At 38.2% G+C, this 72,089-nt stretch overlaps 2 protein-coding genes and 1 non-coding gene across 3 annotated transcripts; all 3 read right to left on the bottom strand.

Moving 5' to 3' along the window:
• Positions 1-43,526: 43,526 nt before the first annotated feature.
• On the bottom strand, positions 43,527-43,630 carry LOC112712184 (small nucleolar RNA R71). The gene has a single exon (XR_003157711.1). It is a non-coding gene; the product is annotated as a small nucleolar RNA R71 (small nucleolar RNA).
• Positions 43,631-58,664: 15,034 nt separating this feature from the next.
• On the bottom strand, positions 58,665-60,709 carry LOC112800686 (uncharacterized). The gene is made up of 2 exons (XM_025843049.2): positions 60,095-60,709; positions 58,665-59,232 (listed from the first exon to the last, which is right to left on the bottom strand). The coding sequence occupies exons 1-2, from the start codon at positions 60,538-60,540 to the stop codon at positions 58,752-58,754; spliced, it is 927 nt and encodes a 308-aa protein (XP_025698834.1). The 5' UTR covers positions 60,541-60,709; the 3' UTR covers positions 58,665-58,751.
• A 5,294-nt stretch (positions 60,710-66,003) lies between these two features.
• Positions 66,004-66,570, bottom strand: LOC140181000 (uncharacterized). The gene has a single exon (XM_072223139.1). The coding sequence runs from the start codon at positions 66,568-66,570 to the stop codon at positions 66,004-66,006; it is 567 nt and encodes a 188-aa protein (XP_072079240.1).
• Between the last annotated feature and the right edge of the window lie 5,519 nt (positions 66,571-72,089).

Here is a 72,089-nt window from a genome sequence, read left to right as displayed (position 1 = left end):
TAGTCTTCAACCTTAGTTGCTGCAGGTTTACTTCCTACAGAAATGGTTGGAGAAGCCTACCTAGGGGGGTTATTATCAGTACTTGCAGGAGTCTGATTCCCCATTGGCGTTTGAATGCCAGAATTGGGGGCTGCATGGGCGTTTAACGCCAGGTTGCTGCCCTTTTCTGGCGTTTGAACGCCAGATTTAGGTGCTGAATGGCATTTAACACTGACTTCTGACCCTATTCTGGCTTTTGAACGCCAGAATCATTCCTCTCTGGGCTCTTACTGTCCTCAGAGAGATTTTGGGCAATGGGTTGGTCATCCTCTGTCAGTTGTTCCTTTTTTGGTTTCTTGCTGCCTTGAGTTGAAACATTCAATATCTTCCCACTCCTTAAATGAATAGCTTGTCACTCTTCTGTTATCTGTTTAGATAACTATTGTCTTGTCTGATCCAATTGTGCTTCCATATTCTTGTTAGCATTTTTAGTGTCTTGTAGCATCTCCTTAAATTCTGCTAACTATTTTGTTATAAAGAGCAATTGCTGATTGAGTTTAACAACTTGTTCTGGAGTACTAAGTTCAGTGGATACTGCTTTAGCCTCTTCTTTCATGGAGGACTCACTACTTAAGTATAGATGCTGATTTCTAGCAACTGTATTAATGAGCTCTTGAGTCTCTTCAATTGTCATGTATATAAATCCACCAGCTGAGTAGTCTAGAGATATCTGGGCCTTTTATGTAAGCCAATAGTAGAAGATGTCTAACTGCACCCATTCTAAAAATATTTCAAAAGGGCATTTCCTTAGCATCCCTCTGTACCTCTCCCAGGCATTATAAAGAGATTCATGATCCTCTTGTTTAAAGCCTTGGATGTCCAGCCTTAGTTGTGTCATCCTTTTTGGGGGGAAATATTGATTCAGGAATTTGTCTGACAACTGTTTCTATGTTCTTATGCTGGCCTTGGATTGGTTGTTTAACCACCTCTTAACTTGGTTTTTTACAGCAAATGGAAACAGCAATAATATGTAGACATCCTGATCCACTTCTTTATCATGTACAGTGTCAGCAATTTGTAAAAACTGTGCCAAAAACTCAGTAGGTTCTTCCTGTGGAAGACCGAAATACTGGCAATTTTGCTGCACCATGATAATGAGTTGAGGATTTAACTCAAAATTAATGGCTCTGATGGAGGGTATACAGATACTACTTTCATATGAAGCAGTAATGGGGTTATCATATGACTCCAGAGTCCTTCTGGACTGTTCATTTCCACTTAGGTCCATGATGGAAAAAGGGGGATGATGTGAATTACAAATAAACAATTTTCTCTCTTTTTTTTGAAAATCGAAATTAAAAGAAAAAATAAAATAAAATAAATGAAAAATTGAATATAAGTTTCAAAAATTAAAAAGGGAAAAAGAAATTAGAAAATCAAATTAATTAATTAATTAAAAGGATTTGAAAAAAATTTTTGTGTGGATTTTCGAAAAAAATGAGAGAGAAAGTGGTTAGGAAGTTTTGAAAAAGATATGTCCTAAAATTAAACATACTTGAAAATTAATACTTGTAAGAAAATAAATAAAAGAAAAGATTTGGAAAAGATATTATTTAAAATTTTAAAGATTGAAACTTTCTTAATAAGAAAACACTAAACTTAAAATTTTTCAATCAAAATAATAAAATGGGACAAGTAATTCGAAAATTTTAAAAAAAGAAAAAGGATTTTGAAAAATTTTATAAAAGATTTTTGAAAAATATAAAAAGAAATTTGAAAAAGAATTTATTTTGAAAAAGATTTAAAAAAATAAAATTTTTAAAGTTGAAATATTGACTTGACTAACAAGAAACTACCAAGTTTTAAAAAACTTTGACTAAGTCAACCTAATGAGTTAGAAAATGATGAGTAAATAAAGGAAAAGATATATATATATATATATATATATATATATATATATATATATATATATATAATTTAATGAGAAAAGAGAAAAACAATAAAATGACACCAAACTTAGAATTTTTAGATCATAACAGAGAAAACAAATAAGAAAACTTTGAATGTCAAGATGAACACCAAGAACAAATTTTGAAAATTTTTAAGGAAAAAAGGACACAAAGGACACCAAACTTAAAAATTTGTATACTTTGGACACTAATAATTCGAAAATGCACAAGAAAAACAAGGAAAGACACTGTTCATACCCTGGGTCGAGATGACCGACCCGGGATGTTTAGCGACAAGGCGACCGACCTCTTCAGGTCAGACTATCCGACCTCTTCTCAAAGAGCTCGGCCAAATCAACAGGAAAGCCCAAATAAAGGGCCCAAATAGAGGAACACGACCCAAATCCAGAGGCAATCCTAGCCTACAGAGATAAAGGCGGTTCCGTTGAAGATAAGCTGACCTCACCCAAAGATAAGATAAGATAAGATAAGATAACTAACTTATCTTATCTAGAAAGGTCACTTCTCAACATTATAAATACACTGGAGCACCCAGGTATAACTCATACTCTGATTCTACTCAATACCTGCTTAATACCCTTGCTAACTTAAGCATTGGAGTCCCTTGCAGGTACCCCCCACCCTCCGGGGACACAGGATCAGCACCACCACCAAGTCCAACAAATCGGACACATCAGTTCCGACCACCGTACACCTGCCGGACACGTCGGCTCCGACCAACACAGAAGATCTCGTCCGAGATCGACCTACAGTTTCAGGTAACCCTCGGAACATTGGCGCCGTTGCCGGGGACCTGGAAGTCATCCCATTAACATGGCGGATGACCATGACAACGACCACGATTCAGGTTTGGAAGACAGAACGCCGCATAAAAACGCGGACACAATACTCAAAGCTACTCCAGAAACCCACGGAGACAAAAATTCATCAAATCCAGGAGTAATAGAAACACTTCAAAATCGATTGGAGCAACTTGAGAAAGAAGCCCAACATCGACGTGAAAAAGAAGAAGATCTACGCCGGGAAATAAGGCGGCGCCGAGAATTAGAAGATAAGCTTATAAAACTCGAAGCTGATTTCAAAACCAAAGCTACTCGACCATCCATGGAGGATAGTTCTCAGAAAGATCAAGATCCATTCACCAGAGAAATTATGAAAACCAAAATTCCGAAAGATTTCAAGCTTCCGTATATGACTCTATATGACGGTACCTCCGACCCCAACCATCATCTCAGCAACTTTAGAAGTAGAATGTACCTCACCGATGCCTCAGATGCAGTTCGTTGCAAAGCCTTTCCAACAACTCTCACCAAGACAGCCATTAAATGGTTCGACAACCTACCTCCAAAATCCATCTCGAGTTTCGACGACCTAGCCAAAAAGTTCCTGGCTCGATTCTCCATACAAAAGGACAAAGCCAAACACGCACCCAGCTTACTCGGGATCAAGCAAGGAGACCGAGAAAGTCTTCGCAACTACATGGAGAGATTCAACAAAACATGCATGGACATACAAAATCTACCAACAGAAGCTGCCATCATGGGCCTCATAAATGGCCTGCGAGAAGGACCATTCAGCCAATCTATATCAAAAAGATACCCGACATTCCTAGATGAAGTACAAGAATGAGTGCAGAAGTACATTAACATGGAGGAAAATTCTCGACTTGGCGAAGCCTCAAGGTCCGGTTCTGCCTACTGAGATAAAGAATCCAAGAAAAAGGAAGATCGCTCCGGAGAGAAAATAAAAAATATCACAACTACACCCTCTTAGGGTATCCTTGGTAGACGTTTACAAAGAAGTCTGCCATACGGAAAAAATCCCTCCAGCTCGGCCACTTAAAGGCAAAAGAGGAGGGGGAAATCGGAATGAGTACTGTGAATATCACCGACTTCGAGGGCATTCCACCAATGAATGTTTCGACTTGAAAAACGTTATAGAAAAATTAGTACGAGAAGGAAAGTTAGATCGGTTCTTGGCCAACCGGGACGAAGAACCAAGGAAAAGAAGGAGGGATGAGGATGTCGGACGATCTGAACGATCGCCTCGCACACCAGAAAGACATGTCCACGTGATACACGGTGGATTTGCTAGGGGAGAAATCTCCAAATCATCCCGCAAGCGACACTTCAAACAGGTATACCATATCGAAGGACAGAAGGAGACGCCAGACACCCCGGCAATCACGTTTACCAAAGAAGATGCATCGGAATCATCTCGGGACACGACGACCCCATGATCATTACGATCATATTGGCAAACGCCAACCTCCACCGCACACTAATCGACCAGGGAAGCTCTGTCGACATCTTATTCAAAACTGCCTTCGACAAACTCGGCCTAGAAGAGAAAGAGCTAAGAGCATACCCAAACAGTCTGTTCGGACTGGGAGATGTCCCAGTTCAACCACTGGGATACGTGTCGCTGCATACAACCTTCGGGGAGGGAAACCAATCTAAAACACTCAAGATAGACTACATCGTGGTCGACGCAAGCTCAGCCTACAATGCCCTGATAGGTCGGACAACGTTAAATCAGCTCGGCGCAATAGTTTCGACTCCGCATCTATGTATGAAATTTCTAACTACAGAAGGGATAGCTACAATAAGAGCAGATCAAAAGATGGCGCGTCGCTGTTACAATGAAAGTCTAAACCTCCGAGGCGAAGCAAGAGAGTTCCACACAATCGAGCTCGGTGGAGCTCAGAGACGAGAAGAGCTCCGACCGCAACCCGAGGGAGAAGTAGAAAGAGTCCAGATTGGAGACACCTTGAATAAAACAACTAATATTGGCACGATCCTGAAAGGAGATGCAAAAGAATCATTCATACAGTTTCTGTGAGATAATGTTGATCTCTTCGCATGGAAAGCTGCCGACATGCCGGGCATAGATCCCAAACTAATGAGCCACAAGTTGGCAGTCTACCCGGGATCCCGACCGATACAACAAAGACGAAGAAACCTTGGGCCAGAACGATCTCAGGCTGTAGAAGAACAAGTACAAGCACTACTAGAGGCAGGGTTCATAAGGGAAGTCAAATACCCACTATGGCTAGCAAACGTCGTTTTGGTGAAAAAATCAAATGGGAAGTGGCGAATGTGCACCGACTACACCGACCTTAACAAAAGCCTGCCCAAAAGATCCTTACCCACTCCCAAGCATCGACGCTCTAGTAGATGCTTCATCAGGATACAAGTATCTCTCATTCATGGACGCATACTCAGGGTACAACCAGATACCAATGTATCCGCCAGACCAAGAAAAGACCTCTTTTCTTACACCTAAGGCAAATTATTGCTACATCGTGATGCCTTTCGGCCTGAAAAACGCAGGAGCCACTTATCAAAGGCTAATGAATAAAGTCTTCTCAGATCACATCGGAAAAATCATGGAGGTCTACGTGGATGACATGTTGATAAAGACACAAAGCGAAGAGACATTGCTAACCGATTTGATTCAAGTATTCGATACCATAAGGAAGCACGGCATGCGACTCAACCCGGCCAAATGCACCTTCACAGTAGAAGCAGGTAAATTTTTAGGATTTATGCTCACACAAAGGAGAATCGAGGCAAATCCAGATAAATGCCAGGCCATACTCAACATGAAGAGCCCAACCTGCGTCAAAGAGGTACAACAGCTCAATGGAAGGTTGGCAGCCTTGTCCAGATTCCTAGCAGGATCAGCGATAAGATCCCTCCCTTTCTACGCTACCTTAAAGAAGGGAAAGAACTTCGAATGGACAGCGGAATGTAAACAATCCTTCAAAGACTTCAAATAATTCTTGGGGCAACCACCTATCCTATCTCGACCACAAGAGGGAGAATCGCTCATACTATACCTCGCAGTAGGAAGTCGGGCAATAGCCTCAACGCTGATTCGAGAAGACGAAAGAGGACAACAACCCGTCTACTTCATTAGTAAAGCACTACAGGGGTCAGAGCTGAACTACCAGAAAATAGAAAAATTTGCATACGCTCTGATACTCACATCCCGGCGACTTCGCCCATACATCCAGGCACATACCATCAAAGTTCGGACCAACCAGCCCATAAAAGGGATATTACAGAAAACAGATCTGGCAGGAAGAATCCTACAATGGGCAATCGAGTTGTCCGAGTTCGACCTCCAATATGAGGCACGGACAGCCATCAAATCACAACACCTGGCCGATTTCATCGCAGAATTCACAGACATCCCGAAAATCCCATAGAGTGGAACATATACGTCGACAGATCCTCAAATAAAACAGGAAGCGGTGCGGGTGTGATAATCGAAAGCAACCAAGGAACTCAACTTGAGCTCTCCCTTAAATTCGGATTCCCGGCCTCGAACAATCAAGCGGAATACGAAGCGCTACTAGCCGGTTTGAAGCTGGCTAGGGAAGGTTGGAGCTCGGAAACTCAACATCTACAGTGACTCACAAGTCGTTACCTCACAAATAACAGGAAGCTACCAAGCTAAAGACCCGACCATGAAAAAATATTTGGATAGAACCAAAGAACAGCTCGAACAACTCGGAGAATACAGGATCTACCACATTCCCCGTGAGCAAAATGCCCGAGCTGATGCACTTTCAAAATTAGCCAGCACCAAACCAGGGGGCAACAACAGAAGTCTCATCCAGGAAATACTACAGAACCCGTCAATATCGGAAGAAGAAGTCCTAGCCATAATAGGTTAGGATCAAGGATGGATGACCCCCATAATAAATTACCTCAAAACAGAAGTACTCCCTACAGATGAAAAGGAGGCAAAAAGGCTAAAAAGGGAGGCACAGTACTACACTATCATAAACAACACACTATACAAAAGAGGGATATCAACACCTTTACTAAAATGCGTACCGACTTCTAACACAAAGGAAGTCTTGGAGGAAGTGCACAACGGCATTTGTGGTAATCATCTCGGAGCGCAAGCCCTCACCAAAAAGATACTCCGGGCGGGATTTTATTGGCGAACTGGTGCACGAAATTGCAATCACACTTTTGCAATTCCGCACAACTAACCAGCAAGTGCACTGGGTCGTCCAAGTAATACCTTACGTGAGTAAGGGTCGATCCCACGGAGATTGTCGGCTTGAAGCAAGCTATGGTTATCTTGTAAATCTTAGTCAGGATATCAGAAATTATCAGGATTGATTGTGAAGAGTAAAAGAACATGAAATAGGTACTTGTTCTGCAGTAATGGGGAACAGGTTGAGGTTTTGGAGATGCTCCATCTTCTGAATCTCTGCTTTCCTACTGTCTTCTTCTTCAAACACGCAAGGCTCCTTCCATAGCAAGCTGTATGCAAGGGTTTCACCGTTGTCAGTGGCTACCTCCCATCCTCTCAGTGGAAATGTTCAACGCACCCTGTCACGGCACGGCTATCCATCTGTCGGTTCTCAATCAGGCCGGAATAGAATCCAGTGATTCTTTTGCGTCTGTCACTAACGCCCCGCCTTCAGGAGTTTGAAGCTCGTCACAGTCATTCAATCATTGAATCCTACTCAGAATACCACAGACAAGGTTTAGACCTTCCGGATTCTCTTGAATGCCGCCATCAGTTCTAGCTTATACCACGAAGATTCCGGTTAAAGAATCCAAGAGATATCTACTTAATCTAAGGTAGAACGGAGGTGGTTGTCAGGCACACGTTCATAGTTGAGAATGATGATGATTGTCACGGATCATCACATTCATCCGATTTAAGGACAAGTGATATCTTAGAATGGAAGCAAGCATGATTGAATGAAAAACAGTAGTAATTGCATTAATCCATCAAGACACAGCAGAGCTCCTCACCCCCAACCATGGGGTTTAGAGACTCATGCCGTGGAAGGTACACAAAGAAACGTGTAAAGTGTCATGAGGTACAGATACAATGTCAAAAGATCCTATTAATAGTAAACTAGTAACCTAGGGTATACAGAAATGAGTAAATGACGTAAAAATCCACTTCTGGGTCCACTTAGTGTGTGCTTGGGCTGAGCAATGAAGCATTTTCGTGTAGAGACCTTTTCTGGAGTTAAACGCCAGCTTTTATGCCAGTTTGGGCGTTTAACTCCAAGTTTTATGCCAGTTCCAGCGTTAAACGTTGGAAATTCTGAGGCTGATTTGCTACGCCGGTTTGGGCCATCAAATCTTGGGCAAAGTATAGACTATTATACATTGCTGGAAAGCCCAGGATGTCTACTTTCCAATGCCGTTGAGAGCGCGCCAATTGGGCTTCTGTAGCTCCAGAAAATCCACTTCGAGTGAAGGGAGGTCAGAATCTAACAGCATCTGCAGTCCTTTTCAGTCTCTGAATCAGATTTTTGCTCAGGACCCTCAATTTCAGCCAGAAAATACCTGAAATCACAGAAAAACACACAAACTCATAGTAAAGTCCAGAAAAGTGAATTTTAACTAAAAACTAATAAAAATATACTAAAAACTAACTAAATCATACTAAAAACAATGCCAAAAAGCGTATAAATTATCTGCTCATCACAACACCAAACTTAAATTGTTGCTTGTCCCCAAGCAACTGAAAATCAAAATAGGATAAAAAGAAGAGAATATACTATAGACTCCAAAATATCAAGGAAACGTAGCTCCAATTAGATGAGCGGGACTAGTAGCTTTTTGCCTCCGAACAGTTTTGGCATCTCACTCTATCCTTTGAAGTTCAGAATGATTGGCATCTATAAGAACTCAGAACTCAGATAGTGTTATTGATTCTCCTAGTTAAGTATAATGATTCTTGAACATAGCTAATGTATGAGTCTTGGCTGTGGCCCAAAGCACTCTGTCATCCAGTATTACCACCGGATACATACATGCCACAGACACATAATTGGGTGAACCTTTTCAGATTGTGACCCAGCTTTGCTAGAGTCCCCAATTAGAGGTGTCCAGGGTTCTTAAGCACACTCTTTTTGCCTTGGATCACAACTTTATTTCTTTCTTTTTTTTCTTTTTCTTTCTTTCTTCTCTCTTTTTTTTCGAATTTTTTTTTTGTATTCACTGCTTTTTCTTGCTTCAAGAATCAATCTGATGATTTTTTAGATCCTCAATAACAGTTCTCTTTTTCCTCATTTTTTCAAGAGCCAACAATTTTTAACATTCTCAAAACAGCAAATTCAAGAGACATATGCACTGTTCAAGCATTCATTCGGAAAACAAAAATTATTGTCACCACATCAAACTTAATTCAACTAGTTTCAAGGATAAATTTCGAAATCCTGTACTTCTTGTTCTTTTGTGATTAAAGCATTTTTCATTTAAGAGAGGTGATGGATTCATAGGACATTCATAGCTTTAAGACATGAATTTTAAATTTTATTAATTATGAATTAAGAACAAAACTAAAAAAATAGATATAAGATGAGACTAGAAAATAAAAATAGACAACAAAAATTTAAATAGGCTCCTAATGATAGAGGTTTTCACAGAGTTAGGACTCAACAACCTTGATTTTGAGAAGTGGATGCTCCCTCAGCTTGAGATGAGAGCTTTTGGCGTTTCAACTCTTGGAGTTCACGCCCCTGCTTCTCTTGTTCCTTCAGCAATTTGCAGAGCATGCAGTTCTGATTCTGCTGTTCTTCCTTCAGTTGCTCCATAGTTTCTTGTAACTTGATGATAGATGCTTCTAGGCTGGTCCAGTAGTCAATTTTAGGGAATTCAGGGAGGAACTCCTGCGCCCTCCTTTTGATAGAGTTGTCTTGCATTTGTCCTTCCATTGACTTCTTGGTGATTGGATGTTCAATGGGTATGAATTCATCTACTCCCATCTTCACCCCAGCCTCTTTACAGAGCAAGGAGATCAAGCTTGGGTAAGCCAGTTTGGCTTCAGTGAAATTCTTGTTTGCAATTGTGTAGATCTCACAAGCAATCACATGATGAACCTCCACTTCTTTTCCAAGCATAATGCAATGAATCATCACTGCTCTCTTGATAGTGACCTCAGAACGGTTGCTAGTGGGCAATATGGAACGCCCAATAAAGTCTAGCCAACCTCTTGCAATTGGTTTGAGGTCTCCCCTCTTCAGTTGGTTTGGGACACCCTTAGAATTGGTTATCCACTTAGTTCCAGGGAGGCATATGTCCTCTAGAACTTGATCCAACCCTTTATCTGCTCTCACCATTCTCCTATTAAAGGATTCAGGATCATCTTGCAGTTGAGGCAATTTGAAGATCTCTCTTATTTTGTCCAGATGGAAGTACATAACTTTCCCTCTGACCATGGTTTTGTAGGTATGGTAAGCAGTTTCAGTCATTCTCTGCTTATCTGTTAGCCACAGATTTGAGTAGAATTCCTGAACCATATTCCTTCCAACCTTTATTTCAGGATTGGTTAGAACTTCCCATCCTCTGTTTCGAATTTGCTCTTGGATCCCTGGATATTCATCTTTTTTCAGATCAAATTTAACTTTCGGGATCACTGACCTCAGACCCATTATTTTGTGATAATGGTCTTCATGTTCTTTAGTTAAGAACTTCTCTTGATTCCAAAGATTCTTTGGATTGTTCTCTTTCTTTCCTCTTAAATTGGTTTGTTTTCCTTTAGGAGCCATGATCCTTTATGAATCTTGGCTTAGTGATCACGGAAAAGTACACCAAACTTAGAGGTTTGCTTGTCCTCAAGCAAAAGAAAGGAAAGAAGAGAGAGAGGAGAAGAGCAAATGCGAATGGTGTGGGGGAATGAGGGGCCGAACGTGTTTATATAAGGGGGGAAGGAGATTTCGAAAAAATTGAAGGGAGATTTGAGAAGATATGGAGAGAATTTGAGAAAAGAGTGAGTTTTTGAGTAAGATATGGGATTGATTTGAGAGGGATTTGAAGAATGATTTTGATTTTTGAAGATTTGAAGGTGAATGATGAAAGGTTAAGATGCATTTATGTAGAAAAGTATGGGTAAGAAAAGGAAAATTTGAAAAAAAATTGATTTGAAAATCAAAATCTTGGTCCCCCACCTTTCTGGCGTTTAACGCCCATTTGTTGCCCCTTGTGGGCGTTTAACGCCCAGCCAGGTGCCCTGGCTGGCGTTAAACGCCAGAATTCCTTTATCACTGGGCGTTTTGCTAAACGCCCAGGATGCTGCACACCTGGCGTTAAACGCCCAGAATGGTGCCCATTCTGGCGTTTAACGCCCAAAATGGCACCATTCCTGGCGTTAAACGCCCAGAATGGTACCCATTCTGGCGTTTAACGCCCAAAATGCCCCTTACTGGCGTTTTTTTGCCAGTAAGCTCTTTTTCTCTGCTTTTTGAGCTGAATCCTTCTGTAACTCTGTGAATTCCTTCATTTTTGATACTTGCCTTTGTAAAAACAAATCATATAACCTCTTAATGACTGGGTTGCCTCCTAGCAATCGCTTCTTTACTGTCTTTAGCTGGACCTTTACTGAGAATCACTCAAGTCTCAGTTTTGAGCATTCCTGCTCAAAATTGCTTTCAAGATAATGCTTGATTCTCTGTCCATTAACAATGAACTTTTTGTCAGAATCAATATCCTGAAGCTCAACATATCCATATGGTGACACTCCTGTAATCACATACGGACCCCTCCACCGGGATTTAAGTTTTCCTGGAAACAATCTGAGCCTAGAGTTGAAGAGCAGAACTTTTTGTCCTGGCTCAAAGACTCTGGATGACAACTTTTTGTCATGCCATTTCTTTGCCTTTTCCTTATAAATTTTTGCATTTTCAAAGGCATTGAGTCTGAACTCCTCTAGCTCATTTAGCTGGAGCAATCTTTTTTCACCAGCTAACTGAGCATCCATGTTTAGGAATCTGGTTGCCCAGTAGGCTTTATGTTCCAGTTCCACGGGCAGATGACAGGCCTTCCCATACACCAGTTGGTATGGAGAGGTTCCTATAGGAGTCTTGAATGCTGTTCTTTATGCCCACAGAGCATCATCCAAGCTCTTTGCCCAATCCTTTCTTCGGGCCATCACAGTTCGTTCTAGGATTCTTTTTAGCTCTCTGTTAGAGACCTCAGCTTGTCCATTTGTCTGTGGATGATACGGAGTTGCCACTTTGTGGCTAATTCCATATCTGACCATAGCAGAGTATAGCTGTCTATTGCAGAAATGAGTGCCTCCGTCACTGATTAGTACTCTGGGAACACCAAACCTGCTGAAGATGTGTTTCTGGAGGAATTTTAGCACGGTCTTGGTATCATTAGTGGGTGTAGCAGTTGCTTCTACCCACTTAGATACATAGTCCACTGCCACCAGAATGTAAGTGTTTGAGTATGATGGTGGGAATGGACCCATGAAGTCAATTCCCCATACATCAAACAATTCTATCTCTAGTATCCCTTGTTGAGGCATGGCATACCCGTGAGGCAAGTTACCAGCTCTTTGGCAACTGTCACAGTTACGCACAAACTCTCGGGCATCTTTATAGAGAGTAGGCCAGTAGAAGCCACATTGGAGGACTTTAGTGGCTGTTCGCTCACTTCCAAAATGTCCTCCATACTGTGATCCATGGCAGTGCCATAGGATCCTCTGTGCTTCTTCTCTGGGTACACATCTGCGGATCATTCCGTCTGCACATCTCTTAAAGAGATATGGCTCATCCCACAGGTAGTACTTGGCATCTGAAATTATTTTTTTCTTTGCACTCTGCTGTACTCCTGGGGTATGAACCTCACAGCTTTATAGTTTGCAATATCTGCAAACCATGGAGCTTCCTGAATGGCAAAGAGTTGCTCATCTGGGAAAGTCTCAGAAATCTCAGTAGAAGGGAGGGACGCCCCAGCTACTGGTTCTATCCGGGACAGATGATCAGCTACTTGGTTCTCTGTCCCTTTTCTGTCTCTTATTTCTATATCAAACTCTTGCAGAAGCAACACCCATCTTATAAGCCTGGGCTTTGAATCCTGCTTTGTGAGTAAGTATTTAAGAGCAGCATGGTCAGTGTACACAACCACTTTGGATCCCACTAGATAGGATCTAAACTTGTCAATGGCATAGACCACTGCAAGTAACTCTTTTTCTGTGGTTGTGTAGTTCTTCTGTGCGTCATTTAGAACACGGCTGGCATAATAAATGACGTACAGAAGCTTGTTATGCCTCTGTCCCAACACTGCACCAATGGCATGGTCACTGGGATCACACATTAGTTCAAATGGTAATGTCCAATCTGGTGCAGAGATGACTGGTGCTGTGACCAGCTTAGCCTTCAGGGTCTCAAATGCCTGCAGACACTGTGTGTCAAACACAAATGGTGTGTCAGCAGCTAGCAGGTTACTTAAAGGTTTTGCAATTTTCGAAAAATCCTTTATAAACCTTCTGTAGAATCCTGCATGCCCCAGAAAGCTTCTGATTGCCTTAACATTGGCAGGTGGTGGTAATTTCTCAATTACCTCTACCTTTGCCTTATCCACCTCTATTCCCCTGCTTGAAATTTTGTGCCCAAGGACAATTCCTTCAGTCACCATAAAGTGACATTTCTCCCAGTTTAAAACCAGGTTAGTCTCTTGGCACCTTTTCAGGACAAGTGCTAGGTGATTAAGACAGGAGCTGAATGAGTCTCCATATACTGAGAAGTCATCCATGAAGACTTCTAGAAATTTCTCTACCATATCTGAGAAGATAGAGAGCATGCACCTCTGAAAGTTTGCAGGTGCATTGCACAGACCAAAAGGCATCCTTCTGTAGGCAAACACGCCAGAAGGGCAAGTAAATGCTGTTTTCTCTTGGTCCTGAGGATCTACTGCAATTTGGTTGTAGCCTGAGTAGCCATCCAAAAAGCAGTAATAATCATGACCAGCTAGTCTTTCTAGCATTTGGTCTATGAATGGTAAAGGAAAATGATCCTTTCTGGTGGCTGTATTGAGCCTTCTGTAGTCAATACACATACGCCACCCTGTGACTGTTCTTGTAGGAACCAGTTCATTTTTTTCATTATGAACCACTGTCATGCCTCCCTTTTTGGGGACAACTTGGACAGGGCTCACCCAGGGGCTATCAGAAATAGGATAAATAATCCCAGCCTCTAGTAATTTAGTGACCTCTTTCTGCACCACCTCCTTCATGGCTGGATTTAGCCTCCTTTGTGGTTGGACCACTGGTTTGGCATTATCCTCCAACAGGATCTTGTGCATGCATCTAGCTGGGCTAATGCCCTTAAGATCACTTATGGACCACCCAAGAGCTGTCTTGTGTGTCCTTAGCACTTGAATCAGTGCTTCCTCCTCCTGTGGATTTAAAGCAGAGCTTATAATCACTGGAAAAGTGTCACCCTCTCCCAGAAATGCATATTTCAGGGATGGTGGTAGTGGTTTGAGTTCAGGTTTGGGAGGCTTATCCTCCTCCTGAGGAATTTTCGAAAATTCCTTTGTCTCCTCTGGTTCTTCTTGATCAGGTTGAGCATCCTTGAAGATGTCCTCAAGCTCTGATTCTAGGCTTTCAGTCATGTTGATCTCTTCTACCAGAGAATCAATAATGTCAGCGCCCATGCAGTCATTTGGTGTGTCTGGATGCTGCATAGCCTTTACAGCACTCAACTTGAACTCATCCTCATTGACTCTCAGAGTTACTTCCCCTTTTTGTACATCAATGAGAGTTCGCCCAGTTGCTAGGAAAGGTCTTCCTAGAATGAGAGTTGCACTCTTGTGCTCCTCCATTTCCAGCACCACAAAGTCAGTTGGAAATGCGAATGGCCCAACCTTGACAATCATATCCTCTATTATGCCTGATGGATGTTTAATGGAGCCATCAGCAAGTTGGAGGCATATCTGGGTTGGTTTGACTTCTCCAGTCAACCCAAGCTTTCTGATAGTGGATGCAGGTATTAGATTGATACTTGCTCCAAGGTCACACAGGGCTGTCTTGGTGCAAGCACCTTCTAATGTGCATGGTATCATAAAGCTTCCTGGATCTTGAAGCTTTTCTGGTAAGCTTTTTAGAATGACTGCACTGCATTCTTCAGTGAGAAACACTTTTTCAGTTTCCCTCCAATCCTTCTTATGACTTAAGATTTCTTTCATGAACTTAGCATAAGAAGGTATTTGCTCAAGTGCCTCTGCAAACGGAATCTTTATTTCAAGAGTCCTTAGATAATCTGCAAAGCGGGCAAACTGCTTATCCTGTTCCGCTTGGCGGAGTTCTTGAGGATAAGGCATCTTGGCTTTATATTCTTCAACCTTAGATGCTGCAGGTTTATTCCTTACAGAAGTGGTTGAAGAAGTCTTGTTAGAGGGATTACTGTCAGCACTCTCAGGTGTCTGATCCTCCCTTGGCGTCTGAACGCCAGGATTGGGTGGAAAATGGGCGTTTAACGCCAAGTTTTCCCCCTTTTCTGGCGTTTGAACGCCAGAACTGGGCAGGGAATGGGCGTTTAACACCAGCTTTCCCCCCTTTTCTGGCGTCTGAACGCCAAAAGTGTTCCTCTCTGGGCTCTTACTGTCCTCAGAGGGATTTTGAACAGTGGTTTGGTTATCCTCTGTCAATTGTTCCTTATTTGGCTTTTTGCTCTTTTGAGCAGTGTTATTCAGTGTCTTCCCACTCCTCAGTTGAACTGCTTGACACTCCTCTGTTATCTGTTTAGATATTTGCTGTTTTGCTTGATTCAACTGCAGTTCTATGTTCTTGTTAGCAACTTTAGTCTCATGAAGCATCTCTTTAAATTCTGCTAACTGTTCTGTCACCAGGAGCAATTGTTGATTAAGCTCAATCATCTGTTCTTGAGGATTAGGGTCAGTGACTACTGTCATGACTTCCTCTTTTGGAGAGAACTCATTGCTAGAGTACAAATATTGATTTCTAGCAACAATGTCTATAAGCTCTTGAGCCTCTTCAATTGTCTTCCTCATATGTATAGATCCACCAGCTGAGTGATCTAGAGACATCTGAGCTTTTTCTGTAAGCCCATAGTAGAAGATGTCTAACTGTACCCACTCTGAAAACATTTCAGAGGGGCATTTTCTTAGCATACCTCTATACCTCTCCCAGGCATTATAAAGGGATTCATTATCCTCTTGTTTAAAGCCTTGGATGTCCAGCCTTAGCTGTGTCATCCTCTTTGGAGGGTAAAAGTGATTCAGGAATTTGTCTGATAACTGTTTCCATGTCTTTATGCTTGTTGTAGGTTGGTTATTCAACCACCTTTTAGCTTGATCTTTTACAGCAAATGGAAACAGTAATAGTCTGTAGACATCTTGATCCACCTCTTTATCATGTACTGTGTCAGCAATTTGTAAGAACTGTGCCAGAAACTCAGTAGGCTCTTCCTGTGGAAGACCGGAATACTGGCAATTTTGCTGCACTATGATAATGAGTTGAGGATTTAGCTCAAAGCTGCTTGCTTTGATGGGAGGTGTACAGATGCTACTCCCATATGCAGCTGTAATGGGGTTAGCATATGACCCCAGAGTCCTTCTGGACTGATCAATCCCACTTAGGTCCATAATGGATAAAGGGAATTGATATGGATTGCAAATAGATAAATTTTGTTTTTTTTTTGAATTAAACGAAAAAAAATAAAATAAAAAAAGAAGATAAAATAAAAATTCGAAAATTAAAAAGAAAATAAGATCAAAGCAAATTGAGAACTGAATCAATTAGTCAATTAAAAAGATTTTGAAAATAGCAATTAAAAAGATATGATTGAAAATTTTTTTATGAAAAAGATTTGATTTTTGAAATGAGGAAAGAGAAAAACAACAAAATGACACCAAACTTAAAATTTTTAGAAAATCAAACACTAATTTTTCGAAAATTTTAAGGGAAAAACACGAAGAGGACACCAAACTTAGAATTTTTATGGATCAAAAAGGGACTAAAGACATGCAAATTCGAAAATTAAAAAAAAAACCAAAAGCATGCAATTGACACCAAACTTAAAATATGAAACTAGACTCAACTAAAAGACTCTAAACCAACAAAAATAAAACAGTCCTAATCTAAGCAACAAGATAAGCCGTCAGTTGTCCAAACTCGAACAGTCCCCGGCAACGGCGCCAAAAACTTGGTGCACGAAATTGCAATCACACTTTTGCAATTCCGCATAACTAACCAGCAAGTGCACTGGGTCGTCCAAGTAATACCTTACGTGAGTAAGGGTCGATCCCACGGAGATTGTCGGCTTGAAGCAAGCTATGGTTATCTTGTAAATCTTAGTCAGGATATCAGAAATTATCAGGATTGATTGTGAAGAGTAAAAGAACATGAACTAAGTACTTGTTCTGCAGTAATGGGGAACAGGTTGAGGTTTTGGAGATGCTCCATCTTCTGAATCTCTGCTTTCCTACTGTCTTCTTCTTCAAACACGCAAGGCTCCTTCCATGGCAAGCTGTATGCAAGGGTTTCACCGTTGTCAGTGGCTACCTCCCATCCTCTCAGTGGAAATGTTCAACGCACCCTGTCACGGCATGGCTATCCATCTGTCGGTTCTCAATCAGGCCGGAATAGAATCCAGTGATTCTTTTGCGTCTGTCACTAACGCCCCGCCTTCAGGAGTTTGAAGCTCGTCACAGTCATTCAATCATTGAATCCTACTCAGAATACCACAGACAAGGTTTAGACCTTCCGGATTCTCTTGAATGCCGCCATCAGTTCTAGCTTATACCACGAAGATTCCGGTTAAAGAATCCAAGAGATATCTACTTAATCTAAGGTAGAACGGAGGTGGTTGTCAGGCACACGTTCATAGTTGAGAATGATGATGATTGTCACGGATCATCACATTCATCCGATTTAAGGACAAGTGATATCTTAGAATGGAAGCAAGCATGATTGAATGAAAAACAGTAGTAATTGCATTAATCCATCAAGACACAGCAGAGCTCCTCACCCCCAACCATGGGGTTTAGAGACTCATGCCATGGAAGGTACACAGAGAAACGTGTATAGTGTCATGAGGTACAGATACAATGTCAAAAGATCCTATTAATAGTAAACTAGTAACCTAGGGTATACAGAAATGAGTAAATGACGTAAAAATCCACTTCTGGGTCCACTTAGTGTGTGCTTGGGCTGAGCAATGAAGCATTTTCGTGTAGAGACCTTTTATGGAGTTAAACGCCAGCTTTTATGCCAGTTTGGGCGTTTAACTCCAAGTTTTATGCCAGTTCCAGCGTTAAACGCTGGAAATTCTGAGGCTGATTTGCTATGCCGGTTTGGGCCATCAAATCTTGGGCAAAGTATGGACTATTATACATTGTTGGAAAGCCCAGGATGTCTACTTTCCAATGCCGTTGAGAGCGCGCCAATTGGGCTTCTGTAGCTCCAGAAAATTCACTTCGAGTGCAGGGAGGTCAGAATCCAACAGCATCTGCAGTCCTTTTCAGTCTCTGAATCAGATTTTTGCTCAGGACCCTCAATTTCAGCCAGAAAATACCTGAAATCACAGAAAAACACACAAACTCATAGTAAAATCCAGAAAAGTGAATTTTAACTAAAAACTAATAAAAATATACTAAAAACTAACTAAATCATACTAAAAACATACTAAAAACAATGCCAAAAAGCGTATAAATTATCCGCTCATCACGAACTCTACAAAAGGAGGCTACAGAATTTGTGAGGACATGCCCACCATGCCAGAAGCATGCCAACTTTCACATCGCCCCACCAGAAAAGCTCATCAGCGTGACGTCGCCCTGGCCATTTGCGAAATGGGGACTCGACCTTCTCGGACCCTTCCCACAGGGATCGAGACAAGTAAAATTCCTCATAGTAGGAGTAGACTATTTCACAAAATGGATCGAGGCAGAACCCCTAGCCAACGCCACCGCTCAAAGAAGTCGAAAATTCCTATATAGGAACATTATTACGAGGTTCGGGGTACCACACTCCATCACCACGGACAACGGTACCCAATTTACAGAGACAGGCTTCAGAAAACTGGTGGCCAACTTGAACATAAAACACCAGTTCACCTCCGTCGAACATCCCCAAGCCAATGGACAAGCCAAAGCGGCCAACAAAGTCATATTGGCCGGACTAAAGCGGAGGCTACAAGAAGCAAAGGGAGCTTGGGCCGAGAAACTTCCACAAGTCCTATAGGCGTATCGAACAACCCCCCATTCTACTACAAACGAATCACCATTCCGACTAGCATACGGAGCGGAGGCAATGATTCCAATAGAAATCGAGGAGGGATCTCCCCGAGTAGTCCACTACAATGAACGAGTAAACTCCAAACTTCAGAGAGAAGAGCTCCACTTGTTACCCGAGATCCAAGAAAGAGCTCGGATCAGGGAAGAAGCTCTAAAGCGACGAATGGCTTCCAGATATAATCGAAAGGTAGTGCCGAGAAGTTTTGCAGAGAATGATCTCATCCTAATCAGAAACGACATTGGGACAACTCGACCCGGAGAAGGAAAGCTGGCAGCAAACTGGAAAGGACCCTATCAAGTCATTGAAGTACTGGGGAAGGGCTACTACAGACTGTCCGAGCTTGATGGACGAGAGCTTCCCCGATCATGGCACGCCTGCAACCTAAGAAGGTACTACAGTTAGAAAAGGTAAAAGATCTCAGTAAATGGATGCACTCTTTTTCCTGAAAAGGTTTTTTAATGAGGCACCATATCGAGACCTAGATCATATCCGACTTAAAGGGACAAGGAAATTCCCACATGTATATATTTGCATTTTTTCTTTGAATAAAGTTTATTGAGATATTCTACAAGATTCCAAGACGCATTAATATGAAGTATTCATCGTCCGATTATAAAGCAACAGGTCGGCAGAAAGTGAAAAACAAATTCACTGCGCGACCACGATAAAGACAATCGTCTGATAAAGGTGAAAACGCGATTCACCCAAAAGACGATCTATAGATGCCAACCATTTTCTACAAATCGGCAAAGATGAACACAGAGTAATGTAAGAAGTTATCGAAAGCAATCCAAAAAAAAGAACCTGACGAGGTCTTACGGATAGCTAATATAATAACTTAAAAGACTGGCCGACGTTCAGAAGTCGGACCAAGTCAACCCAAGTTATAAGTAAACCCTGGAAAGAGGTCTGGCCAACCCTATTAAAGAGGATTACTTTAACTTAGAAGGGCCTGACATAACAAAGTCAGCCCAAAACTAAAAAAGTTATACGAGTAGTCCCTGAAAGAGATCTGACAAAGATCCAAGAAAGAGGACTACGAAAAATAACTTAAAGAAGACCGACATAACCAAGTCGGACTCCTACCACTAAAAGTTATACGAATAGTCCCTGAAAGAGATCTGACAAAGATCCAAGAAAGAAGACTATGAAAAATAACTTAAAGGAGACCGACATAACCAAGTCGGACTCCTACCACTAAAAGTTATACGAATAGTCCCTGAAAGAGATCTGACAAAGATCCAAGAAAGAGGACTACGAAAAATAACTTAAAGAAGACCGACATAACCAAGTCGGACTCCTACCACTAAAAGTTATACGAATAGTCCCTGAAAGAGATCTGACAAAGATCCAAGAAAGAAGACTATGAAAAATAACTTAAAGGAGACCGACATAACCAAGTCGGACTCCTACCACTAAAAGTTATACGAATAGTCCCTGAAAGAGATCTGACAAAGATCCAAGAAAGAGGACTACGAAAAATAACTTAAAGGAGACCGACACAACCAAGTCGGACTCCTACCACTAAAAAGTTATACGAATAGTCCTTGAAAGAGATCTGACAAAGATCCGAGAAAGAGGAGTACGAAAAATAACTTAAAGGAGACCGACACAACCAAGTCAGACTCCTACCACTAAAAAGTTATACGAATATTCCTTGAAAGAGATCTGACAAAGATCCGAGAAAGAGGACTACGAAAAATAACTTAAAGGAGACCGACATAACCAAGTCGGACTCCTACCACTAAAAAGTTATACGAATAGTCCCTGAAAGAGATCTGACAAAGATCCAAGAAAGAGGACTACGAAAAATAACTTAAAGGAGACCGACATAACCAAGTCGGACTCCTACTACTAAAAAGCTATCAACATAATCGCTGAAAGAGACCGAGTAAAGGCCCAGAAAAGGGAATCACAAAAATAACTTTTGAGGGGGACCAACATAAATCGGTCATAAGGTGCTAAAATACAAACAAAAGCGAGGAAACCGAGAAACAAGTCGGACCCCCACAGGCACGGCCTCAAAAGGATCCAAGCTACAAACGATAAGCACGCAAACAACTTAAAGAGGCCAGACAGCAAAATTTCAACAGATATCATGCATAATACGATAAAGCTTCAAGAGGCCACCACAAAACCAACCTCGGAAGCTACTTTTGTTTTTCAAAAAGAGTTGCAAGGCAGACAACTATAAGCGTCAAGAAGAACAAACAAAACAAAGTTCAAAAGCCCACAAACCGGGCTATTTACACAAAATATCCAGAAAAAGATCTGCTAAAGATCGGGAGATTTCCCGGCAGCATCAGTATGAGGAGAAGGAGGACGAGTCTGAAGGGGGACGGCATCTACGGTTCCATCATCCCGGTTTAGAATCTGGCAATCCGGATCAGATGCAACGGAAGGAACAGAGGAGGTCGACACCTTAAGAGAAGGCACTGGGGGGATCAGCCTCATCATCATCATGGTCATCAGGGACAATCTTACCATCCCTCACGACATTGTCCAGGCTAATGAGAGTCAAGTCGGCATCAGGAGCAACAACCCGAAACTGTTCCATCAGGTTCTCGGAGGCAGCAGTTACGCTACCCACAAGGTGACCCTGAAGCTCACCATAATTAACTCGGGCTGTTTCCAAATCCTCCCGAAGATGCATCAATTCCCTATAAGCCGAGACATAGCTGTCCTTATGTTTCAACGCCATGTCTTCGGCCAGCTTCAAAGAAGCAGCAAGGGCAATAGAGCTGGCCTTCTCACTCTCCAACTCCCTCTCCACCTTCGCTAACTTCACCTCCAACTCCTCCTTCAAACCCTTGATTCGATCAAATTCTGACTTGGCCTCTTCCATAAAGGATTTTGTGGCATGAATCGGAATCCCCTGAATTGTTCGAAATATAGCGGCACCCATATGAGCCATCTTCACACTATTTTTAGTAATAAAATCCAAATGCCGAAGAAGAGACACGTCGTCCATGGAAAGCCCACCATAGGGGGCAATTTGCTGGTCAACAAACTCAATGGCATCAAAGTCTGGGGCATCCAAGTTAAAGGGCTCGGATGTTTTTTGCTTTTTCAAAGGTGGGGCACCAGAAGCAGTAGCAGAAGTTTGAGGAGGATCGACCTGATGAAACTGGGGAGTAGGAATTACTTTCCTCGGCCCAAGGGAACTCGGCACAGGAGGCTTCAGGCGAACCTGTGAAGATCCCTCGCCGGCCACCTTGGCCGAGATGTTCAGAGCAGCAGTTGCCTTCTTTGCCCTTTTGAAGGCCTTCATAGAGTCATTATTCTTTGACATCTCTACAAAACACAAAAATAGCCACGACAAAGAGTTACAAAAGAGGAAGAAAAAGGAAATAAGTACAGAAACAAGTCAGACAAATAGACAAACAAATACCCAAAGCAGTCCGAACCAAGGACGGATTAGTCAAAAATCTTTTTGTATCAAGATGAGGTGGTTTCCCCCAAAGATCCTCAAGAACAACTACAAAAGCACGTTCAACATCATCCAGCATCTCCCAGGTATAGCGAGACACTCTTACATCCTTCTGCCACTCTAGAAGGAAGGAGGGCTCGTCATTTTCATCAAGAAAAAAGGGGCGGGCCCCCTCAACAGATCGAACTCTAAAGAAGTAATTCTTGAAGTCCTTAAAGGACTCATCATACATCGCAAACACTTTATGGCCCTGAGCGGACCGGAAAGAAACCCAAGAAGCATTTTTTTTTGAAGAACCACCAGGCTTGGCAGAAACAAACAAGTAAAGAAACAGAGTCTGAGAAGGTATTACATATAGTTCACGGCAGAGAAGTTGAAAAATTTTAATAAAACCCCAAGAATTGGGGTGAAGCTGGGATGGAGCAATATTACACGACCACAACAGGTCGATTTCAAAAGCAGTAAAAGGAAAAGTAACATTCAACTGGCTGAGAAAGTATTCATAGGCATAGAAGAAGGGACGCTCCCTCTCAATGGAAGTCAAAAAGCAAACCCTCTCATCAGAATCAGGAGCAACAAGTTCGTAATCCCCCTCGCGAGCATTGTTACCACAAATCCTATGACGCTTCCTCAGCTCTGTGCAAAATTCAGCGTCCACAACGGAAACACACAACAAAACAAGGGAGTCCAGCCAATCGGACATCCCCTCGGAAACTATGGAAGACATCTCTACAATGTTATTGCGAGAAAACATGGGGCCAACTAAATCCTACAAGTAAGAAAAGAAAATGAGGTTACTACAAACATCTCGGACAAAGGGGAAAACAACTCGGTCAATGCTTCTGAGGCAATGAAAAGCAAGAAAAGGAAAACCCCAAGACTCAAACCAAAGTCCCGGGGCATCCTTTGGAGGCAGCAATAATGCAAGGTTTCCAGATCACATCCTTTGGATTCAAAGCAACAAGCGTTTTTATCAAAGAAAAACACAGCAAATCATCACAGAGCCTACCAAACAAAACATTCCCAAAGCAACAAAGCATGGGACCATTAAAGACGCAACCTTTTTTGAAAAAAGATCAAACAGGAAGAAATCTCCAAAAGTAAGAAACAGATACAGATCTTTTACCAGTATCAAAAGCATATCACAGCAACGAGTAAAAGATCGCAAAAGATCCAAACTTTCAAACATGCAAAACCAGAACTTCACCAAAATTAAAGACGAAGCCACGAAGAAGACGAGAAAAGCTATTACCAACCTGGAAAGAACAAGCGAGCTTCAACAAAAAACCAAAGGAGGAAGACGAAATCTGGAATACGAACAAGAGCAATGTCGCCAGAAGAAACACAAAGACCCCAAGCTCCAACACCAAATGACGCCGCACCACAAGGAAAACAGAAATGCAAACGAAAAAACAAAGAGTGGAGAGAACTAAGAAAAGAAGTTACGAAAAAAGTAAAAGAAGAGAAACCGTTTTCGGGGTTTCAAAATCCAAAGTAAAAGAGCCTAAAGGAAACGGGGCAATTAATGCTCAAAATTAAAAAGCATTAAACCCTCGCACATTCCCAAAAAAGCGCCGGTATAAAAGCGCGCGTCTTTTAGAAGAAAACGTTCTACATTCAAAAAAGACTCTACAAAGAAAAGGAATCGACAAATGCTTGAGTTCGACTTCACTTAAGAAGGACCGAAGTCAAGGACTCGACCTCCAAAGGAAGAACCGAGCTCAAGCAGGGGCACTGTTCATACCCTGGGTCGAGATGACCGACCCGGGATGTTTAGCGACAAGGCGACCGACCTCTTCAGGTCAGACTATCCGACCTCTTCTCAAAGAGCTCGGCCAAATCAACAGGAAAGCCCAAATAAAGGGCCCAAATAGAGGAACACGACCCAAATCCAGAGGCAATCCCAGCCTACAGAGATAAAGGCGGTTCCATTGAAGATAATATGACCTCACCCAAAGATAAGATAAGATAAGATAACTAACTTATCTTATCTAGAAAGGTCACTTCTCACCATTATAAATACACTGGAGCACCCAGGTATAACTCATACTCTGATTCTACTCAATACCTGCTTAATACCCTTGCTAACTTAAGCATCGGAGTCCCTTGCAGATACCCCCCACCCTCCGGGGACACAGGATCAGCACCACCACCAAGTCCAACAAATCGGACACATCAGTTCCGACCGCCGTACACCTGCTGGACACGTCGGCTCTGACCAACACAGAAGATCTCGTCCGAGATCGACCTACAGTTTCAGGTAACCCTCGGAACAGACACAAAACAGGAAAAACTGGAGATCAAACAAGGAACACAAAAGTTCAAAAATATGAAGAATAAGAAGAGCATATAATTCGAAAAAAATGAAGGAAAATAAAAACATGCAATTGACACCAAACTTAAAACATGAAACTAGAATCAAATAGAAGACTTTAAACCAACAAAAATAAATTATTCCAAATCTAAGCAACAAGATGAACCGTCAGTTATCCAAACTCGAACAATCCCCGGCAACAGCGCCAAAAACTTGGTGCACGAAATTGTGATCACACTTTTCACAACTACGCACAACTAACCAGCAAGTGCACTGGGTCGTCCAAGTAATACCTTACGTGAGTAAGGGTCGATCCCACAGAGATTATCAGCTTGAAGCAAGCTATGGTTATCTTGTAAATCTTAGTCAGGAGATTAATGATAAAAATTATTTTGTTTATGCAAAGTAAATAACATGTAAGAAATAATATTTGTGACTCAGTAATGAGGAACAGGTTGAGGTTCCGGAGATGCTCTATCGTCTGAATCTTTACTTTCCTACTGTCTTCTTTTCCAAACATGCATGGCTTCCTTCCATGGCAGGCTGTATGATCCTCTCAGTGAAAATGGTCCAAGTACGGTTCTACACAGCTAATCAACTGTCAGATTTCTTGTCTCGGATGAAAAATACCAGGCACAGCTACTGCACGGCTAATCATTTGTCGGTTCTCACTTATGTCGGAATATGATATCTCTATCCTTTTGCACACTGTCACTGTGCCCAACATTCATGAGTTTGAAGCTCGTAACAGTCATCCCCTTCCAGATCCTACTCGGAATACCACAGACAAGGTTTAGACTTTCTGGATCTTAGGAATGCTGTCAATTGGTTCTAGCCTCTACCACGAAGGTTCTAATCTCACGTACTCGTCCGTGGATCAGAGACCCAAGAGATACGCACTCAAGCTGTCGCCCAATGACTACGTTGAGCTCAAATAGAACGGGAGTGGTTGTCAGGCACGCATTCATAAGGTTGAGGATAATGATGAGTGTTACGGATCATCATATTCTCTTTTTTGAAGTACGAGTGAGTATCTTAGAATATAATCAAGCGTGATTGAATAGAAAACAATAGTAATTGCATTAATCCATTGAAACACAGCAGAGCTCCTCACCCCCACCTATGGGGTTTAGCGACTCATGCCATAGAAGATACAATATGAAATGTAAAAAATGTCATAAGTTCTAAATGAATCTCTAAAAGTAGTTTTTATACTAAACTAGAAACCTAGGTTTACAGAAAATGAGTAACTAAGTGCAGATAGTGCAGAAATACACTTCTAGGGTCCACTTGGTGAGTGTTTGGACTAAGCTTTGAAGCTTTCATGTGCATAGGCCATCCTTGGAGTTAAACGCCAGTTTGGGTGCCAGTTTGGGCGTTCAACTCCAGTTTTGGTGCCAGTTCTGGCGTTTTACGCCAGAAAAGGGTTTCTAGCTGGCGTTTAGCGCCAATTTAGGCCATAAAATCTCGGGCAAAATATGGATTATTATACATTGATGGAAAGCCCAAGATGTCTACTTTCCAACGCAATTGAGAGCGCGCCAATTGGTCTTCTGTAGCTCCAGAAATTCCACTTCGAGTGCAGGAGGGTCAGAATCCAACAACATATGTAGTCTTTTCTTAGCCTCTGAATCAGATTTTTGCTCAGGTCCCTCAATTTCAGTCAGAAAGTACCTGAAATTACAGAAAAACACACAAACTCATAGTGAAGTCCAGAAATGTGATTTTTGAATAAAACTTAATAAAAACATAACAAAAGTGAATGAAACATGCTAAAAACTATATGAAAACACTAACAAAAAGCGTATAAAATATCCGCTCATCAAACAACTATAAACCAACTTAACTAGTTAACTTTTATGTCCTCAGCCCGACTTACTTTAATTACTGCTAACTAACATCTGTGTCTTAATTAGTTTAGATTGTGTGCAGAAGATATGTGTACAAACACAATATTAAATATATTTCCTGTTGGAACAACATTAACATTTACTTTCTTGTGAAGGGCATTTTTTGAAGTGGAAAGATTGTTCTCATATTCTAGACTGGATAGGGGAGACCAAAAGCTGAAGTAAATGGAGCTTCTCTTTCGGGATTCATCATTAATTGGCCACAAATTTAATAGTTTTAATGACTTCCTAAGTTCTAATGATAAACTTATTTTGTCCTAATTCAATTATTAGTTGTTATAGAATTGTAATTTTTTAATTATTATTATAGCTTGTAAATAATTCATGTAAATCAATAAAAACGCTGATTGGTAGATGGAAGTCTTTTCCCGAGGCCAAGACATATATAGCTAGCTATTTGCTTAACTAATCGAGGGCTTCACTTCCCTGCTTTGGTTCAAGACTAGCTAGGTATCCTCCTCAATATCGTTACCACACTAGCTTGAATAGTCTCAGAGCTTGGCTACGATTGCCTCGAAGGAATGCAGAGCTGTCTTATAGTAGCCCTTTATGAACCAACAATCAGAAGACAGAAAGAAAGCAAAAGTATTGCTTATGCCTTCTAATTTTCTCTTTTTAATTATTATTATGCATTCTAATTTTCTCCCTTTTTTTTAATTTGACAAAGGAATAGGTCACGCTTTGAAAGCGTGGCAAAACGTTTTAGTGGGCAAGCCGCCCTTTTAAAAATGTGGCTGTATGTGCTTTATCGGCACACTTTCAAAGCATAGCCAAAACTAACCTAATCGGTACACTTCAAAAGTGTGGCGATATGTACACTTTTCGGTACGCTTTTAAAGCGTAGCTATAGGCTTATATATATGGCCACGTTTTTAAGCGTGGCAATAGATAAAAGCGTGACAAAATAGAAAGCGTGCCGATAGATTGACAAAAGTGTGGCGATAGAGCAACCGGCACGCTCGCAGATGTGTCCCTTTTAAAAGCGTGCCGATAGTTCAAAAAGCGTGGCGAAAGGTTATCGGTACGCTTTTTAGCACTTTTCGGCACGCTTTAAAAGCATGGCAGAAAGCTTATTTTCTTGTAGTGTTGAAAATTTAAAACAGCAACAAATTGATGATTTGAGTAATTATCTCTAAAAGACTCGTAAGTAGAATTAGTGCTAGTTTTTGCAAAATGAGTTGCATATGAAAACTTTCTTTCATCAAAAACAAAATTCCAAGATAGATATAGTTTACCATAAGGGGAAAGGCATTTGGAGCCTTTATATTGATGATCATATCCTAAAAATAAACAAAGATGTGATCTATAATCAAACTTATGTTTGTTATAAGGTCTTAAAAGGGGATAGCAAGTGTATCCGAATACATTCAAAAAACTATAATCTGGTTGTTGATGATAAATCTTCTTAAAAGGAGATTGATTTTGTAATATAAGAGTGATCAATCTGTTGATCATGTAAGCTGCAGCAAGGAATGCATCATCACAAAATTGTAATGGCAAGGCACTTGTGGCTAAAAGAGCAAGGCTTACCTTAGTTAGGTGCCTGATGAGCGGATATTTTATACGCTTTTTGATGTTATTTTCTTAGTGTTTTAGTATATTTCATCAAGTTTTATTATGTTTTAGTAGATTTTAATAAAAAATTCACTTTTTGGATACTACTTTGAGCTTTTGTGTTTTTCTTATAATTTTAGGTGAATTTTGGATGAATTTGCCAAGTTTTTGAAAAGTCTGATTCTAAGGCAAGGAAAGCATATAGATGTTGTCAAATTCTGACCTCCGTGCATTCAAACGAGCATTTTTGGAGTTACAAAGATCCAAATGACGCTTTTTTAATGGCGTTGAAAAGCTAACCTCCAAAGCTTTCCAGCAATATATAATGGTCTATTCTTTTCTTTGGATTGGACAGCCCAAAATGGGCGTTGAACGACCAAACTACCCCCTAGTGGGCGTCCAACACCCCAGGAGGACAAAGGCTGGTGTTGAACGCCTAAACCTGGCCTTCAACACCACAAGGGGAGCAAGGAGCAGCATATTTACTCCCTAGTGGGCGTCCAACACCCACCCCTTCAAGTTAGAAGCCAAGCTCAGTCCAAACACTCACTAAGTGGGCCATGAGTGGATTTTTACGCACTTTTTTGTTCAGTTTATTTCACTTTTGTAATGTCTTAATTATTAGATCAGTATATATATGGGAAGATCACCTATATTTAAGATCCTCTCCACCACATTCGAACCTTACACTTTATTTTCTGTACAGTATGAGCAACTAAACCTCCTAGGTTAAGGTTAGGAGCTCTGCTGATTCCTATGGATTAGTGGAATTACTTTTCTACTTCAATCTATGTTTGATTATATTCTATGATGCATTGTCATTCTTCATTCTTATGAATCTCGATTCTACATGAGTTCCTTACGAGTCTTGACCCGGATAGTATTGAGTTATATCTTGAGAATGCATCACGGGTTCCAACAAGTTATCTGAGCTAATTGGGGTATGTGACATAAAACCTCGTTAGTCAGGGGTAATTGAGGTTTCTATGACTCTAAGAACTAGAATCATAGAGCGTCAGTCTCTGATCCGGAAGATCCAACCTTGTCTATGGTGTTTTGAGTAGGATCATTAAGAGATTGAATTGCGTGCGCTTCCCCATCTCCCAGATTGATCTAGTCTATTCGGATGTTTGGTTTGGACCTGAGAAGATTAATGACCAGGACCAATGGCTTAATCACTTACAGCCTTGCCATTGAAGGAATCACTCATCATTGGAGTAGTGAGCATGACGTGTTAATCCAGAAGAAGAAGCATCTCCAAAGCCTTAACTAATCTATCATTACTGTCTTTACATTAACTCTTTATCACTTTTGTTATTTGCTCATTTATGCGTTTATAACAAACAACAACTATCTTTCTATTCGTCTGACTAAGATCTGCAGGATAACCACAGCTCGCTCAATCCGACAATCCTCGTGGGATTCGACCCTCACTCACCTGAGGTATTACTTGGACAACTTGGTGCACTTGCCGGTTCAGTTGTGCGAGTCACAAATTTGCACACCGGTGCCTATGCTTTTGATGCGGATCAATCATTGGCTTAGACATTCACCAATTTTAAAACTCATTTACATCACAAGTATAGTCTAAACCGATAACCAAGCCACAATCAAAGTTTAGAAAAGTGTCACAAAAGTTAAATCAACAACCGGGAGTGTTAATCCCGGATTGTTCTTCCTTGGACTTGCAATTGAATACACATCATTGGTTATGGAATTTGGTAGGTTTTAAATATGAGTGCAGAAAGGTAAGGTAACTAGAAATTAAAGAGCAATCAACAACAAAATTGCAATAACTAAAGGTAATAAGCTAGTAAACAACTATCTAGTAAGCATGCAATTGAGATGGCACTACAAGAGAAGCAGAGGATGACGGCAGAAAATTGGCGGCCGTTCACATAATCGCCGCAAATAGGCAAGTTAGCTGTGGTTGTGGTCGCAATCTAATCAACGCTGGAAATCAATTTCATAAGAGCTTCATTGTTATAGCGCAATATCCTCTCTTTTTTTCTCACGAAGTCAATTGTGTAAGGGCGCGAACCATTTCTCTAGAATCCTTACCGTCGTGGTGCTCCCCTCTGTCAATTCCAGTAGTCTCGTCATCCCATTGTTGTATGCATCACTCAACCGCTCCCCCTTCCTCCATCATTGCGCGCACCCCTTCATTAGGTTTGCTAATCCTTCTTTCAATTTGGTTGAGTTTTCTTCTTGGTTTTTATTTTCAACTTGGCTCATATTGATGTTTTTCTTCTTGATTTGGCTATGTATAGTCAAGAATCAGATTTGGAATTTGTTTTCTACCTTGCACGAACAGAAAAGGAGTAGAGGCAAGAAACACACCTATGCGCTAAAATCGTTGCCGACGTGCCCCTCTACCCATCAGTACCGGCTGCATTGTGCTTCCCCTTGCCGGTGGGTCTATCGCCGATTTGCGCTCTCCTTCCTCTGGTCCTATTATTAGGTCTGCTCAGCTTCTTGGTTCAGATTATTGGTACGTAAAAAATTCTTCCTTCAATTTTATTGTGTTTTCTTTTTGTCTTCAGAATAATTAAATTGGTTCCCTTTAATATTTTTCTTCTTGGTTCGGTTTCGATTTTAGTTAATGGGTATGGTTTGTCTAAAAAATTCCCCTTTCAATTTGGAAAATTTTTTTTTTCATTTCAGATTTCAATTTGGTTCACATCATGCTTTTTCTTTTTGATTTGGTTACAATTTTTTGGGTTTTGTTTTTGTTCTTGCCAAGAACACAGAACAAAAGGGGGGTAAAGCAAAAGAAAGGCTTGCAAGATGCATCGATACTGCCACCTCTATTCTGGGTCTTTTCTATCTAGTATGTGTATATTATTTGTTGCTGTCGTCATTACCTATTTCAATTTGGGATAGAATCAGCTTTCTCCAATTTGGATTCATACTAAATATGTTATGCATTATTAATAAATTTGTGAAAATAGTATTACTATATGTTAATAATAATTTAGATTTACATGTATGTATCTTAATATGTTTTGGATTGGTGTTTTGTATTTTGAAGGGAAGAATTTAGTGGATTTACTATCTTTACTAGATAGTGTTTGTTTTCTTTTAATCAAGTCATCTGTGTAAGTAGATTTCTTTATTGAATATGGTGAAGGGAGCATATACAGAATAGAGGAAGTAATTGGTAAAGGAAGCTATGGTGTTGCTTGTTCTGCATATGATTCTCACATAGGAGAAAAGGTTGCAACTAAGAAAATCACGGATGAGCCAGTTATTAATAAAAATATCTTTTATTAATAAACAAGAATGTTTATATCTTATTTATGTTATATGAATAAAATTTATAACATAAAATAACTTATTATTAATTACTTTATTACTTCTGTGGTATATTATGAACACTTAATAATTCTACATTTAAACTAGCTTTATTTTATACGAGACTCATAATTAATACTGTTTTATCTCTTTCAACTGCACCAGACTTATTACTTCAGGTAAGGAACCTTAATTCGAAAATCACCAAGAAGAGGAATTCTATTATTGATCAAAATAAAAAATCTCAGCAAGAACTGACATAGAATTTATTTAGAAGTTCAAAAATTATTTTATGCATGTGCGTGCTTACACAGTATTGGATTTATATTTTAATGGTTTTCTTGTTTAGACAATTTCTTTGAATCTCTCTCTTTTTGCTGCCATTGTAGCAAATAATTATTCTGAAAACTCAATTTTTGAAAATCATGAAATAATAAAGCAACACATCAGCCAAGAGATAGTTTCAGAATAACTACTCATTGTTGTATTTTTGGAAGTAAAACATATCATTGATTGGGATGCTTAGTCATTGGTGGGTTTTAGATTTTGTATACGTAAATGACATTGACTAATGTTATTTTTTCTTAACCTTGTGTAATTGAAAATAACCCATTAATTATTCCTAGGTTTTATTTTGGATTGATATTATTTTATGGTAATTTTTTTGGCTTATCATTTCTTATTAGAGACACCAAGTCATTATTACAAGTCTGTTTCAATTTTCTATATGATAAATTTTAAAAATAAAATTGCTTCTCAAGTGTCTTATTTGTCTCTAACCTTTTCTCCTGTATTCCCTTTTTTTAAGGACACTTTTCTTTTTGTTTTTCATTTTTTGACCTTGTAACTAGCAATTTTTTCGTTCAGTAATTTTTTGAAAACGCAAAATTTTGCAATGAGTAAGCATCCAACTTAATACCTTTTGTATGCTATATATTAGATTGATTGAAAGTAACTTTGTTTTTGTTTCCTTTTTAATGTATTCTCTTACTCTCTATATGGTTTTGCTTATAACAAATTATCCAATTTAAATTTTTTAATTGGGTCCCCTTCCATTATCGTGATAAACTGTCACGGGCTCTTTTGACACATAGAACTAATTTTTGGTTAAGTTTTTTTAGTTGTATGACTTTATTAGTTTTTTATTCATTTCTTTCTATGATTTCATTAAAGTAGATATAGATAAGAGTTGGATCTCAAAGCCACTAGGTAGTTTAGAATATAAGGCCAGCTTAAACAGATTTCTGGACTTTGTAGTTGCTAATGAAGCCTCTGATGGTACACTATTTAACTAATAAAGGTATAAATTGTAATGTCACAGTCAAAACTATAAGGGAGGAGAGTTGATAGAGGAGAAATATGGATCTTACAGTACAAACGACCTGATGGCACCTATATACATGAAGAAGCTCGAAGGATTGGTGTAAGTATTTACTTTTGATTCTTTATGTTGTAACATGTTGGATTGGTGTATAAAAATATGTTGAGTATGCTTTATGCCTAGTGTGATTATGTATGCTTATTTACGTTTGCAGGATAAAATATCTAAGATTGAGCAGCGTGATGAATCCACGAGAATATTGTCTGAAAATGATTTCCTTGCCCAATAGCAGTAGAGAAGATGAAGAGGCATGCAATAGAGAGTGTGCTAACTTATTTTATTCAATGGCAAGGTGGAGAGTTGCCACCAGACATCGCTGCATGGATAAATTCTTTAGATGGATATGGCGAAAAATAGAAATTAAGAGTCGTGTGACCTTTTATTTGAAGTATATGTTTAGTTGACTATGTAGCTTTATTATCTAGTAAAATAATTTTTTTTTGTGACTAGTGAAATACTTTATTAATATTAATATAAATATGTCAGTTTCTTTCGCAGTTAAATATTTATAAATTTTCGGCCTCAATTTAGATTTTTAGAGAAAACTAATAAGAATTTAAAAATAAAAAATCTAAAAAAATATCCCCAAGTTAATAAACGAAAACAAACTAAATATTATATTTTAAAAAAATTAATCCTAGAAACAGTGGCAGTTTAAAACCGCAACAAATAAATTTCATATAAAATGCTACAACAAATTGCAACATGTTAAGGAGAGTCGCAAATATGTGGGAAAATCACTCTTGGTAATATTGGGGCAGTTTAAAATCGCCGCTGATCTAACCGACACAAATTAACTGATTTGTGGCGGATATGCCAGCGGTTACTGAGAACCGCCGCAAAATGCCATTCCTGTGCCCTTATGCGCAGCGGCGATTCAAAACCGCCACAAATCGGCAAATAAACCGCCGCTATTCTCCATTCATCTTGTAGTGTGACAAAAATTAAAAAGTAACTACACTAAGAACAACGGAATTAAACAAAAAAAACTAAGAGAATTGAATTATAAAAGAGATAGTAATCAAATATTTAAAAGGTCTTTACTAGGGTTGAGGATTTAGGCATCCTATCCTTGTTATCAACCACAAACATGGCAATTATTAAGAGTTATTCCCACCTCGCCATCCCCTAACATCATGAAAAAGTCAAGTAGGCATAATTGATCTCAATCCACAAATCTTAATTAACTTATCAATTAAGTTGATAAAAGATTAGCGTTAGTAGAAACCAAATCAACTAACAACCCTCAATTACCAGTCAATATTGGACATTGATAACTCAAGGGTCCCTAATTACTCAACTCCAAGCCAAGAATTCAAAAATCTACTTCATAGATAAAGTAAATATTTCATCAAACACTTGGTGAGCAATAAGAGAAAACACCATGAGATTATAAAAATTGATCAAAATTAAATCCAATTACTATCAAATATCAATAACAACAACTCAATTAACACATAAAATATAAAAATATCGATACATTAATAGAAATTCAAAATTAACAAAGTTAAAAAACTAAGAAAATATCAAATTAACTCAAAGATGACTCATGAAATATTCTAAAGAAAATTAAAGTAAGAGAATAACAAAACTAAAGCAAAACTCTAACTAAACAAGTTTGGAGTTCAGAATTAAATGCAAAATTAACAAGAACTCTAGAAAAAGCTAGAGAGAACCTAAAGTTTTTCTCACTAGAAAACTAAAAACTATGCAAAATTATGTGGAATTAATGGAATGATGGAGTGTGTGTGTCCCCCTTTGAGTCCAGGCCTCAAATACTTCAAAATGGAGCTGAATTGGCCCAAAATTGCCCCCAAAACCGCGGTCACGTGCTTCCATTAATGAGGCATGCGCTGCATGTCATGCATACACATGTTTGCCAGATCTTCAATTATTCAATTTTTCATAATTTCTTCACTTTTGCATGCTTTTGCTCCATCTTCTAAGTCATTTTTACCCTGTTAAATCTGAGATCATTCAACAAATACATCACAATATCGAATGGAATGAAAGTAAATTAGAATTGACAGTTTACTAGTCCAAAAAGCATGTTTTTAATGCCTAAGCACAAATTAGGAAAAAATCATAATAGCATGCATTCTTGGCGAATAAATGCAAGATAAGTTGATAAACTCCATATTTTCTATCCAAAAATTATCATAAAATAGGGGTTTATCAACCTCCCTACAGTTAAACACTAGCATGTCCTCATGTTAAGTATCAAAAAATATAATAAATATCTTCATCCTTAGTCATCTTTTTCTTTTGTTTGAGTCTTGTGTCAATTTTTAAGTTTGGTGTCCCTTTGGTACTCATTTCTTTTCTCGAGTCTTTTTGAGAATTGTTCTTGTTTTCCTTTCTTTGTGTTCGAAAATTTTTTGGTATTTTTCTTGGTTTGATCTTAAAATCTTTAAATTTGGTGTCTTTTAGTATTTTTTATTTCAATTGTTTCAAAAATAGTGTCTTTAATTTCAAAATTTTTAAGTTTGGTGGTGTTTGCTTTTCGAATTTTTCGAAAATTTTTCAAAAATTGAATTTAAAATTTTAAGTTTTGGTGTCTTGTTTAGTAATCTTGTTTTTTTTCTTGTTTATCTTTTTCTATCTTTAAATCTCTATCTTATCTTTTTGTTTGATTTTCAAAATTTGTTTTCTTATCTTTAATTTGATTTCAAACTTTAAAATTTTAGTAGTCTGTTAGTGATGAGCTGATATTTTGTACGCTTTTGGGCATTATTTTTATATAGTTTTTAGCATGTTTTGTTTAGTTTTTATTAAGTTTTTATAGGTTTTAGTGTTAAATTCATATTTTTGGATTCTACTTCGAGTTTTTGTATTTTTGTGCAATTTCAGTTATTTTCTGCCTGAAATTGAGGAGCTAGAGCAAAAGTCTGATTCAGAGACAGAGAAAGCACTGAAGATGCAGTTCGAATCTGAACTCCTTACACTCGGAAGAGCTTTTCTGGAAAAATTGAAGTCCAAATGTTTCGTTCTCAATGGCTATGGACAGCTGACTTCTAGAGCTTTCCATCATTGTATAATAGTCTATAATTTGCTTCGGATTAGAAGGCGCAAAACTGGCGTCCAACGCCAACATCCTGCCCCCTTCCAGGTGTCCAGCGCCCAAGGAGTAGAAACCAGCGTCCAAACACCCAGAAAGGACCACCCTAGCCAGCGTTCAACGCTCTAGAGGTTCCCTAGCATGTGGATCTCATGAAAGCTCAGCCCAAACACTCACCAAGTGGACCCCAGAAGTGGATTTTAGCACTAGAAGACTGTTTTACCCTTTATTATGTAAATCTTAGTCATTAGCTTAGTATTTAAAGACTTTTTACACCTCTCATAGAGGAAAGTCTGCCATATTTCGAATTCTATCATTATATTTCCTTTTAGTATGAGTTTCTAAACCTCCTAAGTTGAGAGAAGGAACCCTGCTGAGTCCTATGAATTAATAAAAGTATTATCATTTTTCTTTGATCCGTGTTTGATTAATTCTAAGATGTATATTCGTTCTTCATCAACATGAATGCGTTGAATTGGCATAAGGTTATCACATTCTATATGGGTTCAGAGTGCGTCTTTCATCGGACAATGATGAACTACCAGCTTGATTATGTATCTCTCAGACAGCTAATCCACGACTTCGTTGGGGACTTCTCGAGACATCAGTTCAGCCGATTTATAGGGAGATTAGGGTCTCTGTGGTAGAGGCTAGAACTAAAGCTGCAGCACCCTCAGATCCGGAAGATTCGACCTTGTCTGTGGCGCTTTGAGTAGGATCACCAAGGAGAATGAACTGCAGGAGCTTCACCCTCAATCAGAATGGATCTGCACTAACCCTAGGGTTCAGATCTGGAAGAGTATTGGCGGCTGCTCAAACCAGCGTCAATCACATACAGCCTGCCATTGAAGACATCATTCACAAGCAAAGAAGACAGTAATACCAGAGTTAATTCAGGAATACAAAGCAACTCCAATCCTTAACCATATTCCTATTACTAATTGCCCTTAAATCAATCCAACTAATTTCATTCTAATTCACAAATACAAATTATGAATAGTTTCCTCTAATCCAATAGCCTTCTGATTCGCCTAACTAAGGCCTGCAAGATAACCATAGCTTGCTTCAAACCACAATCCATGTGGGATCGACCCTGACTCACTCAGGTATTACTTGGACGACCCAGTGCACTTGTTAGTACAGCTGTACTGAGTGTGGGGATCGGGTAATTTTTATTTTTATTTGAGTCTTTTATTTTTATTTTCTTCTTCTTCAATTTTTGAAAAATCTAAAAAATTTTTCAAAAATATTTTTATTTTCTTTGTTTAATCTTTGTTCTTAGTTTAAGTCTTACCTGTTTCCTGTTATCTTTTTCAAAAATTTTAATTTTTTTTTTCAAAAACCTTTTTCAAACAGTTTATTTTCAAGCATCCATAGCTTTCTTTGTTTGATTTTTGTTTTTGGTTTGAGTCTTTTTGTTTTTATTCTTGGTAATTTTCAAAAATTGAGTCCTTTTTCTAAAAAATTTTTAAAATTAGCGTCTTTCTGTTTGAATCTTATTTCAATCTTTAAGTTTGGTGTTTTCTTGTGTTTTTCTTTATAATTTTCGAAAATTTTATGTTTAGTTTTCAAAAATTTTAATTTTGGTGTCTTTTACATTTTCTTGTGTTCTTTGAGTTTTTGAGTCTTGTTCTTAGTGTTCTTGTATTTTCTTTTGGTTTTGATCTTAAAATTTTTAAGTTTGTTGTCTCTTTGTGTTTTCCCTCCAAATTTTCAAAAATTAGGGGCATTAGATCTAAAAATTTTAAGTCCTGTGTCTTTTACTTGTTTTTCTCTCTCCTCATTAAATTCAAAAATAAAAAATATCTTTTCCATTTTTATTTTTACTTAATTTTCAAAAATTATATAAAAAATTCAGATTTTAGTTTTAAATTTTTATCTTATCTTATCTTAGCTTTCAATTTTCAAGATCAAATCTTTTCAAAAATCATATCTTTTTCAAAATCTTATCTTATATGTTTATCTATCTTTAAAATTCAAAAATTAAAAAATTCAAAATCTTATCTTATCTTATTTTAAAATTTAAAATTCAATTTCAAAATTTAAAATTTAAATTTCAAAATCAAACCTTTTCAAAAATCAAATCTTTTTCAAACCCTTATCTTATCTTGCTTCAATTTTAAAATTCAAATTTCAAAATTTTAAAATTCAAGTTTTCAAAATTCAATTTTCAAATTTTAAAAATTAAAACTTTTTCAAAATTCAAATCTTTTTCTTGTTTCAAATTCAAAATTTAAAATTCAAAATTTAAAATTTCAAAATTTAAATTTCAAAATTCAAATTTCGAATTCAAAATTCAAAATTTAATTTTAAAATTACAAAATGTTAAATTTTAAATCTTTTTGATTTATAACTTATCTTCTCTTAACTTCCCTATCTTATCTTTCTTACCTAACTTATCTTTTCTATCTTATCTCCTTTTAAATTTTAAAATTAAATCTTTTTTAAATCTTTTCAATTCTTATCTTATCTTGCTGACTTTTTCAAATATTATTAAAATTAAATCTTTTCTAATTTTCTATCTTATCTTATTTTCAAATCTTTCTTAATTAGTTACTTGTTCTCTCCCTTCTTTTTCAAAACTTACTAACTAATTCCCCTCTCTTCTAATTTTCAAAATTTATTAATTATTTCTTTTATTTTTGAATTAGTTTTCCATTGTTATTTTATTTATTTACTTTATTTTCGAAAAAATTTAAAATTCAAAAATTCAAATTCCATCTCTCTCCCTCTATTTCTATTCTTCTTATCTTCTCAAGACATGTTACTGGAAGTGCTCTATACTCTAATATAGAGACACATACCTTCCCACTTTCATGTTTCCTGACTAAGTGTACAGGAACAGGAATATTTCACCATGAACCCGAATGGGGATGAACAGTTCAGAAGAACTTTGGGATCTTATACAGCCTCCACTCCTGACTTATATGGAAGCAGCATTAGCATACCTCCTATAGTAGCTAACTTTAAGCTCAACCCGTAGTTAATCATTCTAGTGCAGTAAAACTGCCAATTTCATAGACTTCCACAAGAAGAGCCCATGGAATTCCTTACAGAATTCCTGCAATATGCTGACACAGTATACACTAAGGGAGTAGACCAGGATGTCTACAGACTGATGCTTTTTCCCTTTGCTATTAAAGGCCATGCAAAGAGGTGGTTAGATAACCAAGCCAAGTCTAGCTTGAAAATATAGAATCAGCTGGTGGACAAGTTTTTGAATCAATACTTTCCTCCAAAGAAGCTGACCCAGTTGAGACTAGACTTCCAAGGCTTCAAACAAGGAGATAATGAATCCCTTTATGATACTTGGATGAGATACAAGATGATGCTACGAAAATGCCCTATTGAAATATTTTCAGAATGGGTAAAGTTAGACATCTTCTATTATGGACTCATAGATACGACTAAGATGTTCTTAGACCATTCTACTGGTGGTTCAATTCACATGAACAACACCATTGAAGAAGCTCACGAGCTCATTGAGACAGTTGCCAGCAATCAGCATCTGTACCCATCTAATGAGACTCTAATGAAAGGAGAGGTTAAGATAGTGTCCATTGAGTTAGACCTTCCTGAGCAAAGTGAGTCATTAATCCAGCAATTGTACTCCCTTGCATAACAAATGTTCAAATTGCAAGAGATGTTGCAAGAAGCCCAAGCCTCTAAAAAGAATATAGAGGCACAATTGAGTCAAGCTAGACTGTACTTGTCTGAATAGATAAGAGAAGAGTTCCAAGCTCTTCAATTAGGGAGTACCCTGAATAACCAGCCTCAGAACAGTAAGAGGCAGGGAGAGGAAGAAATGGCAGCAGACTAACAAGCTGCGGCCCAGGGTACCATCAGGGGCGTTAAGCGCCCAGAAAGGGATGGAAGTTAGGGCGTCCAACGCCCAGAAGGGGGCAGCCCAGGCATTGAATGCCAGCCCAAGAGAGACCAGATACGTGTAAGTGCTGGGAGCACCTCTCCTAATTAGGTTGGTGACCTTTCTTTAGGCACTATAGACACTCACCCTGTACCACTCATGGCCCTTGAGTTCAAGGCCAAGTTACCATACCATCAAAGACTCTAGAAAGTAGAAAAGGATAGGCAATCTACCAAATTCTTAGAAGCCTTTAAGAAGCTGAAGATCAAAATCCCCTTTGCAGAGGCTCTTGAACAAATGCCTCATGTAGGACATACTGAACAACAAGAGGGATTGGAGGGAAGTAGAGACAATAGCTCATACTAAGGAATGCAATGCAGTCATTCAAAGGAACCTTCCTCAGAAACTGCGGAGACACCCTAACAATCTTCTCAAAGACACAGAAGTAAATCCAAGAGAAGAGTGTCTGGCCCTCATTAGTACCAAGGAGGCTGAGCCTCAGATTGTACACTCTGTTGAGGAACTAAATGAAGAAGAGACTCAAGAAGAGGTTCGGAGCACATTGTTGCACGTCTCACTTATGGGAAGAAAGCCTGAAATACCATACCCTCAGATGCCCCAAAAGGAGACCAAGGATGATCAATGCACACAATCCTTGGAAGGCTCTGAAAAGATGCACATCAATATTCCTTTTGTTGAGGTTGTGGAAGAATGGTCTCTATCTACTGGAAAAAAACCTCTCTGATGCTGAGAGAGGCGAATTGGTGATGAGGTTAGAAAAGGATTACATGGTTATCAAGGTCCTTCAACCTCCACTACCCCCTGACAAAGGAGGTACTTCCATGCAGAGTACAATATTGGAGCCTCCTCCCCTAGTGAAAACTCATACAGTTTCCCCAGACATCAAACTTAAGTTTGGTGTTGGGCAGTCATCACCCACCAAGGAGGAATGTCCCAAGAGGAAAATGCATATGGGGTGGAGAAATAATACAAGCCCTACCCTAACAAGCAAGGAAAATCAAGCTCATCACACTAAAAGAAAGCTTGTTAGGAGGAATTCAAATTTAAGGGTACTAATCTCCTCCTCTTCTCCCATGGGGTCATTTCTGTTAACCAACTGGAAGAAGAGGTGGAAAGTCAGCAATCGAGTGTCAAGCTAATGACATTAAAGAAGCGCTTGTTGGGAGACAACCCAACCATGAGTAAAGTATTTCTGTTCTTATTTCCTTTGTTTATTTTCATTTGAGTTTATTTTAGCTTATTTTTAAAGATTTCCCTTGCTCTTTAAAAGTTGTGATCATGTGCAGTAGTTAGAACAGAAACAGAAACAGTCAGAGCTGGAAATAGAACACCCTGGAGCAGAGACCTTGCTGACGTTGAACGCCAGACAAGGAGCCAGAGTGGGTGTTTAACTCCCTCTGGGGAGCAACAAGCTGGCGTTGAACGCCAGCCATGGTGTAGCAGCTGGGCGTTCAACGCCCATATGGAGGGTAGGAAATTCAATTGCCCTGGCCTCTCAGGACCAGCGTCCAAATGCCCAGAGAGGACCCCTAGCTAGCGTTCAACACCCTAGAGGTTCCCTAGCACGTGGACCTCATCAAAGCTCAGCCCAAACACTCATGAAGTGGGCTCTAGAAGTTGATTTTAGCACTAGAAGACTGTTTTACCCTTTATTATGTAAATCTTAGTCATTAGCTTAGTGTTTAAAGACTTTTTACACCTCTTATAGAGGGAGGTCTGCCATATTTCGAATTCTATCATTGTATTTCCTTTTAGTATGAGTTTCTAAACCTCCTAAGTTGAGGGGAGGAGCCCTACTGAGTCCTATGAATTAATAAAAGTATTACCGTTTTTCTTCGATTTGTGTTTGATTAATTCTAAGATGTATATTCGTTCTTCATTAACATGAATGCGTTTAACTGGCATAAGGTTATCACATTCTACGTGGGTTCAGAGTGCATCTTTCATCGGACAATGATGAACCACCAGCTTGATTATGCATCTCTCAGATGGCTAATCCACGACTTTGTTGGAGACTTCTCGAGACATTAGTTTAGCCGATTTACAGGGAGATTAGGGTCTCTGTGGTAGAGGATAGAACCAAAGGTGAAGCATCCTCCGATCCGGAAGATTCGACTTTGTCTGTGGCGCTTTGAGTAGGATTACCAAGGAGAATGAACTGCAGGAGCTTCACCATAAATCAGAATGGATCCGCACTAACCCTGGGGTTCAGATCTGGAAAAGTATTGGCGGCTGCTCAAACCAGCGTCAATCACATACAGCCTGCCATTGAAAACATTATTCACAAGCAAAGAAGACAGTAATACCAGAGTTAATTCATGAAGACAAAGTAACTCCAATCCTTAACCATATTCCTATTACTGATTGCCCTTAAATCAATCCAATTGATTTCATTCCAATTCACAAATACAAATTATGAAAAGTTTCCTCTAATCCAACAACCTTCTGATTCGCTTGACTAAGGCCTGCAAGATAACCATAGCTTGCTTCAAACCACAATCCTCGTGGGATCGACCCTAACTCGCTCAGGTATTACTTGGACGACCCAGTGCACTCGCTGGTACAGCTGTACGGAGTGTGGGGATTCGTGCACCAATTAGTTATCTTTCCTTTTAAATTTTCATTTTAAAAATCTTTAAAATTTTAAAATCTTATCTTTTCTTTTCTTTTTTTTTTTGAATTTTTGAATTTCAAAACCTTTAGTTAACTTTCTATTTTTAAATTTCAAAATTTTTTAAAATTAAATCTTTTATCTTAAATTTTAAAATCTTATCTTATTTTGTTTCTCTCTTTTAACTTTCTCCTTTTAATTTTAAATTTCAAAAAAAAAATTCAACTTCTTACTTTTTAAAATTTCAAATATTTTCAAAAATCAAATCTCTTTCAAATCTTTCTTAGTTTGTTACTTGTTTGTTTCATTTTAATTTTAAAAGTTTTATTCTTTCTAATTCTTCTCTCTCTCTTCTTTTTCGAAATTCCTCTTCTTCTTTTCTCTCTCTTATTTTCAAAAATCTTCTTATTTCTCTCTTTAATTTTGAAAATTCTTTTTAAATTAAAAAGCAACTTTCTTTTCTTTTCTTTTCTTTTCTTCTAATTTTCTAACAAGGACCTCTATACTCTGACATAGAGACTCCTTTCTTCTTCTCTTCTTGGCTTCTCTTTTATTGTTTATGAATAGGAGTAGGAATAAAGAACCTCTCTTTGATCTGAATCCTGAACCTGAAAGGACTCTAAGAAGGCTTCTGCAATAAGCTCAGGCTAGCAGAGCCGTAAGAAATCTTACAAGAGCTTTAGAATAAGAGGTAGAAGAAACAACAATGGCAGATAATCCAGACAGTAGAGGTGATGTAAGAAAGGTCCTAGGATCTTACACAGCATCCAATTTTGATTTGTATGGACGCAGCATCTCCATTCCCGTCATTGGGGCAAACAACTTTGAGTTGAAGCCTCAACTAGTCACTTTGGTACAATAGAACTGCCAGTTTCATGGACTTCCACAGGAAGATCCTAACAAATTCATATCTGACTTTTTGCAGATATGACACTGTCAAGACTAATGGAGTAAATCTAGAAGTCTACAAGCTCATGCTCTTTCACTTTGCTGTAAGAGACAGAACAAGGCTATGGCTTGATTCTCAGCCTAAAGAAAGCCTAGACACATGGAGAAGGTGGTCAATAATTTCCTGGCCAAGTTTTTTTCACCTCAAAAGCTGAGCAAGCTTAGGGTGGAAGTACAAACTTTCAAACAAAAAGAGGGTGAATCCCTCTATGAAGCTTGGGAAAGATACAAGCAACTAATCAGGAGATGCCCTCCTGACATGATCTCAGATTGGACCATGTTGGATATCTTCTATGATAGCCTATCTGAAATGTCCAAGATGGCATTGGACCACTCTGCATGTGGATCACTCAACTTAAAGAAGACGCCTGAAGAGGCACATGAGCTTATTGACATGGTTGCCAACAACCAGTACATATACACTTCTAAGAGGAACCATGTGATCAATGGTGCTGCTCAAAAGAGAGGCGTCCTAGAAGTACGCACCTTAGATGCCATCTTGGCTCAAAATAAGCTCATGTCCCAGTAGATCAACATGATCACTCAGCACTTGAGTGGGACACAGAGCTCTGAGGCTTACTGTCCAGAGACAACCTATGAGTTAGACGTAGGTGATAACACCTGGACCACCATAGAAGAGGTGAACTACATGGAAAACTCCTCAAGAAACTCCAACAACAATCTCTATTCGAATACTTTCAATCAAGAATGGAGGAACCACCCTAACTTTAAGTGGAAAGATCAACAGAAGCCTCAATAAGACTTCAGTAACAATCAGGATAGAATGAACCAGAATAGGATTAGTAATAGACCCTATGAAACTTCTCACCAATAATTGGAGACACCCAAGCAGAGTCTCTCTGACTTGGCTGCTATAGTCTCCAACCTCTCTAAGACCACCCACAGTTTCATGGCTGAAACTAGGTCTTCCATCCAGAACATGGAGATACAGGTTGGTCAGCTGACTAAGAGGATCCCAGAGATTCCTTCCAACACTCTTCCAAGCAACACAGAGGTGAATCCAAAGAAAGAGTGCAAGGCCCTCACTATAGAGGTTGTAATAGAACCTAAAGAGAAGCCTGCTATTGATGAACTCAAAGAAATCAGAGCTCATGAGGAGACTGATAATGTCACCTTACACACCCCTTTGTTGGAAAAGGAACCTGAAGAATACTCTTCTTCAGAAGAGGATGATGAGTCCAAGGAAGAGCAAATTGCTCGATACTTGGACATCCTCAGGAAACTGAAGGACAACTCCTCTCATACAGAGGCATTTGAGGGGGAAGAAGAACCTGTGGTACTGGCCAAGGAGTCTAGTGCCCTAGTTCAGAAGAAGTTTCCTCAACAGCTACCGGATCCCGGAAGATTCCTGATTCCCTTTACTATAGGGACCATCACCTTTGAGAAGGCACTATGTGACCTTGGCTCAAGCATCAATATAATGCCACTCTTTGTAATGAAGAGGCTAGGAATTCTAGAGGTGCAGCGTGCCAAGATCTCATTAGAGATGGTAGACAAGTCCCTGAAAAGGGCATATGGCATGGTGGAAAATGTCCTAGTGATGGTTGAAGACCTTTACATCCATGCTGATTTCGTAATCCTAGACAAAGGGGAGGATAGAGATGAATCCATCATCCTTGGAAGGCCTTTCCTAGCCACTGCTAAGGCCATTATTGATGTGGAAAGAGGAGAGCTAGTCTTAAAACTACATGAGGATTGTATCTTGTTTAAGATACCCAACCCTCAGTCTCCCTCTGACAGAGTTGGTACCACTGTGTAACACATAGTGTTTTAGCTTTCTCTCTCAATGCAGAGCTTTACAGAGCCCCCAGATACCAACTCTAAGTTTGGTGTTAGGCAGTCATCATCAAGCACTAAGAAGGAAAGTACTGAGAAGAAGGTACCTAAAGGCTGGAGGAAAATAAGATCCCCACTGAATGCCTTTCACTTGGAATGAGAGTTGTCTTCACTAAAAGTCCAGTCATTCTACACATAGTGAGTAGAATCCTGTCTTTAGAGCATATGGAGCTCACCCATGAGAGTACAGGAAGAAAGTTCACTGTTTGGGGGTGAAGATCTGAGCCCCTACCTCCGTATTAGAACTGTTCATCAAGCTAATGACGATAAAGAAGCGCTTGTTGGTAGGCAACCCAACTATTAGCATAGTATTTTCTATTATTTTTCATTTACTTTATTTTGAATTCATATTTTAGTTTTTCTCTTACTTTTTGATGTTTGTGATCATGTACAGCACTTAGAACAGTGACAGAGACACTCAGAAGTGGAAACAGAACACCCTGAAGGGATCCCCTTACCAGCGTTGAACGCTAGACAAGGAGGAAGATGGGCATTCAACACCTCTCAGGGAGTAAGGACTTGGCATTGAATGCCAGAAAGAGACCATGCTGGGTGTTTAACGCCCCAAGGGGAGTATGGAGCTGGCGTTGAACGCCAAGAAAGGAGCTTCCTGGGCATTCGACGTCCAAGAGGGAGTATGCATTGGCGTTGAATGCTAGTCAGGGAGCAAAGCTGGGAGTTCAACGCTATAAAGGGGGCAGCCAAGACCAACTATTTGGTCTTCTATGGGCATTCAATGCCCATTCCTGGCATTGAACGCCAAGGCGGCAAAGAATTTGAAATTCCTAGCCTCTCAGGATAGTGGGTCCCACAGAATCTCCACGAACCCCACTCACTTCAAATTCAAACCATTCCCACGCATTCTTCCCTCCCATTCAACCGAACACAACCCCATTCCCTCTCTTATAAATACCTCCTCATACCTCTCTTCATACTCCCACCTTCTACACACTCTCTCCCTCTTACCCTATACATTTCACACACTTCGCCCCTTTCTCATCCCCCACTTGGCCGAAGGCTTCTCTCCCTTTCCCCTCTATATTTCTTCTTCCTTGTATTCCCCTCTTTTCTTTTTGTTAATATTTGCTTGATGACGAGCAAAGATCTTAAGTTTGGTGTTACAAAAGCTTTGTTTTTTTACTTTTACCATTCCTAAGTATGGCACCAAAGACCAGTGAAGTCTCAAGGAAAAGAAAGCGAAAGGCTCCCGCTTTCTCTTCCGAACTATGGAAATCATGGAGATTCCTCACTAGAGCCCACCAGGATCACTTCTATGCTACAAAAGGGTGATTTTTGAAGTCCCTTTTAGGCTCAAGGAGGATGAGTATCCAGAAATCCTTGAAGAAATCTGGAGAAGGGACTGGGAAATTTTAGCCCATCCTATCTTAGTTGTTGGCACACTAATAGTGCAAGAATTCTATGCCAACACTTGGGTCACGAAGGGGCATGACACTAGCGTGAACCCACAGTCTAAGAACTTCCACACCATGGTTCGAGAGCAACTCTTGGACTTTATCCCAGAAAGTGTGAGGATGGCGTTGCAACTGTCTCAATTGCAAGGTAACTTACACTCCTACACAAAAAGGGTCAACTCTGATCAAAGGTTGGAGAAAGTGCTCGCAGACATCTGTGTGGAGGGAGCCCAATGGAGACTAGATGCACACGGAGGCTAGATGCACAAGCAAATCCTACCAAATGAGTAGGCTTGACCTCAAGCTAGTGGCGAGAGGATGGTTGGAGCTTGTGCAATGATGCATCATACCTACTAGTAACCGGTCTGAAGTTACTATTGACTGAGCAATAATGGTGCACTACATCAAGCTCAGAAATGAAGTGGAGGTGCATGAGGTAATCTCTCAAGAAATATACAACGTAGCCACGAAAGCCTCCACTAAGACAAGGCTAGCCTTCCCGCATCTCATCTATCGCATGTGCAATTCGGTCAGGATTAACATTACAGGTGACGCCCTCATGGAGAAGGATAAGCCCATCATGAAGATGAGGATGGAGAATGTTAGAGAGCCGGCACAAGAGCCTATGTAGCCGCCTCCACCAGAAATCCCTGAGATGCCTCTAGGGATGTATTTTCCTCCCCGAGACTATTAGGATCAACTGAATACCTCAATAGGGGATCTGAGCTAACGTGGAGTAGCTGATGGTAGAGCACAATGAGCATGCCACCATCCTCTATGAGATAAGAGAAGATCAGAGAAGGCTGATGGAAGAACAACTGAGGCAAGGGCGTGACATAGATGAGATCAAACGCTCTATTGGATTCTCCAGGGGAATCAGCAGCCACCGTCACTGAGGTTGTTGAGTCCCATTATTCCTCTACCTGTCCTATTTCTGTTTTCACTATATTTTTATTTATTGTCTATTTTCTTTTCTAAGTTCATGATCATGTTTAGTAGTTTATTTTCTTATTTTATTTCTATTATAAGATATCCTCTGTATCCTCACCATGCTTAAAAAGAAAAATTATTTGAAAAAGAAATAGTGAGATGCATAAGTTTTAAGTATATCATGATTTATTTCAATTAATCTAATGTGGTGGCCATGCATTTTTCTTTTGAATGTATGAATTAACAGTGTATAATTGATGTTGAAATTGAGAATGTTGGCTCTTGAAGAATAAAGAATTTAGAGAAGTATTATTGACTCTCTGAAAAATAAAAAATATTGATTTTTGAAGCAAGAAAAATCAGCAGAAAAAGAAAAAAATAAAAAGAGCAAGGATCCAAGGCTTTTAGCATCAATGGTTAGAAAGGTCAGAAATTGGCCTAAAAAGCTCAAATGAGTTGCTATCCCTAACTAAATGCTTGTGGTGTGAAGGTGTCAAGTAAAAGATATTGAGACTGAGCAGTTAAAGTCGTGAACCAAAAGCAAAAGAGTAAGCTAAAGAACTCTGGGCACCACTGACTGAGAATTTAAGTAAAGCTAAATTCGAATCCAAGGGGTTCCCCCAGTTAAGTGCCTGTGGCGTTTATGTATCCGGTGGTAATACAGAAAAACAAAACGCTTAGAGTCACGGCTAGGCTCAAGAGGTGCAAAGCAACAAAAGAAGCTGTGTTCAACAATCAAGAAGAGCTAAACTAAGAGAATCAATAATACCATCCAAATTCTAGTTCTAAGAGATGTCAATATTTCTGAACTTCAAGAGAAAGAAAGATGCCAAAACTGTTCAGAAGTAAGGAGCTATTAGCCCCATTCAATTATTTAGAACTGAGCTTCACTGAAAACTTTAAAACTTATTGTATATTCTCTTCTTTTTAGTATATTTCTCTTCTCTTTAGTCCTACTTGTTTTTGGTTGCTTGAGGACAAGCAACAGTTTAAGTTTGGTATCATGATGAGCAAATATTTTATACGCTTTGTGATGATATTTTCTTAGTGTTTTTAGTAGATTTCATCAAATTTTATTATGTTTTAGTAGGTCTTAATGCAAAAATTCACTTTTTAGATACTACTTTGAGCTTTTATATTTTTCTTACGATTTTAGGTGAATTTTGGATGAATTTGGTAAGTTTTGGAAAAGTCTAATTCTGAGGCAAGGAAAGCATAGCAGATGCTGTCAGATTCTGACCTCCGTGCATTCAAATGAGCATTTTTTGAGTTACAAAGGTTTAAATGACGTGTTCTCAATGGCGTTAGAAAGCTAACTTCTATAGCTTTCCAAAAATATATAATGGTCTATATTTTTTTCAGATTGGACAGTCCAAAATGGGTGTTGAACGCCCAAACTAACCCCTAGTAGGCGTCCAATGCCCCAAGAAGACCAAGGCTTGAGTTGAATGCCCAAACCTGGCGTTCAATGCCATAAGGGGAGCAAGGAGCAGCATATTTACTCCCTAGTGAGCGTCCAACACCCACCCCTTCAAGTTAGAAGCCAAAGTCAGCCCAAACACTCACCAAGTAGACCCATGAGTGGATTTTTGCACCTTTCTATTCAGTTTATTTCACTTTTGTAATTTCTTACTTATTAGATCAGTATATATATGGGAAGATCACCTATGTTTAAGATCCTCTCCATCATATTCGAACTTTACACTTTATTTTCTGTATAGTATGAGCAACTAAACCTCCTAAGTTAAAGTTAGGAGTTCTGCTGATTAATATGGATTAATGCAATTACTTTTCTACTTCAATCTATGTTTGATTCTATTCTATGATGAATTATCATTCTTCATCCTTATGAATCTCGATTTTACATGAGTTTCTTACGAGTCCTTACCCAGATAATATGGAGCTACAATTTGAGAATGCATCACAGGTTCTAACAAGTTATCTAGGCTAATTGGGGTATGTTACATAAACCCTCGTTAGTCAAGGGTAATTGAGGTTCATGTGGCTCTAAGGGCTAGAATCATAGAGCGTCAGTCTCTGATCCAGAAGATCTGACCTTGTCTGTGGTGTTTTGAGTAGGATTATCAAGAGATTGAATTGTGTGCGCTTCACCCTCTCCCAGATTGATCTAGTCCGTTTGGATGTTTGGTTTGGACTTGAGAAGATTAATGACCAGGACCAATAGCTTAATCACTTACAGCCTTGCCATTGAAGTAATCACTCATCATTGGAGTAGTGAGCATGACGTGTTAATCCAGAAGAAGAAGAATCTCCAAAGCCTTAACTAATCTATCATTAATGTCTTTGCATAAACTCTTTATCGCTTTTGTTATTTGCTTATTTATGCGTCTACAAAAAACAACAACTATCTTTCTATTCGTTTGACTAAGATCTGCAGGATAACCACATTTTGCTCAATCCGGCAATCCTCGTGGGATTCGACCCTCACTCACCTGAGGTATTACTTGGACGACTCGGTGCACTTGCTAGTTCAGTTGCGTGAGTCACAAATTCGTGCACCAGTGCCTATAATTTTGATTCAGGTCAATAATTGATTTAGACATTCACCAATTTTAAAACTCATTTACATCGTAAGTATAGTCTAAACCGATAACCAACCCACAATCAAAGTTTAGAAAAGTGTCACAAAAGTCAAATCAACAACCAGGAGTGTTAATCCCAGATTATTCTTCCTTGGACTTGCAATTGAATACACATCATTAGTTATTGAATTTTGAGAGTTTTGAATATGAATTCAGAAAGAGATGGGAACTAGAAATTAAAGAGCAATCAACAATAAAATTTCAATAACTAAAGACAATAAGCTAGTAAACAACTATCTAGTAAGCATGCAATTGAGATGGCAACAATTAAAAAGTAACTACACTAGGAAGCAATGGAATTAAACCAAAAAAACTAAGAGAATTTAACTAATAAAAGAGATAGTAATCAAATATTTAAAAGGTCTTGGCTAGGGTGAGGATTCAAGCTTCCTATCCTTGTTATCAACCACAAACATGGCAATTATTAAGAGTTATTCCTACTTCATCATCCCCTAACATCATGAAAAAGTCAAGTAGGCATAATTGATCTCAATCCACAAATCTTAATTAACTTATCAATTAAGTTGATAAAAGATTAGCGTTAGTAGAAACCAAATCAACTAACAATCCTTAATTACCAGTCAATATTGGACATTGATAACTCAAGGGTCCCTAATTACTCAACTCCAAGCCAAGAATTTAAAAATCTACTTCATATCTAAAGTAAATATTTCATCAAACACTTGGTGAGCAATAAGAGAAACCACCATGAGATTATAAAAATTGATCAAAATTAAATCTAATTACTCTCAAATATCAATAACAGCAACTCAATTAACACATATAAAACATAAAAATATCGATGCATTAATAGAAATTCAAAATTAACAAAGTTTAAAAACTAAGAAAATACCAAATTAACTCAAAGATGACTCAAGAAAAATTCTAAGGAAAATTAAATTAAGAGAATAACAAAATTAAAGCAAAACTCTAACTAAACAAGTTTGGAATTTAAAATTAAGTGCAAAATTAACAAGAACTCTAGAAAAAGCTAGAGAGAACCTAAATTTTATCTCACTAGAAAACTAAAAACTATGCAAAACTATGTGGAATTGATGGGGTGATGGACTGTGTGTGTCCCCCTTTGAGTCCAGGCCTTAAATACTTTAGAATGGAACTGAATTGGCCCGAAATTTCCCCCAAAACCGCGGTCACGTGCTTCCATTAATGAGGCATACGCTACACGTCATGCGTACACATGTTTGCCAGATCTTCAATTATTCAATTTTTCATGATTTCTTTAGTTTTGCATGCTTTTGCTCCATCTTTGAAGTCATTCTTACCCTGTTGAATCTGAGATCATTCAACAAACACATCACGGCATCGAATGGAATGAAAGTGAATTAGAATTGACAGTTTATTGGTCCAAAAAACATGTTTTTAACGCTTAAGCACAAATTAGGAAAAAATCATAATAGCATGCATTCTTGGCGAATAAATGCAAGATAAGTTGATAAACTCCATATTTTCTATCGAAAAATTATCAAAAGAGAGGGGTTTATCAACCTCCTCCCAGTTAAACATTAGCATGTCCTCATGTTAAGTATCAAAAGACCATAAAGGATTAATGGAATGGTACAACTTATGGAATACAAATAATCTACATGAATGCAACTAGTATACCTAATGTTACATACTTCTATCCATTTAGTTACAGATAACTCAATTTTCAAGAACACATGAGCACATAGAACCAAAAGCAATGCAGTGATCAATACAAACCCATTAATTTAAGTTCCCAAAAATAAAATATAAACAATCTTGCAAGATGATGATTCATGAAAGTTGAAAAATAGAGTTGAGCAATTGAACCCTCACGGGATGTTTTTATACTCTAGTATCTCTGGTGTTTTGGGTTGACTATCTCAATTATCTTCTAATCTTTCTTTCAAGACTTGTTTTTCTTCTAACAATCAATAATTATTTATTACATGCATATAAGTATCATGAGGGCTTATAAGAGGTTAAATGGGGTTAGGGTCAAGTGGGGATGTATTTGGCCGATGGACTCAAAATTCAAACCTTTGATTAGCTTGAATGACCACCTAATCCAGGACACCCTATTTAGTCCTGATGTGCTTTCCTAATTACCCATGGTTTACTCGTGCAATTATCAAGATTTATCACATACGCATTTGCTTTCCAAAATTCTATTTGGGGTATGATTTATGCCTGATGAGCGGATAATTTGTACGCTTTTTGGCATTGTTTTTAGTATGTTTTTAGTATGATCTAGTTGGTTTTTAGTATATTTTTATTAGTTTTTAGTTAAAATTCACTTTTCTGGACTTTACTATGAGTTTGTATATTTTTCTGTGATTTCAGGTATTTTCTGGCTGAAATTGAGGGACCTGAGCAAAAATCTGATTCAGGGACCAAAAAGGACTGCAGATGCTGTTGGATTCTGACCTCCCTGCACTCGAAGCGGATTTTCTGGAGCTACAGAAGCCCAATTGGCACGCTCTCAACGGCGTTGGAAAGTAGACATCCTGGGCTTTCCAGCAATATATGATAGTCCATACGTTGCCAAGATTTGATGGCCCAAACCAGCGTTCAAAGTTACCCTCAGGAATTCCAGCGTTAAACGCCGGAACTGGCACCCAAATGGGAGTTAAACGCCCAAACTGGCATAAAAGCTGGCGTTTAACTCCAAGAGAAGTCTCTGCACGAAAATGCTTCATTGCTCAGCCCAAGCACACACCAAGTGGGCCCGGAAGTGGATTTTTATGTCATTTACTCATCTCTGTAAACCTTAGGCTACTAGTTTTCTATAAGTAGGACCTTTTACTATTGTATTAAGAATCTTTTGATCACTTTAGATCTCTAGATCATCTTTGGATGTCTAGTTCTTAGATCATTGGGAGGCTGGCCTCACGGCCATGCCTAGACCTTGTTCTTATGTATTTTCAACGGTGGAGTTTCTACACACCATAGATTAAGGTGTGGAGCTCTGTTGTACCTCGAGTATTAATGCAATTACTATTGTTCTTCTATTCAATTTCCCTTATTCTTGTTCTAAGATATCACTTGTTCTTCAACTTGATGAATGTGATGATCCGTGACACTCATCATCATTCTCACCTATGAACGTGTGACTGACAACCACCTCCGTTCTACCTTCAATTGAGTGAATATCTCTTGGATCCCTGATTGCACGATGCATGGTTGATCGCCTGACAACCGAGCCAACCATTCCGTGAGATCAGAGTCTTCGTGGTATAGGCTAGAACTGATGGCGGCATTCAAGAGAATCCGGAAGGTCTAACCTTGTCTGTGGTATTCTGAGTAGGATTCAATGATTGAATGACTGTGACGTGCTTCAAACTCCTAGCAGGCGGGGCGTTAGTGACAGACGCAAAAGAATCACTGGATTCTATTCCGGCCTGACCGAGAACCGACAGATGATTAGCCATGCTGTGACAGAGCATAGGAACATTTTCACTGAGAGGATGGGAGGTAGCCACTGACAACGGTGAAACCCTACATAAGCTTGCCATGGAAAGGAGTAAGAAGGATTGGATGAAGACAGTAGGAAAGCAGAGAGACGGAAGGGAAGGCATCTTCATGCGCTTATCTGAAGTTCCTACCAATGAATTACATAAGTATCTCTATCTTTATCTTTATGTTTTTATGCGTTCATCACCATATCCATTTGAGTTTGCCTGACTAAGATTTACAAGATGACCATAGCTTGCTTCATACTAACAATCTCCGTGGGATCGACCCTTACTCGCGTAAGGTTTATTACTTGGACGACCCAGTGCACTTGCTGGTTAGTTGTGCGAAGTTGTGTAATGCCATGGTATTGAACACCAAGTTTTTGGGGTTCATGACCGAGGATTATGAGAGTTGTGAAAAGTATTGTTCACAATTTCGCGCTACCAAGTTTTTGGCGCCGTTGCCGGGGATTGTTCAAGTTTTGAGCAAGCTTTTGGTCCGGTAACACCAGTGCACTTGCTGGTTAGTTGTGCGAAGTTGTGTTAATGCCATGGTATTGAACACCAAGTTTTTGGGGTTCATGACCGGGGATTATGAGAGTTGTGAAAAGTATTGTTCACAATTTCGCGCACCATGTTTTTGGCGCCGTTGCCGGGGATTGTTCAGTTCGGACAACTGACGGTTCATCTTGTTGCTTAGATTAGGTATTTATTTTTTTTCCGAAATTCTTGAAGAAAAATTCTAGAGTTTCATGATGATTTGTTGAAGTCTGGCTGGCTGAGAAGCCATGTCTAATCTCATTGGACCGAGGTTTCAACTTATCATCACAAGAGCTTGTTGATTTTTATCAATCTTGCTTTTGGAGCAGTGATCTGCTAAGGCTTGGCTGGCCATTGGCCATGTCTAGTGTTTTGGACCGAAGCTTTCTTTGAAAGCTTGGCTGGCTGTGAAGCCATGTCTAATTCCTGGACCGGAGTCTTAGACTAGCATTGCACTGATTCCTGGAATTCTCATTAAGAATTTTGATATCTTTTTCCACTTAATTTTCGAAAAAGCACAAAAAAATCAAAAAATCATAAAAACCAAAAATATTTCTTGTTTGAGTCTAGTGTTTCATTTTAAGTTTGGTGTCAATTATATGCATCCATTCATGTGTCTTAAGGATCTTCAAGTTGTTCTTGATGATTTTCGTGCTCTGATCTTTAAATTCAATTGACTTGAGTGTTTTGTGTGTCTCATATGCATTCTCATTTTGTTAGTGTCAGTGGTATACAAACTGCTAAGTTTGGTGTCTTGCATGCATTGTTATTTGATTTTAGTTGCATTTTGATTTATCCTTATTATTAAAAATCCAAAAATATTTGTAATTTGTGTCTTTTCAAGTCAATAATACAGAAGAATTGAAGATTCAGAACATTCAGTAGAGGAATTGCACAGAAAAATTAGAATAATTAGCATCATAACAGTCCAAATAATCCACACAAATTGAAAAATAAATTAAATTCCAACTCTGAGAACATAAAAACATAGGCAAATATATACAAGTTACTCTAATCCTAATATGAACCTGAACAGAAATTAAAAATAAAAATTAATCAAACCAACTAACTAAACAAAATCAACTAATACAACAATATCAATCAAACTAAACAGAAATTAGAAACAAAAATGAAGTTAAAACCTGGAACAGAGCAAGCAGAAACTGAACAGAAGAGGTGATAAAAATTTAGCTGAGCAAAGTAGCTGCAATGGTCAACTAGGAGGTAGTCCCGGTGGCAATGGCTTGCCGGAAGTGGGTTGATGAGAGGGTTATGAAGGTGAGAATAGAAGAAGAAAAGAAGAAGGAAAGGAGGAAGGTGGCTGGCGGTGACGGTGGCTCGCCGACAAAATAGAGGTGATGAAAATTGATGGTGGATGGTGATGGTGAGAAGAAGAGAAAAAACTGGTGTTGTGTGTGTTTTGTGAAAGTTAGGGCTCGCATCAGAAGTTATGTATTTTTGACTTTGTGCGTACGCATCTACCATGTGACGCACGACTTGGGCAAAATTGGGGGTTGTGCGTGTGCATGTGTTTCAAAAACAAGGGCTTGAAACATTTGAAATTATGTGTACACCCAGTACTCGCACAATGCCCGCACAAAAACACTTTCATTTTGGTTTTGCATCGTGCATACGCATAGTACTTGCACGATACTCGCACAAAAATACTTTCATTATGGTTTGGTGTTAGTGCGTACGCATGAATCATGTGCGTATGATATGGCACTTTTTGGAGAATGATGCATACGCATGGGTTATGTATGCATACGCGTGATTGCAATTAGCAATCTTTGCTCCTTTTCATCAAATAAAACCTTATGACCACATAACAAACAACCAAAACAATGGAAAACACTTCGAAAACTTAATTCCACCAATAAAATCTAAGAAATACAACTAAGAAGAAATGGAAAACTAGTAATGAACTTTATACAAAGAGGAAAAAGTAGAAGATCATACTATGGTAGGGTGTCTCCCACCTAGCAGTTTTCTTTAACATCCTTAAGTTGGATGAGCATAAAGCTCAATCCTTTACATTGGGAGGATCCTCTAAGAGGTGAACCTCTAATTCCTTGTTGTTCTTGGGGTTAGCATGGTGATATAGCCTGAGTTTATGCCCATTCACCTTAAAAGTATTCTCACTTAATGGATGATGCAAACGAACCATACCATAGGACTCAACCTTTTTCACTTTTTATGGGCCATCCCACTTTGATCTCATCTTTTCTAGCATTAACCTCAACCTTGAATTATAGAGTAGTACCAAATTACTACTTCTGAATTTCTTTCGCCGAATGTTCCGATCATGCATTGCCTTGATTTTTTTCAGATCCTGACATTCTCATATACCTCCAGTCTCAGGAACTCTAATTCCTCCAACTGCAATTTTTTCTCCACACCCGCCTTCTGCAGGCCCATATTGCACTCCTTTACCCCCCAGTAGGCCTTGTGCTCAATTTAACAGAAAGATGGCAAGCTTTGCCGTAAATCAACCGAAATAGAACCATTCCTGTTGGTGTCTTGTATGCAGTTCAGTAGGCCCACAATGCATTTCCTAGCCTTGCACTATAATCTTTCCTTTGGGGTTTTACCATCTTTTTCAGACTCCTCTTGATTTCACAGTTTGAAACCACAACTTGGCCTAAGGATGATAAGTAATAGCAACTTTATGAATCACATCATACTTTCTCATCAGCACCTTCAAATTCCTATTACAAAAATGAATTTCTTGGTCACCCACGAATTCTCGTGGTGACCCATAACGTCATAACGATAAATGAGGTTGTTCCTCACAAAGGAAGCAACCTAGTTAGCATCATCAGTTCGGATTGGAACTACTTCCACAGTTCCACCTATTTTGACACATAATCAATAGCTAACAAAATGTCTAAGAACCCATTTGAGTTCGGAAATGGCTCCATAAAGTCAATATCCTATACATAAAAAATTTTGCAAAACAAGATTAGTTGGTGGGACATTTCATCCCTTTGGGATGCATTTCCAAACTTTTTGCATTGATGGCAACTTTGGCAAATTTGATTTGCATCTTTGAACAATGTTAGCCACCAAAATTCACAATCCAAAACTAAGAAACTAAGAAATCAAAACTAAGAGCATATTAAGAAATCAAAACCTCTTTCTTCTATTAAGGTCAGATTAAGAAATCAAAACCAAAAATTGAAAAAGTAATTCTTCAGCTTCTAAACTTCATATAAGAAACTAAGAGCATAATCTTACTCTTTGTATTAATTAGTGCGCAGTACAAAACCAAAAGAATAGTAATAGCATCATAATTCAAACATAATGTAGAGATACTGAAACTTCAATTAAAATTAAATCATACTTAGATCCAATATTTAAACAACTTCCTGTTCATGAATCACAAAACAATGCAACTATATATGGCAAGAGTTGTGTACATTGTTTGATGACTTCATCTTGACTTACTAACTGTTGTTACATTTGTAACATGAGAAGGAAACCGATGTTGGAAGCAAATCAGCTAAGAACCAAGACAGCGAGATCCGAATGAATGAACTGTTGAATGAAGAGGAATGATCATCTATTTGAATGGAGGGACTTATATGTTCAATTTTTAAAGAGGCAAAGAACTTAAAAACATTTTTAAATGGTCAGAAATAAAAAGATGTGCTAAACAAAAGTTCATAGACATATTTATCCCTTTTTTATAATTATATGTTGATATTTCCATACACTTATAATACGATATTTATTTTTAATTAATTAATTAAGTCATTTAGCAATTTAGTTGTTTTAGTTACTTATGAGGATTTTCAATCAACTAAGCAAAGAGTGCGGCAACAGTTACATAAATAATTCAAATTGGCCAAAAATGGTATATGAAGTGTAACTATCAGTTAACATAAAATGTTTATAAATAAATCTTAGACTAATATTGTAAAAGAGTTTAGTTCTTTTGAAAAATATTTAAAAACTCAAAAAATTCTTAACCCTTTAGTATTACAGAATAAAAATAAAAAATTTTAAGTAATTTTTTTTGAATTCAAACACTTACATTGTAATTTATTTTTTTCCTGTTTTATTAATAATTTTTTTTTATTTTTACGCGTTCTTTTATTTTGTGTCTATCTTTTCTTCTTCATTATTTCTTTAATGTAAAATAGTAATATAAAATTTTTTTATTTGTTTAAAAAAAAGCCGGTGCATGCTCTTGAAATGTGCTCCACCAAAGAAGAAGGAAATCCGAAAAATTTTATTTATAATAATTACAATTTATATAAAGAAAATTACAACTGAGCAGTTGTAATTGTTTTTGAAAAATATATTAAATGTGCTTAAAAAATATAGAAAAATTTCTCTTTATTTTACTCCTTCATTTATTGTTTTTTCCTTTTCCTATCTTTAAATTTGATGAAAGTGAAATGGTACGGTCATGCACATGCACCCAATTCTTTTCTTATCTAAATAAACAAAAATATATTATTGCAAGTTGAAACAACGTAACATTTCTAAAACACAAAAGAGACAGAACAAGTTCAGAAAACTTCTTACACCGTATGAGAGATCTTATTCATTATATATTCTCAACACTATATTATGCCTCAATTAATACCCTGGAAAACTAGTAGTACTGGCCGTTGATCTTGTTGGTGTTCATGTTGAACTTGCTGACGTCACCAACACATGCGTTCTTGAACAAGCCAACATCAGTGACCCCACGAATCAATTTGTAGCCGCGGCTCCTGAACTGATCCGGACCGTCGAATGGCATAGCGAAGCCAGCCAAGTAGGGCCCACCGCCCTCTTTCCTCTTCATTCCTAAGACGGTGCTCTCAATCTTCCTCATCATCTCTTTCACCTTTTCATTTCTGGGATCGTGCATGCACCCAACACTTGCACTCAGATCCAACGGTCCAACCATAATGCCATCAACCCCATCAACGGCTGCAATCCCTTCTACGTTATCCACTCCCTCTGCAGTCTCTACCTGGCACAGAATCAACAAATCTTTCTCGTACTTCTTTGCGTAGCTTTCATCAATACCAAACCTTGACGCCCTTACAATCGGCGTTGCCACTCCACGAACTCCATTTGGAGGGTACCTGTCATAATTTGTATGTAATATTATTAGTTTAGTAGTTCAGCAATATATTCATATTTCAATTTGATATATGTATATACTAAAAATTGAGTAGCTAATAAACTATTATATTGAAAGGTATGGATATTGATGTTCATAAATAAAATTTGATTATTCGATAAATGGTTATTTTACTAAAACTATGTAAATAATATGTATATAAATATATAATAATTATTTTTATTAAATAACTTTTTATGTTTATAGAATATTTAAAATCACCTCTTTTTTATAAATATATCTATGTAACTTGTTATGATTAATAAAAATATTTTTTGTATACTAAAATTAGTTAATAAAATTAGTTATTATATATTTGTGTATAAATATATATATATTATTTTATTTATTTTTAATGTGTATTTTATATTTTAATATATTTTATATAAATAATTGATTTTAGTATATATTTAACATAATTATAAAATTAATCACTTTATTATTGTAACTCTTTTGTCGATATTATTTTTGTAAATAAATATATGTGTTATTTAATTTATTTTTAATGTATATTTTTTAATATATATTATATGTCAATAGTGGATTTGAAAATTCAGTTTTACTATGTAATTAACGTGGTTGAAAAATAATATATGATTTTGCTAGAGTTAACTAGGAGTGAAACCAATTTTAACCATTTAATTAAAAAATAAATTTATTACAAAACAAAATAAAAAATAAATTTTCACTACTCTATTTTATCGAATTTCAATCGATTAGAGTAGTGAGGGTTGTTTTCTTTTCTTTTTTCGAAATGGACCTATTTTTTCAACTAGTTGACTACATTTCGTAGCGGGATCAAAACGGTAATTATTGACTTATACCTGCAATAGGAGACGGCCTTCTTGGCTGATTCGGGGCCATCAACGAGGGGGAAGATAATGCCTTGAGGACCAAGGTCGAGCACTTTCTTGACCCACACGTGCGAAAGCTCCGGCACACGAACGATGACCGGTGTGTTGGCCGCAGTGAGTGCATGGATGCATCGCAGGCCTTCAGAGATGCCTCCGAAGCCGTGTTCGAGGTCAAGGATAACGAAGTCATAGCCAGACCATCCTGCTATCTCAACCATCGTCGGGCAGAAGCTAAGAAATGACATACCGTACAAGCAATCACCGTCTTGGAGGCGAGCTTTGATTGATTTTCGTTCCGTGGTGACGATGGTATCTTTTTCGGTTTCATATACGGCATGGTTATTACCATTGGTGTAACCGTGGTTATTACCATTGTCGTTCCCGTTGCCGTTGATGATGTGGTTGATGGTTTCCATTTTATTTGATGATGAAGAAGATAACTAGTCAACTAATTAATAAGACTTGCTAGGTAGCTAGCCTTTGTTGATTTTGCTAAGTGATGAAAGCTAGCTAGCTATCCAGCCAAGCTTATTAGCTTATAACTCTATTGAGGCTTGGCTACTTGTGATGGTGACGAAAAGTGTGTGAGGGTGGGTTCTTTTTATAGTGGGAAACTGGGTATAATAATGAAGGGGGAAATAGCCAAAGAGGTTGTTGTTGTATTGAGAGCTTGGTATGGGGTTGCATGCATGCATGCTCATTGTGGTGGATGGACTCCTCAGAAATCATAATATTGATTATTGGTCGTGCCTTCTTTTTTGTGGCTTCAATATAGGGCAGTGAGCGAGGGTCTACGATTGAAATCCGTATATGATATTATCCCTGCTTGCTGAAACGAATTGAAGAGGAGCATGTGTTAGCCCATTGTTGATTATTCTGAAGCTTTAATTATTGTGGGCAGGTACTGATGATCCATGATTGCATTTGGGCAGTCATATCATTGATTCAATTACTAACAGGATAACATCCGTTATATTGGCCAGCAACTCCATTATTGATGATAAAATAAAGGGGCAATAGTCATTTTAAAGTCTCAAATTCACTCAATTTTGATTAAAAAAAAAATGCACCGTATTTCCTAGCGTATTTTAAAAACCCTTGCAATTGAGCGTATTTTTTTTATAGTATACATTGGGCTTTAGCAACGCTAAATTTTACATCGTCTTAAAATTATTGTCTTAAATAGTTTTAGTTAAATAACGATTTTTTATAGTGTTACTGTTGACTTCAATTTTTCTTTATTTTATAGCAACAAACTAAAATCCTTCTCTTTCACCATTTTAAAAAAACAATTTTATAATCGTTACCATTATTTGTTTTTAAGCAACGATTTTTTATTGTTGTTTAAATAATTGTACAAAAAAAATGTATAAAAAACTCTTGCCAAAATGTTACACTTTAAAATCGTTCTATTAGATGGTCTTAAACAACGTTTTTACAGTGTTGCTGTTAAAGTTCAATTTTTTTATTATGTTATAGCAATAAAATAAAACCGTTATCTTTGACTATTTTAAAGAACAGTTTTATAACTATTAGAATAATTTTTATCAAACAATAATTTTATAATATTATTTAAATAATTATACAAATTAAAAGATACATATAAAATAAGGTTTAATTATTCTGTTGGTTCTTATAGTTTTGTGAAATTTTCAGTTAGGTTTCTATAATTTTATTTAATTGGGTCTCTGCACCATTTTTTTTAATTAAGTCTCTCTTGGCAGTAATTGACTTAATTTTATAGAGACCCAACTAAAAAAAATTGGTACAGGAACTCAAATAAAAGGAGAAAAAAAAGTGTAAGGACCCAATTAAAAAAAATTTGGTAAAAAGATTCAATTAAAAGAAAAAAAAGTACAGGAACCTAATTAAAAATTTCGTAAAATTATAAGGACCAACAGAGTAATTAAACCTAAAAATAATTATAAATAATCATACAAATTTAAACAATTTTTTCTATAAATACTAAATATATGGAATACTCAAAAACTATTGTTATAAATATATAACAAATATTATTTTTCAAAAAAACAAAATTAAAATGAATTTATAATAAATATATAACAAATATTATTTTTGAAAAAAAATTAAAATAAATTTATAATAAATATTATATATTTTTTGTTTCCCTCTAAACCCTAACATAACCAAATTTGGAGGAACTCTCTTCACAACAAAATTGATCAGTCTTGCTCCCTCCCTCTACTAGCCCTACCCAACCTTAACTCACACCAATTTGTAACGACTCGAGTTTTTAGAAAGTTAAATTTAATATATTTATGCAGAATTTTATTTTTAAAAAATTATTTTATTAAAAATAATTAAATATATACTTTGAATCTAAAGTAATTAGGAGTAATATGTCATTTTTATAATAATTGAAATTTAAATTAATTAAAATTTTTATATAATATTTATTATAATTGGATATTTAGTATATTTAAAATTATAATTTCGGTAATTAAAAAATAAAAAGAAACTATATAATTTTATTTAAGTAACTTTTATGATGAACAATTTATAATTTAATTCGAGTTTTTTATTTTTAGAAAATAATCTATTAAGAATGATTAAATTATTTTTTATAAATATTTTGAATTTAAATTAATTAATATTTTTGTATAATTTTATTATAATTGATTATTTTATATAATTTGAAATTAAAATTCTAGTAATAAAAAAATAATAAAAAGATATTATACGATTTAATTTAGATAATTGACATTTTGGATTTTAAACTGTACTTGATAAATCGTAATTAATATGTTTTTTTTATAATGTAAATTAAAAATAATTACTTTTACTGATCATTTTGATGTTCTTAAATATTTTTATATAGAGTATATTTGATTTTAAAATTATTATTCTATTTACTAATTTTATCAAAATATCTATTTTATCCATATTCTTTTATAAAAACTTAACTTTAACCATAAATTCCCAAATTAAATCAGAAACCCTAATTCTCAAATTGAGAAACTCTAACCCTAGAACCCCACCTCTTCTGAGAAACGAGAAACGTAGAGAGAAGAGACAAAGCTAAACACTGCGAGGAAGAAGAAGGGAAAGAGGGAGAAGAGCCCGCCGGCGTCGCACCTCACCGTTGTGGAGCCCATCACACGCGTCGCTGCGATCATGGCACCATCAATCTGAACTGTGCGAGGGAGAGAGCTACCGCTGTGGAAAACGCGATGGAGGAGAGGACACTGCCAGCTCTGTCGCGCCTGGTCGCTGTCGAGCTCGCCGTCGAAGACACCACTGTCGTCATTATCAAACCCTAGCCGTCACAGTCGCCGTCAACGCTGTAGCAAAGAAGGAGGAAGGATGCGCAAATAGAAGAGGGAGAAGGAAGATGCAAAGCCATCGTCGTTTCTGCTCAGGGTTGTCGCTGCCGATTGGTTTCGCCGCTGCTGAAGATGACGCGTCCGAGAGAGAGAGAGAGAGAGAGAGAGAGAGAGAGAGAGAGAGAGAGAGAGAGAGAGAGAGAGAACTAGGGGGAGTGACGCACAAAGGATGCTTTGATGGAGAAGGAGGAGAAGGAGGCTGTCTCATCGCCAATTATTAGAAGTTGCTACTGTTGATAGGATGAACAGAACATGAAGAGGGAGGAAAAGCTCGCAGAGGAGAGGGAGGTTTTACCACCGCACCGCTGGTCGCCGGGGAACACCGCCATTGACGCCGGAAAATACCACTATTGGAGCCATTATCCTTGCTCGGCCCCTGTTTCTGCTGCTGTTTACGCTGGCTCAGCCACTGCCGCCACAACCCATCTCGGATTTCTTCTAATTTCGACACCCGGAGGTAGGAGATTTATTTAACCATTTTAATTTATGAATGTCATTAAAGTTTAGTGAGTAATTGCAAATAATTTATAAATGCCTTGTGTGATTAATTGGTAGAAATAAGCTTGGTATGAGGTTGTAAAATTTGGATTAATTTGGTATTGAGATGATATTCTAGTGTTTCAATTAGTTTATTAAGTTTAGGCTATGGCTGTGAATGTGACTGATTTTGTTGTTGTGAGTGATTAATTGACAAGATTAATTTTGGTTTGAGGCTATAACTAATATTGGTTTTCTGATTTTGATGAAATTGTTGAAATTCTGATTTTATGTGATTGTGTTGAATTGGTTGAGTTATGGCTATATTGTGATTATTGAGAATAAGTGCTTGCTGTTAATTTTAGTTATCTGATATAACGGAATGGCTGTAAAATTGACTTGTGACTGGTTGAAATTGGTTTGGGAGGTTATTGAAGGATTATAACTTAAAGGATCAAACGGTTCTTGATAATTTGATTTTCTGAAATAATATAGTAACTTTAAGAGTATATAAACAATCTTGTAATGGCTTGAATTACGCGTGGTTAAATTCTGAATGAATTAGGATAAGTCTAGTTGATTGAGTTTAATTTTTAAAGGATTCTATGATCTGTGAAAATTAGTTATGAATTGATGAGATTGAAGTTGGATTGATGGATTACGTGAGAATTGTAGAGTATGATTGAATTGTTAATTATTGTGAATTGTAAATTATTGATTGATTGAGAATCTTCTGTTTGATAATTATTGAGGAAAGGGCTGGTGAATTGTGGAGATAGAGGGATGGGTGGCTAAGTTCGAGTTTTAGGGAAGGTGTTGCCGAAATTTTATAAAAGTTGAGGTTTTGTTTGAAATGTTATTTTATAAAAATTGGATTTAGGAAATTATATAATTTGATTTTGATTTATTGAGAAAAGAATAAATTATGTTTTGATTATGAATTATTGAGAAAAAGATTTTGTTTTGAGTTTTATTTATTATATTTTGAGTTTGATTTATTAAGGAAAGGGTTATACTATTTTCAGTTCGATTTATGTAAAAAAGAATTATGTTTTGATTTTAATTTATTTAAGAAAAAGAATTATGTTATAAAGTCAATTTAAATAAGAAAAGATTTATCTTTTAGGGCTTGTTTGATGATGGTTAGCAATTGTTTATAAAATTAAAAAGTGAATATTCTTCTAAAGTGTTAATGTTAGAAGTATCACATTCTAGATGATGATTCCTGGGCATGAGTATATTACAAGTATCACATCTCTCAAGGATAAGGTCTTTAAATAATTTATAAATGTGAGACATTCCTCACCAAAAACTAGTTTTGGGGTTGAATTAGGGTTACTCAATCTAACAAATGAAATAAACTACTTGTATCTAATTTAACGTAAATTGATTTGATTTGTTTTTAGGGGACAAGGGCTCGTGTGGTGGACAAGGACTTTGCACCAAAGGTACCAAGTTGAATATCTTATCAAAGTTTCTAATAATATCATATGTTAAAGACAATAGTGTTATGCATATCATTGGTTTTGTGTTTGGATTGAAATTCACAACACAAAATTCAAATTTAGTGTAGCAAGGCTTAGGAAAAATAGAAGAAGGTATGAGATATACAATTGATTATTATAAATGCAAATTACAGCAGTAACACTCCCTTTCTTCGAGTCCAGGGAACGGATTTGGATCTTCTAAAGTTTGAATTTCACTTTAGAGAGTAAAGTTTGATCTTCTACCATTGAATAGTTTCTCTTTCATATTTATTCTTGGTCCCACCTATGAAATCAATGGTGAGAGATCACACTTTGCTCTCTAAAGTGAAATTCAAACTTTAGAGGATCCAAATCCCCAGGGAACGGACTCCACCTCTAACAAACTGATTCTCTTTTTTTTTTTCATTCTATTCCCCCCACTTCTTCTATATCCCACTGAATTGTAACTAACTCTCCTGCTACATTCCTAGTGTACTCCTAGTGTACTCTCACCCTCACTTTTTCATATGGTAGTTCTTAGCCCAAACAGGGGTCTTCCTTTCTCTTCCACTCTTAATTGGGCCTTTCTCTATTACTCCTTTATTTGAGACTTCAGAACCTTCACTTGAATTGGGTTGTTGAATTGGTTTGGATCCGAGTCAGTGCTTGCAACAATTATCCTGTCCCCGACAATGACCTTTTCCTCAAGGTCAAGATCTGAAAATAACCTCTGTAACTCTTCTCTATCTACCCAAGTTGTCTCTTCTCTGAGTGTTCCCTCCCAATCCACCAACACTTGCTCAATTGATTTATCTTCTCTCATCACCGTGCGTTTCGTAATAATTGCTGAAGGCAGCGGTTGGAAGGTAGCAGGCGCTGTCGCCAGAACAGGGGATGTGGTTGGTGGCTCACCGTGAAACTCTTTCAGAATTGAAACATGGAACACCGGGTGGATGGTGCCATCGGTAGGCAGCTCCAACCGGTATGCGAGCTTACCTACTCGTCGCTGGACCCGATATGGGCCAAAAAATCGCCGCCCCAGCTTTGGGTGTTCACCATGGAACAAGGAGATTTGCCGGTATGATTTTAATTTGAGCAAAACCCAGTCTCCTTCCTTAAACTCCCTATCACAACGGTGCTTGTTTGCTTGATTTTTCATAAAAATTCATGCTTGATGCAGGTAAAAACCCAGTTCATCATTGAGAATCTCCCTTGTGCACAGAAACTAATCTACTTCTAGAACTGGGGAAGATCCAGGAATGTAGCCAGGGGATAAATTCATGGGAAATCCATGTTGAGTCTCGTGAGGGGTCATTTGAATGGCCGTGTGGAAGGAGCTATTGTAGCAAAACTCTGCCCAAGGTAAAAATGAGGCCCAGAGTTGGGGTCGTGAATGTGTGAAGGCACGAAGATATTGTTCCAATGAATGGTTAGTAACTTCGGTTTGCCCATCGCTTTGAGGATGATAGGCAGTACTATAGTGCAGTTGTGTACCACTAAATTCGAATAAGCTACACCAGAACCTGTTGAGAAATAAGAGATCACGATCTAAAACTATGATTGAAGGAAACACATGAAGCTTAACCATCGAAGCAATGAAAATCTTAGCCACCAAAGAAGCGGTAAACCGAGTATGCAGGGCCTCAAAGTGTGTCGTCTTACTAAAACGATCCACCACCACCATGATTGCGGAATATCCCGAAGATTTTGGAAGTTGCACAATAAAATCCATGGAGATTTCTATCCATGGTCCCCTCAGAACAGGTAACGGGTGGAGCAGCCCCTGTGGTTTAGAAGGACTATATTTTGTTGATTGACAAATTGTACATTCTTGAATAAACTTGTGAATATCCCTTCGCAGGCCAGGCAAAAAGAAAGCACTGCCCAATGCCTTAAACGTCTTGAGCTCTCCGGTGTGTCCCGCCATGGGTGTATTGTGGAACTCCTTAAGTAATTGAGACCATAGACCATTAAAATTAGGAACCCAGAGTCTACCTTTGTACATCAACAATCCTTCCTGAAAATGAAAGTCAGGAGGCAGAGTTCCCTCTTTGAATTGACTAATAAGGAGTTGGGTCTCTTGATCCTCTACGGTGGCATGCAAGAGGGAGGGTAAGAACGATGATTGTACCGTTGAAAATGCTTGAAAGCTTGTAACCTCAACATCCTCATCCTGTCGCGATAGCGCATTAGCAGCATGATTAGTCTTGCCCGAGCGAAATACTACCTCTAAGTAATATTCCAACAACTTGGTGAGATAAAACTGTTGATCCGGGGTTAACACCACCTGATTCATAAGCTCCCGCAAGCCTTTGTGGTCTATCTTGATGTAGAATCGGCGCCCCAACAAGTAATGGCGCCATTTAGCGATAGCTTGGGTAATGGCATAGAGTTCCCGCACATGAGCCAAAGCCACCTGCAGTCTACTATTGAGCTTCTTGCTGAAACATGCGATAGGGTGTCCTTGTTGAGACAACACTGCTCCAATTCCTTGGATGAGCCATCAGTTTCTACAATGAAGGGAAGACTAAAATTGGGCAACGCAAGGACCGGTGTTTGTGTTAGAACCAACTTTAAACTCTCAAAGGCACCATCAGCAACTTGAACCTAATGAAAGTTGTTACGTTTTAGTAGTTCAGTAAGAAGGGCAGCAAGATGTGCATAACTAGCCACAAATCTACGGTAATACCCGATTAGACCAAGGAACCCCCGAAGTTGTTTTAAGGTCGTTGGCCTTGGCCATTCCACTATTGTCTTAATCTTGGAGGTATCTACCTGGACACCCTCTTTGGTAACCACATGCCCAAGATACTCAACATGTTCTTGACAAAAAGCACATTTGGAGAATTTGTCCACAAAGTGATGCTATTGCAACACACTAAGAGCAATTCTGAGGTGAACAAGGTGTTCCTCTTTGGATCTGCTATAAACCCAGATATAATCAAAGAAAACCACAATGAACTTTCGAAGGTGGGGTTTGAACACTTTGTTCATCGTGGCTTGAAATGTGGATGGGACATTGGTAAGGCCGAAAGGCATCACGACAAATTCATAGTGTCCAAGGTGTGTCTGAAATGCTGTTTTGTGAATGTCCTCATCCCGTACTCGAATCTGATGATAACTGAAGCGTAAATCAATTTTGGAAAAATAGGCATCACCGTATAGCTCATCTAAAACTTCATCAATAGTGGGAATGGGAAACTTATCTTCGATTGTAATGGCATTGAGGGCGCGATAGTCCACACAAAACTGCCAACTACCATCCTTCTTCCGCACTAGCAACACCGGGCTGGAAAAAGCACTGTGACTTTCCCTAATCACCCCTGCCTGCATCATCTCCTCTACCAGCTTTTCAATCTCCTCCTTTTGAAAATGTGGGTACCGATAGGGCCGGACATTCATTGGATTAGTTTCGGGCAGCAAGTGAATTTGATGCTCAATTTCTCTTTGTGGAGGTAATTGTGTTGGCTCCTTGAATACTTCTTGAAACTCATCTAGTAACAGTTGCACCTCTTCATCTTGTGCACTCAGTTCTGTTGTAGGCATCGATTCAATCACACACAGATGCAAAAATGAGGCAATTACATCTGCTGACACCATCTTTTTGAGGACTCGGTTCCCTACTACCCCCGGTTGGAACAACCTCTCTCCCTGCAGCTTGATAGTAATTTCACCCACTTTGAATTCCATGGTTAAGTGCATGTAGTTCATCATAACATCACCAAGTTGCATAAGCCTTTGCGACTCCCTAGAACAACATATGCACCCTTAATGTCCAGTATGAAGGTCTCCAACCGAAAACCATACCCTTGCATATGCAATGGCACCGCGCTGCACTTGGATGCACAACCGATACACTCCCCATTACCCACATACACATTCAGCTGGTGCACTAAGGTCAAGGGCAAGCACAATTTTTGGGTAGTAGCTGCTTTCATGAAATTGTGAGTGCTGCCGCCATCAACTAGCACCATAACTGGATGACCATCACAAGTTTCGGCAATCCGAATAGTCTCTGGATGATACGCACCCACCATGGCATTGAAGCTGATCTCCATTACTCCTTCTTCCGAACAGGATTGTGACGAATTAATGTCCAATTCGAAGCTCTTGTCCTCATCTAGTCTTTCCCGAGTTAACCGATTTGCACCAAGTTTGGCGGGCTGGGAGCTTCCCATGGTTCTACTCCCATGTGGCTTCAAATTCAGGTTGATGGCTTGAAATTTTTGTTCATAAAGCTTGGCCAGTGCCACAGCTTTGACGTACGTGTGGGGTTTAGCCAGCATGAGTTCACACTTCAATGTCTCAGGTAACCCAGCAACAAATAATGAGGTAAGCCATTCTTCACTCAACTCCGTTACTTGATTCGAGAGCTCTTCAAACTAGTGCTGGTAAGCTGCCACGGTTGTGACTTGTTTGAGCTCCTTCAAGGCTGCCTTGGGGTCATGAAAGATGTTGCGGCCAAACCGAACGCAGAGCGTGTCCAAGAAACTCTCCCAAGTGTGATTAATGGAATTGTTCACGCACCAACGATACCATGTATAAGCGGGACCGGTCATGTGGAATGAAAGCATTCATACCCTCCACGCCTCCGGCACAGCATATGCTTCGAAATATTCTCGAGCCTGAAACGTCCACTCTTCCACCCTCTCTCCGTCAAACATGGGTAGCTCTGTTTTCACCCCCCTTTTGGCCAGCAGGTTGCTGCAAATCTCACATAACCACAGAGAAGTTGCTGGGTGTTCCATATTCTAGAATGGGTTGTTTCAACTTCAGCGAATCACGCAATATCTTCTCGATGTTCTTGACAGAAGTCTCAACGGAACCGAGCCGCTCTTGGGTACCCCCTATTTGAGTGATTGTCTCAATCTGGCCGCGTTGCAATGCAGCGATCTCAGAGCGATTTTGCTTGCAAACATCCTCGAGCCGTGAAATGGGAGTTCCTGATTCCATTGAATTCTCTTAATGAAAGTACCAAATTGTTAGGATTGAAATTCACAACACAAAATTCAGATTTAGTGTAGCAAGGCTTAGAAAAATAGAAGAAGGTATGAGATAGACAATTGATTATTATAAATGCAAATTACAGTAGCAACACTCCCTTCCTTCGAGTCCAAGGAACGGACTCCACCTCTAACAAACTGATTCTCTTTTTTTTTCACTCTATTCCCCCCACTTTTCCTATATCCCATTGAATCATAACTAACTCTCCTCCTACATTTCTAGTGTACTCCTAGTGTACCTTCACCCTCACTTTCCCATATGGTAGTCCTTAGCCCAAACAGGGGCCTTCCTTTCTCTTCCACTCTTAATTGGGCCTTTTTTTATTACTCTTTCATTTGAGACTTTAGAACCTTCACTTGGATTGGGTTGTTGAATTAGGTCTAGATCCGAGTTAGTGTTTGCAACAATTTGACACAGATAATTCATTTCGAAGAATCTTATCAATGGTTTTCTTCATATTTATCTTTAAACACTATAATATAATAATTGATATTCAAATATATGCAACGGGATCCTCCAACATTGGAAAAGGTGTCTCAAGACATGGTGGATCAATACTTCTCACCTCTAAGTGAATTTGAACTTGGTCTAGGGCTCCCCACAAAAGTTCGAGAAGCATTTTTGTAGTTTCTCTTTAACTTAAAAATGCTTCAAAAGGTACAATAATTGGTTTTGGTCAATCTTGCTCTCTAATAAACAATTCTTTTGGATAAGACAATTTGGATGTTATTATAAATACTGGGAGTTAATTTGGTTAAAATAGGTTATAGAGTTCTCGTGTCTTGGTAATTTGTCCATTAGTTGTTGTTATTTTTACGCTTGCAGTTGAGTTAAAGACTTTTGATATTATTCTTAATTTCTACTATTTGCTTTGATGTTAAATGATATATGTTTTTAGTCCAATTGTGTTGTTACTCTTTTTTTTAATTATTCTTATTTTTCTTCAAATTAATATAGGCACATCTGCAAGTTGAGAATAAAAAGTCTAAAGAATCAGCAACTAGAGCTTTCCAATCCATATTTGGGAAAGAGAAGGCAGGGCGAGTGCGATGTCATGGAAGAGTTATCACACCAACTTTATTGAAGAAAAATAAAAAAATTGCCATCCTTAGGCTATAGTATTATGGTATTTTGAAAAATGATGATGATATAAATAAAAGTAGCTATGACCTAGACTAGTATTATATTATTTTGTAATGATGATATAATGTGATTGTGGATCTTACAACAATTTTTATAAGTCAAATTTGATGGTAAACGTTCAATTAGTTTTTTTTTAGTAATTTGATTCAAATACTTTAGGTTATTTATTGATACTAAATAAAAAAAAGGTTAGAACTAATTTCATTCATGAAAAAGCTATTGTAAATAAAGAATTATATATTACAAAAAATCGTTGTCAAAAGTCACAAAAAGCAATGATGTTAAAATTGTTGTCAAAAACAACTACAAAATAGCAAAGGTATTAAAACCGTTGCCAAAAATGACACTAATGGTAACGTTATAAAACCGTTGGCTTTGTGAATAATAAAACTACAACAGTTTAAAACCGTTGCCTATTCAGTTAAAGTTTTAAACCGTCACGTCATGAAAGAGAACAGTTCTAAATCGTTGCCTATCCAGCAATGGTTCTAAACCGTTCTTTAAAAATTGTTATCAAAACCGTTGTCTATG

Source organism: Arachis hypogaea, chromosome 1 (genome assembly GCF_003086295.3).
Source record: "Arachis hypogaea cultivar Tifrunner chromosome 1, arahy.Tifrunner.gnm2.J5K5, whole genome shotgun sequence".
Classification (NCBI taxonomy): Eukaryota; Viridiplantae; Streptophyta; class Magnoliopsida; order Fabales; family Fabaceae; genus Arachis; species Arachis hypogaea.
The sequence above is the reverse complement of the archived record's forward strand: the minus strand, read 5'-3'. Positions and strand labels throughout refer to the sequence as shown.

Bases quoted from the DNA above. Each gene is read 5' to 3' on its own strand.
- LOC112800686 (XM_025843049.2), bottom strand. From the start codon at position 60,540: ATGGAAACCATCAACCACATCATCAACGGCAACGGGAACGACAATGGT. The intron at 59,233-60,094 runs GTATAAGTCAAT...AAATTATGACAG, and splicing joins AAGGCCGTCTCCTATTGCAG to GTACCCTCCAAATGGAGTTC.
- LOC140181000 (XM_072223139.1), bottom strand. From the start codon at position 66,570: ATGAAAAATCAAGCAAACAAGCACCGTTGTGATAGGGAGTTTAAGGAA.